The 69936-nt window shown below is 52.4% G+C and overlaps 1 protein-coding gene across 11 annotated transcripts; it reads left to right on the top strand.

Moving 5' to 3' along the window:
- Window positions 1-13691: 13691 nt before the first annotated feature.
- On the top strand, window positions 13692-60981 carry TLE3 (TLE family member 3, transcriptional corepressor). 11 transcript variants are annotated; one of them, XM_055435525.2, is made up of 20 exons: window positions 13693-14702; window positions 15263-15363; window positions 15907-15970; window positions 16949-16993; window positions 35466-35528; window positions 37058-37162; window positions 44239-44443; window positions 46006-46022; window positions 49853-49972; window positions 50882-50932; window positions 51534-51686; window positions 52083-52200; window positions 52784-52983; window positions 53569-53645; window positions 54423-54672; window positions 55045-55292; window positions 55849-55996; window positions 56858-57008; window positions 57873-57949; window positions 58944-60981. In XM_055435525.2, exons 1-20 carry the CDS (start codon window positions 14679-14681, stop codon window positions 59049-59051), a joined length of 2325 nt encoding a protein of 774 aa, XP_055291500.1. In that variant the 5' UTR covers window positions 13693-14678; the 3' UTR covers window positions 59052-60981. The 11 variants fall into 11 exon arrangements, with proteins under 11 accessions (XP_055291506.1, XP_055291500.1, XP_055291498.1 ...); XM_055435523.2 differs by having other exon boundaries at window positions 52083-52224; window positions 52784-52968; XM_088839952.1 differs by having other exon boundaries at window positions 52083-52224.
- Window positions 60982-69936: the final 8955 nt, after the last annotated feature.

The raw sequence follows: 69936 nt of genomic DNA, 5'->3' as shown, positions 1-69936 counted from the left end.
CTTTCATCTCCTGCATTGGCAGGCAGGTTCTTTACCGCTAGCACCACCTGGAAAGCCCTAGGAGTTATGAGGCGGCCGTTAATTGGGCTGGAGTGGTAATGCTCCTCATTGGCTAAAGAGGATCCCTGAATTGTAATTGTGGGGAACACCTGGCTCTAGTTCCTGGATTTGGTCTTTGTAGGGTAGGAGGCTGCAGGCAGGAGGGCAGGGACTGCATCCATGTCTGGCTCTTGCTAGCTCTGGGTGAGCAAGTCCCCAACCCCATCTCACCCACCCACTCGCACATGTCCATTACCCACCGAAAACCCAACACCATTGCATTTTCCCTTTGCAAGGACTCCAGGGGCCCTCTGATTAAGACTTCCCTCTAGCATCCGGGCTTCTGAGCCCCCCAGCTTCTCCTCTTTCCAGGTCTCCCACTAATGTGAGATATATTTAAGTTCTGGGAGCAGAAAATCTAGCTCTAGTAGAAAAGCATCTAAGTTTGGATTTAGATAAAGAGGTTAAGGGGTCTGAAAATATTGAGACAAAGCAGTTGACATGCCCTCATTCATTCAGAATCACTAACAGTCATCGAAAGCTTGCTGCCAGCCAGCGTTATCCCACTTAATTCTCACAGCCCTTGTCAGGAAGGCACCGTTACTATCCCCATTCTACAGATGAGGAAACTGAGGCTTAGCAAAACAAGTGTCTTGCCCAAGGTTCCACAGCAAGAAAGAAAAGAAGCAGCAGAAGAGTCAGAATTCCAACCCACACCTGTCTACCAATAACACTTGGGCTCTGAATAGGAGAATGTACCCTCCGATAGGTTGCACAGATTCATCTGTTTATATTCAGGCTTGGTGGCCCTGAGTCATTGCTATTTTCAATATCATTATTCTTGTGAACAGGTAAACAGCAAGAAAAGATGAAACAGCCCCAAAGCCCAAGTCAGGCTGTGACCGGCACAGTCAGGAGGCTGGCTGAAAGAAGCAGTAGGGTACCCGCCAGAAGTCAGGGGCAGGGAAGAGAAGCCACTCTAGCTATGTGACAGACAGCACCCAGTGGAAGGAACTAGTATCTGAGACACTGCTGAAGGGCTAGAGCAGAGGATGGGGACTGGACCTCGGGGAAGCACACCTACAGCTCCACAGAACTTGTCTGCCAGGTGGCTGTCTCTTTCAGCTATCGTAAAAACCGCATAAGGTTTACCATCTTAACCATTTTTAAGTGTGCAGTTTGACAGTGTTAACTAAATGCACATGGTTGTGCAACAGCTCTCCAGAATTTTTTTCGTCTTGCAAAACTGAAACTCAGTACCCACTTCCCCTCCCCCCACCTCCTGGCAACCACTATTCTACTTTCTGTTTCTACGAAATTGACTAGTTTACATACATCAGTTTAGTGGGATCATACACTATTTGTCTTTACGTGACTGGCTTACTCTGCTTAGCATCAATGTCAAGCTTTATCCGTACTGTAGCACGTGACAGGATTTCCTTCTTTCTTATAAGTGAGTAATATTCCATTGTGTGTATATGTCACATTCTGTTTCTCCATTCATCCGTAGACAGGTGGGTTGCTTCCACCTCTTGGCTATTGTGAATAATGCTGCCATAAACATAGGTGTGCAAATATCTTTTCAAGATTCTGCTTTCAATTGTTTTTAGATATATACCCAGAAGTGGAATTGCTGGATCCTATGGCAATTCTATTTTTAATTTTTTGAAGAGCCTCCACACTGTTTCCAATAGTGGCTATACCACTTAACACTCCCAATAGGGTACAAGTGTTCAATTTTTACCACATCATCACTCATACTTCTTGTTGTTGTTTTTAATACAATGGTCATCCTAATGAGGTTGAGGTGATATATCGCTGTGGTTTTGGTTTGCATTTCTCTAATGACTAATGATGTTGAATATCTTTTCCTGTGCTTGTTGGCCTTTTGTGTTTCTTCTTTGGAGAAATGCCTATTAAGTTCTTTGCCCATTTTAAAATCCAGTTATTTATTTTGTTGTTGTTTAGTTTCGCAAGTTCCTGGATTATCTTGATATTATCCCCTCATCAGATAAGAGATTTGCGGATATTTTCTGCCACTCCATAGGCTGCCTTTTCACTATGTTGGTTGTTTCCTTTGACACGCAGAAGTTTTAAGTTTTATATAGTCCCATTTGTCTATTTCTGTGTTTATTGCCTGTTCTTTTGGTGTCATATCCAATAAATCATTGCTAAATCCAATGTCATGAAGGTTTTGCCCCCATGCTTTCCTCTAGGAGTCTTGTGGGCAGAGCTGCTTGGCACAGTCAGGAGGATGGGGAAATAAACAGCCACCTCTAGTATCTTTGACTTGGTGAATACCTGCTGTTACCAAGAGTCAGAGCTCAGAAATCTGTACCCCCACCCCCACCCCACCAACTTACTCTTGACATTTCTGAAGCAGGTGATTAGACACTGGAACATGAGTGCAGAAAAAACCACCATCTCCAAAAACACATCCCCAGTCAGAGATGAGTGGAGTAGCCAGCGATGGACTCTACCTTACTGCTGCTTTCCAGTCTTGCTCAAGAGCATCTGATTGTGGAACTGTATTTTCGCTCACGGTCCTTGCAGTGAAGGAGTCTAGAAGTGTGATGTTTAGCTGTCAGTCTCTGCAGTATAGAAAGGTGGCCAGTAAGGAAGCTGGAATGAATGATGACACTGGGCGCGGTGGGGGAGGGGGTGGGGACCAAGGTAATACAGTAGATGATATATTAGTTCCAGGTCCCAGCTTAGCCAACAGTGTAGCATTAGTTCACTGTGACTTTCCAAGTACAAAGGAATGGTGGGTTGATGAAGCAGGGTGGTCCTGGGTGGAGGAGTTCAGTGTTCATGGACACTAACTCTGCAGCTGGACAGGGCTGGTGTGCAACCTCAGGTACTTCCATGACTGAGCTGAGTGACTTGAGCAGATCACTGGGTCTCCCTGGGTTTCCCTTCTATCCTTTGTAAAAGGGCAGATGTGGGTGGTGGGGAAGGAGGTGGCCCAGAATTTCAGCCTCAGAATTTGAGCCATTTAATCTGCTCTGAGGGTTTGAGTGTGGCCCTTAGCCTCCCAGAGTCTCCGTGTCCTCTTAGGCCATTTTACAAGGGCAAATAGGAGGCCAAATTAGCCCTAAGGGCTCCCTAGGTGCCTTCTGCTATGAGGTATTGGCAAGGCCCCTCCCAGGCTTCCAGAGCCCTTCCCACTAAGCTGGAAAAAATTCTGTAGTCACAGCTGAGAATGTCTGGAAAGATATCATGTAGTTTAGTGATTCTAAAACTTTTTTAGCCCCAGAACCTCTTCTTTATTTCCTCAAAGTATTTTGTAGAACCTAATGTAGTAAACAGATAAAAATTGGAGCTCTTTCAATGGAAGTGGGGAAGGGGATCCCTGTTCACCTTCTTCCCACTTCCCCACCTTCTTCCCACCCCACTGACCTGCACATATCCCAGGACCACCCTAGAGCACAGTTAAAAACCCTGACTAGTTTATTCCAATGCCAGAAGGCCCAATTCTGAGCAAACTCACATTTATCAACTTGTATGGTAGCGGACAAGCCACTTTCTCTCTTTGATCCCCAGTTTTCTTATCTGTCAAATGGGGCGATTTCCCTGCTCTACAAGTTGTGTCTTGCCTACAAGTCCATATATATGACAGCAGTGTAAGCTGAAAGCACAGCTTTGGTATTGTTTGTACCTTGCCTCTTCCTCCAGATGTTTTGTAGGGGATCAGGAGTCAAACAATGTTGATCCTCCAGACTTTCAAACTGAGTTTTTTTACAATTCTACTCCAACCTCAAAATCTGAAATGGTCTATCTGCCTTATTTCCTTCCTTCTTACTTCAGGAACCTCCCCCCCCCCCACCGCCTCCCTTTTCTCCTGCCCCCATCTCCATGTTTCCAGAATTCTGGGTCTACCAGCAGTGTGGACCTTCAGAGTCTCCAGCTCTCCTTCCTCTATACCCTTAGTTCTGCCCCAGCCCACCCTTCTTAAGTTGCTCCAGGCTCCCTCCTGCAGGACCTTCATTCCGGGAAGGGAACTTCCAAAGAAGCCAAAGAATACATCCATCCATCATTACTGGCCCACCCCTCCCTCGTTGAACTCCACATAATCTCATCCTATTCAGCTTTTCACTTAGATTTCTTTCAGAGCTGAGCCAACGTCTACTTTCCTGACTACTTCCCAGTGTAACACAGTTGGCCAGAGGGACCAGACTTAATGTCCCCGCTTGGAGGAGATACCAGGAAATCCCAGGACCTTGTTGAGAGCCAGCCCTTCATCAGTTCAGTTCAGTCGCTCAGTCATGTCCGACTCTTTGCGACCCCGTGAATCACAGCACGCCAGGCCTCCCTGTCCATCACCAACTCCTGGAGTTCACTCAAACTCATGTCCACAGAGTCGGTGATGCCATCCAGCCATCTCATTCTCTGTCGTCCCCTTCTCCTCCCGCCCCCAATCCCTCCCAGCATCAGGGTCTTTTCCAGTGAGTCAACTCGTCGCATGAGGTGGCCAAAGTATTGGAGTTTCAGCTTTAGCATCAGTCCTTCCAATGAACACCCAGGATTGATCTCCTTTAGAATGGACTGGTTGGATCTCCTTGCAGTCCAAGGGACTCTCAAGGGTCTTCTCCAGCACCACAGTTCAAAAGCATCAATTCTTCGGCAATCAGCTTTCTTCATAGAGAGACTTTATTAGAACTACTACATGATTACTGATTTGTGGGGCAACCTTTAAAATGGCTTAAACTCTATACAAGGGAGGATGCCAGAGCCACTTGGTTCTAATTACTTTCTGGTAGAGAGAGCACTAAGAATAGAGAAAAGAGTAGAAACGGGGTCTAAAGACCTTGATCCAGTGTTTGAAGATAGAGGGTCTGAGTTCAACAACTGCTTCTTCATGTCCTACACACGTGGTACCTTTGTGTAGCTCAGTTTGCTCATCTGCCAAAGAGGAGCAGAGAGCGCTCCCTTGCTTGTTAACGTTAGACAAGACAGGCCTGCGGGGCTCCTCGGCCTCAGTGTGACGGGCATGCGGGACTCGGTCATTCTCTGCTATGGGGTCTGCTCTGTGCACTGCGGGATGTTTAGAGTCATCCTTGGCCTGCACCCAGTAGATGTCAGTAGCATGACTACCTCAATTTTGATGACCAAAAGTGTCCCCAGATATTGCCAACATCCTCTTAGGAGCAAAATCCCTCCTGGCTGAGGACCACTGGTATACATGAATACACTGTATAAACAGACTCTTCACTGTTATGGCCTCTATGTGACAAGCACACTTTTATCAATTCATTTATTAAAGGATAGAAAGTTGAGACCAGATTTAGAAGTGAACATCAAAGCTCTGAGGCAAATACAGACTCTCTCCTCTCTCCTCCTCACATCTGCACCCACCATCAAAGACCAGGTGGCGACAGTCCCCCTCCCACAATCATTCAGCCTGACCCAGACCATTCCCCACTGCTGGCTCTGCTGGCCTGTATAATTCTTGCGGCATGAGCCTCACCCTTGTGAAGTTGGATGCATTAATACCAGCAAAATATTTCTTAATCTCCTAAGCCTCCACTTTGAATCCTTAAAAAGGAAAGAAAGAAATGGCGCAAATCTCTTAATTAGGACGCCCAATCACTTCGATAAATATTTACCCAGTTCCGGCATGAGGCACGGAAACCCTGCCCCCTTAGTCAATGGAGGTCAGCAAAGTGCGCCTTGGGAACAGCAGGATACGGGGGAACTCAGCTTTGGATGGAATGCTGGGAGAATGTTTGCAGTCTTACACTTCTCCTAAAGACAGGTAAACAAACACGTTCCATGCCTCCTCTGTACAGAGTCCCAGGTGGACACCAGGGGCTCATTAAATTATTGCCTGGCTTCCTTAGATTTCTGGAGAGATGTGGTGGCCTCCTCTGCCAGCGGCACCATCAAGCAAAGCAAACCATCCCCAGCGTTCTCTAGAATGTCTTGGCTGAGCACCTTTGCCCCTGTCTGGAACTCTTCCCCTTCCTCTGCACTTAGCCACACTAAGCATCACCCTCTACAGGCAGCTTCCCTGATTTTACCTCTATCCATCCCTTCTACCCAATACTGCTCCCCTGCATAGACCCTATTTAGTTCTTAGTGCCTACCTACAGCCTGGAATTAGAGGCTGTCTGTGCTTGTGTATGTTCCAAAGGTTTCCCTTAGATTTTGGTACCTCCAAAAAGGTCTTAGAGTAAACTTTCTATAAACTCCTTCCAGGTAAGCAATTAAGGGTCACTATTCCCATTCTACAGATCTGGAAACTGAGACCCTAAGAGTTTCCGGGTCTTCCCCAGGATCTGGCAGCTCCTCAGGCCTCTTGATTCAGGCTGGGGCTGCCATGCAGTACTGAGTGGATTCCTCTTTTCTGACTTTAGGAGACTTTAGAGACATTTCACTGGAGCCAGAAATACAAGTGGGGATGATGGCAGGGGTCTTAGGGAAGGGAGTCAAAGAACTTTGTCAGGTGGCAAAACACAGAAAGGATTCAAGGAAGGAGAAAGCACCCAGGTGCAGGCTAAGGGGGACGGGTCCCTGTTATCAGCATTTGCTCATCCTGGTCCCCTTTACCCACTGGAACTTCTGTCGATCCTTCTGGGCTAAGCTCAAGCTCCGCCCTCCCAGGCAGCCCTCCCAGGAGCCCCTTTCACAACTCCTGTTCTCCCTCAGAGCCAGACTACTTTATCCTCATATACTTCATTGCTGTGACTTGTCTTCTCAGAACGCTATGGACTCCACTACCGTTTACTGAATTTCTCTGCCTGCAAAATTCCCCACCCACCAACCCTCCAAAGCTTAGCTTTGAATTGCCCCTTCCCTTTGGCCCTCCCCCTCCCACACATGTCTCAAGGGTCCTTGGGCAGTAGGGATATCCAAGGACATCATAGGACCATGATAAAGAATGGGAATTCCAGAGAGAGAGGGGATGGCCTGATGACCTTGGTGGGGGATGAGGCGTGGGGCCAGGGCTGGGTGGGGGGCGGGTGAGCTTCAGTAAGCTCAGTGTTCCCACCTGGGCTTGGCTCAGTTCAGTTCAGTTCAGTCGCTCAGTCGTGTCCGACTCTTTGCGACCCCATGAATCACAGCACGCCAGGCCTCCCTGTCCATCACCAACTCCCAGAGTTCATGCAAACTCATGTCCATCAAGTTGGTGATGCCATCCAGCCATCTCATTCTCTGTCGTCCCTGTATCCTCCCGCCCCCAATCACTCCCAGCATCAGAGTCTTTTCCAGTGAGTCAACTTGTTGCATGAGGTGGCCAAAGTATTGGTGTTTCAGCTTTAGCATCAGTCCTTCCAATGAACACCCAGGACTGATCTCCTTTAGAATGGACTGGTTGGATCTCCTTGCAGTCCAAGGGACTCTCAAGAGTCTTCTCCAACACCACAGTTCAAAAGCATCAATTCTTTGGCACTCAGCTTTCTTCACAGTCCAACTCTCACATCCATACATGACCACTGGAAAAACCATAGCCTTGACTAGACGGACCTTTGTTGGCAAAGTAATGTCTCTGCTTTTTAATATATTATCTAGGTTGGTCATAACTTTCCTTCCAAGGAGTAAAGCGTCTTTTAATTTCCTGGCTGCAATCAGCATCTGCAGTGATTTTGGAGCCCCCAAAAATAAAGTCTGACACTGTTTCCACTGTTTCCCCATCACCCTCTTCCAACAACACAAGAGAAGACTCTACACATGGACATCACCAGATGGTCAACACCAAAATCAGATTGATTATATTCTTTGCAGCCAAAGATGGAGAAGCTCTATACAGTTAGCAAAAACAAGACCAGGAGCTGACTGTGGCTCAGATCATGAACTCCTTATTGCCAAATTCAGACTTAAATCGAAGAAAGTAGGGAAAACCACTAGACCACTCAGATATGACCTAAATCAAATCCCTTATGATTATACAGTGGAAGTAAGAAATAGATTTAAGGGACTAGATCTGATAGAGTGCCTGATGAACTCTGGACAGAGGTTTGTGACATTGTGCAGGAGACAGGGACCAAGACCATCCCCATGGAAAAGAAATGCAAAAAAGCAAAATGGCTGTCTGAGGAGACCTTACAAATAGCTGTGAAAAGAAGGGAAGCGAAAAGCAAAGGAGAAAAGGAAAGAAATAAGCATCTGAATGCAGAGTTCCAAAGAATAGCAAGGAGAGATAAGAAAGCCTTCCTCAGTGATCAATGCAAAGAAATAGAGGAAAACAACAGAATAGGAAAGACAAGAGATCTCTTCAAGAAAATTAGAGATATCAAGGGAACATTTCAAGCAGATGGGCTCGATAAAGGATAGAAATGGGCGTGGCTACTGCCTGAATTATTCCCCTCAAGCGTGGGACATTAGACCTTCCTCATCTCTGCAGGCACTCAGGAAATGTGTGAGGAGTTGAATAGCTCGATGGTTCTGCATCATCATCATGGCCAACATGGCTATTATTGATCACTTAATGAGCCAGGCTCTGCACTAAGAACATTGCATGCATTATCTCCATCCATCCTTGGAACAACTCTCTGAGGTGGACAGGAATGTTATCTCCACTTTACAGATGAGGAAATGGAGGCTTAGCAAGATTAAATACATTCCTCCAGGTCACATAGCTGGGACCAACCAGAGAACTGGAAGAGGGGATAAGGAGACCCTGGGAAGTTCCCTGACCTCCTAGAGCTCAGTTCCCTTCCCTGAAATAAGGTGGTTGCAAAATGACCTCTACAGGGGCTCTGTCTGGGACTTCCTAGGGGCCTTCCTGTTTCCTGTGGTCTGTCCTGTGGCCCTGATCTGCATTCCCAGGAAAGTCAAGCTTGTGGAGACAGTGGAGTGTGGGGGTGAAGACTCTGGAGCCAGACTCCCTGGGTTCAAGTCCATCAGCCACTGAAGTGACTTTGGCCAAGTCATTGTACATGGCATGTCAACTGCCCCCACCCCAAACCCCTGTATAACAGGGGTGATACTGATAGTACCCACTTCATTCACTGTGAGAGGATTAAGTGTGTTAATATTTGTCAAGTGCTTAGAACAGTGTCTGGGACAGAGTTAAGCACTACGTAAGAGTTTGTTAGATAAATAAAAGTTCCCTTTCCTTTTACTCTGTGATGAGGTGCTAGCTTGTGGAGGAAGGCTGGGGATGACTGGTGGATAGGGGTGCTGAAGATGAGGGGACAGAGCTGCCCTAGTAATGGAGTCAAGGGCCAACCATAAGAGGAGGCCTATAGAATCAAACAAATGTGAGAGGACAGAGAAGGATTTCTCTTCCCTCTGTGCAGTCCCAATGACAGACCTTGAGAAAATCAAAGTCAGTGGAGGCTGTGGGGGAAGGGATGACACAAAGTGATCTGAAACCCACCCAAGGTTCTGAAAGTAAAAGTGTAGTCACTCAGTGGTGTCTGACTCTTTGTGACCCCACGGACTGTAGCCCACCAGGCTCCTCTGTCTATGCGATTTCCCAGCAAGAATACTGGAGTAGGTTACCATTTCCTTCTCCAGGGGATCTTCCTGACTCAAGGATGGATCTCTAGTCTCCTGAATTGCAGGCAGATTCTTTACCATCTAAGCTGCAAGGTACTGAGCTCTTCCTCAAACTGGAGGCCACAGCCCTGTGGCTGACTGAGTCAAGCCCTTTGATTCCTGGGAAAAGGAGAAACCATTTATTAACATTCTATCTAAAGTGTTTGACAGTTAATTTTTAAAAGCCAGAAAAGCAGTTCTTGGAGCTGGTGAACAACTGCCCACCAACCACCTCTCACCCCCCAATGACGGGCTGGGGAACCTCTGCTCTGCAAATCCAGGCCAGGCTTTCTGTCTCACCGGGTGACTTTTGTATGTGTGTGTGTGTGTGTGTGTGCGCCAGGAATTCCTCTCCCACGTGGGGTGGACTCCGAGGTACTCAATTAAGCAGCCAATGAAAAGTCAGCTCTCCGGTAGCAAATGACCCTGACACTTCTTGTAACATAAACAGTTGAAACGTTTCCAATTAGAACTGGAGACAGAGACGTTTGAACTCTCTCCACTCCCCTCCTTCTTGAAAAATAATTGTCAAGCGCTTTGGGCGGGGTGTCATATGCATGTTTTTTCTTTTCTACCTCGAGCATAAAAAATTATTTTTCTCCGTGTTTTTCCTAATTTGCGGGGTGGCAAGGTGGGGGGTAAAGCAGTGGCCAGCTGAAAGGAGAGCTGGGCTAGTTGCTTTTACCTCTCTGCTCCTCTACATGCTGGAGGCCAGAAACCCAGCAGATCTGGGAATGATGCCCTGTGAGAAGCTAGTGGAAGCCCAGCGCTGGGGAGCTGGGCCTGTGACCTCATCGCCAGACCCTCAGTGTGAATGAATGAATGAAGATGAATGAGTGAATGCCTTTCCTTTAGCACATATTCGCAGGGGTCCAGCTCCTGCTATCAAAGAGGACGCTGAAGTTGGCTGTTGAACCGTTTGCCCTGGACTCGAATCCTGACACCTATGCCCAGCTTGGGGCAAATTACTGGACTTTGTAGGTCTTCTCTTTTACTCTATAAAACAGGGCTACCAGTCAGGCCTCTTCCTTCGGGAGTGCCTGGATAGCAGTGTCCTGCCTTGTACACAGAAAGGGCTTTGGCGCCGCTATCATTTCAGACTAGGTGGTGGGGTCCTCCAGTGGAATCCTGCCGAGAAGGCGACTCTCTGCAAAAACCAGGTCGATCACAGGAGGACTCCAAGATTCCAGAGCTGGCGCTGAGGCTCACAGGTGAACTCGACGTGAGTCTACCAGGCAGAAGGGCACTGGCTCAACGACAATGAGAGTGGTCGTCCGGGCAGGAGCAGCACCCAACCCCAGACCACTCTTCTGGCCCCGATCCGCGTGGACCCGATCTGGGGGCCAGGTTTGTCGGCCAGCTGCGGGCGGACGCCAACAGAGCCAGTCTTAAGTGAGAACCGAGAGGGAAGGCCGGACCAGGCGCCGCATCCCGGGCATCTTGAAGGCATTGTGTTTAATAAATCCGGGCGAGACGCACACCCACTCTCTCCCCCAACCCCTCACTCCCTCTCAGCTCCCAAATCGAGACCTGCTGCGGGATCCCAAGTTTATGGGGTTTTAAAACCCCCCTCCACTTTTATTAGCAGCTTCAAAGAGCTCCCTTTAAAGTTTGCCCCCTTCTTCGCCCCCACCTCCCCTTTTACGGGTCACCCCTCCCCCATCACTCCTCCGAGACTTCTGGACAACAGAACACTTAATGCAAGTTTGAAAGAGGTGGGGATGGGGGTACTCTTTAGGCTTCCTCCTGAACGTGGGCCGTAGAAATTACCTGTTTAAGGCTTGCACAGGAGTCGGAGAACCGTGGAGTTTGGTTTTTTCCCTTTTTTCTCCCCCCCCCCTTCTTTTTTTCATTTTTTGGTTTGTGTGTGTGTTTTTACCTTTTATTATTTAAATTGATACGTTTCATTACTAGGGAGAAAAATAAAATATTCCTTTGATACACAAAATCAAATTGATATTTAGCCTCTGCTTACTTTTTTATGCATGGCTCCTTTATACCACATGGTAGTGACAGATTGTTTGAGCTGGAAGGAAAAGCCATTCAAAGCTAATTAAGCAGCCATTCCAAGCACTATTTGCAAGCGGGAGGCTCAGAAGCCTCGGCATTTGTCAGCGCTCCCCCACCCCGCGTGGTTTTGACTGACAGCCTTGGTCGCCGACTGACAGGGCTCGGCAATTTAACCAATCAGTAACTAAGAAGCTCAACAACCGTCTCTGACTGGCTTTCTGAGCCTCGCTAGGGGGCGGGGTCTGCGGCCCCCACGTGGGGGCAGGGGCGAGAAAGGGGCGGGGCGGATGGGAAGCGGGTGCGCCCACCCGTGACGTAAGGGGGAGGGCAGAGAAGGGGGAGGGGGAAGGAAGCTCCGAAGAGGAGCCATTTTGTGTCTAATGAATGCTGCGGCCAGATGCTCGCATCTGTCGAGCCGGGCTTGTCCCCACCCCCCTCTTCAGTGCGTGGCGCACACGATTTATGTTTTTATTTAGGAAAATAAATAAATGAAGAGAGGAGCGCGGTTCGGGACTGGCGGCCGGAGGGGACGCGGGGAGGCTCAACTCCGAGGCGGGCGCTCACGTGTAACTCCCAGCGCACCGGCCTCCGAGCGCCCGCTCGCTCTCAGCTCCTCATTAAAATGCAAAAGCGAACTCCAGCTCCTAATGAGGGGAAAATATAGATCCCGGGCCCGCCGCCGGCCCCCGGGTGCGTGCGGGTTCGCGGCGATGGTGGGGAGGGCGGCCCACCTGGCCCCCGCCCGGCGGTGCCCCAGCGGCCCGGGGCGCGGCCCCCAGCCTCCGACGCTCGAGGGCCGTGTCCCCCCGGCCCGCCTGCCCTGACGTAACCCCGAGCGCAGTAGATGCCGGCCATGGGTTTGCGGGCAAACTGGCCCCCGGAGTCGAGTGGCCTGCGCGACCGCGCGGGGAGTCCCGGAGGCGCGGAGCTGGGGGTGGGAGAGGCGCGAGCGGGGGCGGGTGGGCCTCTGCGCCTCCTGGGGCGTCGAGCCTGGAGGCCGAGACGCCCACAGGCTCGCACACGCGCCCCTCCGCAGGCTTCCGCCGACGGACGGCGTGACACAGCCGGGGGCAGGCTGCGAAAACCGGGTCGGAACTCGAAGCTCCCGGGCTGGTGGGGTAAGGCCGCCGCCGCATTCCCGACTCCGCTTCCCTGGCCCCGGCGCTCACTGGGCAGCTGCGGCGAAGGCGGAGCGGTCTCCACCGGGAGAGAGCCGCCGAGTGGGGACAGCGCGGACCGTGCAGGGTGTCCGCGGGCAGACGGGCCCTTCTATCTGCGCAGCCCGCCAAGCAAGAGTTCCTCCGACTTGTCCTCGCGGGCAGCCGCCGCACATCAAAGACGCTGTCTATTTGGCTTTCCGTAAAGGACAAATGAACAAAGAAAAGCTGGGGGCCGTGGGGGCGGGAGGTGGGCAGGAGAAGGGGCAAAGAAAGGGACAGTCTAGTTCCGAGCAAAATTAAGGTGGGAGGCAACTTTGGGAGCCACCATTTTATCGGTCCTAAATCTTGTGAAGTGAAAACATTAAAGTGACAAAGTGATTCTGTTTGTTTTATAGTATCTAATTGGGCTGCTTTGCAGACCTAATGAGATTAGAGGGAGGAATCGTTCGCCGCCACTGCAGAATAAACTGATACATTGCTACCAGCCACAGGTTTTGAGGACTGTACAGCTTGTCTCTTTTTCTTTTGTTGTTATTCCTCTCTCTTCCCTCTTTCCCCCTCCCGCCAAATGATTATTTGCTAGTATATCGTGGGAAAAAAAAAAGAGAGGAGGGGGGGAAAAGCCCAGCAGCTCTGGACTATAATATATATCTATTTATTATATGTCTTTCGGTTAATTCCTGATCTGAGGAGCGCTGTTTTTCACTCCCATGCGAAAGTCACCAGCGGGTAGGGCCTGATTGCTACTTTTCATGCATAGTTTTAGACACAAGAGGGCATTGTGACGTCGCGCCCGGCAGCGCCCAGTCGCAGGCCGAGTCCGGCTGCCCCACGTGGGGGCCCCGCGCTCCCATTGGCCAGCGCCCGGTGAAGCTGCCACATTATTTTGTTACTTTTCAGTCCCTATTTGGAACTGCTCTCGCGGCAGTTCAGACCTCGTGCTCGTCCCACTCGCCTGTCTGTGTGTGGTATCCGCAGGTCCGGGGCACTTTTTTGGTGTGTGTGTGTGTGTGTGTGTGTGTGTGTGTGTGTGTGTGCGCGCGCGCGCGTTGGGTGTGTGTTGAGGGTGGGGGGAGTGTCGGGGCGCAGAGAGGAGAGCCGGGCCGAGGCGAAGGAAGGAAGCCGCAGAGCTCCCGGGTCTCAAGCTGCGTCTCCCCTCCAGCGCTCTTCTGCCTGCGCGCTCCGAGGCGGCGGTGGCGGCACCGAGCGCTCCTCGCTGGGGACTCGGCGCTCGAACTGGGAGCAGCGAGGACACCCTTGCGGCGGCTTCTAGTGCCTACTGGAGTTAGGATGCCAGGGCGGTTGATTCCCACGTACTGAACCCGGAGTTTCCTCCTCGGCCCAGGGAAGGGCTTGCAGCGGCGGCGGCAGTAGCAGACGGAACAGCAGGCTTTCCTCTCCGAGGGGGGGCGTCGAAGCGCCCGCGCCGGGCTCCCGCCCTCACCCTCCGGCGCTCCTGCGGCCCCAAGCCGCCACCTCGGTGCCTGCCTCCTTCCTCTTCTCGCCGAGAGCAGCCCCTGGGATCGGACCCGTGCGCCCCGGATGCTGGGGCTACCCTGGCGCGCCCCCCTCCTGGCGCGACGCGCTGAGTGAACCGGAGGACGCCCGCGCTTGCCCAAAGAGGGGCCCCCAGACCTCGGGACCCCGCGCCGGACCCGCCGGGGAGACGACGATGTCCGCGCAGCCCCCGGCTCTGACGCGCTCCACGCAGCGGGGGGAAGGCGGCCGGCCGCAGCTCGCGGAGCCCTAGGTGCACAAAGCCCGCGCCCGCCGACGACTTTGCCGCCTGCTCCTCGGCTCTTTGTCTCCGCTTGGTGCGGGCGCCGGACTCTGGGATTTCGGTGCGAGATCGGGCTGGGGGGGCCGGGGGCGAGCTCTCGGTTTCCCGGCCGCCCCCCGCTCGGGCTTGGCTCCCCCCTCCCCAGCACCTCCCCGGCCCGGGCTCTCTGCGCTTCCACGCTTTCGGAATCACGACCCCTCCCTGCCATGTATCCGCAAGGCAGACATCCGGTGAGTAATTGCAACTCGGTTTATTTAAGCATCTATCATGGCAGGGTAAACGAGGCAGTTTATCTGGCACCTCCATTTTGCTTGTTGCTACCTTTATGGTATGTGTGCGTGTGTGTGTGTGAGTGTGTGCGCGCGCGCGCGCGCTCACACAAAGGATGGGGATGGGGGGGCGCCGAAGAGAGAGGAGATTAATTCCGCCCTAATGGCGTGAGGGGCTCCCAGTGTTCCTGGGGAACTGTTTGTTTTCGTGCTGTCCCCCGCCCCCTCACCTAAGTCTCCCAACTCAGTCGTCGCGTCTCCCCTGTCCCCGTCTTACTCGGGAATAGGAGCCCTTTCGTAAAAGGGATAGGAGCCCCGCGGCCGAGAGGGGGTGATTAGGGCGCCCCCCTCCCCGTCGGGGCCGGGAGAAACTTGTTGGGAAGGTTCTGGGCTTTGTGGGAGGCCCCTGTGGCTGAGGTGGGGGTGGGGGGAGGCCGGGGAAAGCCGCGGAGGGGCCTGGGCAGCTTGCAGCCGGGTCTGACGCCCCCGCACCTCCCCTGTCTTGTCCTGGCCGGCTTCAGGCTCCCCATCAACCAGGGCAGCCAGGATTTAAATTCACGGTGGCTGAGTCTTGTGACAGGATCAAAGACGAATTCCAGTTCCTTCAAGCTCAATATCACAGGTAAGGCCTGTGGGGGCCGCCCCGGGGCTGGCAGGGCGGGGGCGTCCCCGCCGCGGCTCCTGCCACCACCCCTCGGGGACTGAGCGGGCTCTCGACCCCGGGGCGGCGGGGCAGCCCGGGCCTCCTCCTTTTGTTTCCCCTTTCCGAGCGAGGCGCCTTAACCCTTTGCTGCCGGCAGCCTCCCGGCTCCCCGTGCCGCTCCCGGGGTGAGGGAAGGTGAGGGATCGGGGAGCGAGCCGGCTCGATCCGGGTTCTGGGGGTCGCGAGGGGTCGCGAGCTAGAGTCAGGGCCCCGGCCCCCACCCCACCCCGCGCCCCGGATAAGTTCCCTCGCTCGGCCGCGGGAAGTTTCAAGTTGTTAGACTCCCCCTCCCTGTGTCGAGGACCCACGTCCCCCTCCGCCCGAGGCCGCGGGATGAGGGGAGTACCCCCGGGGGTGGGTGTCAGGAAAGTGGCCAAGTGGCTCTGAGACGCCCTAGGGATTGGGGTCCCAGAGGAGGCTGTGCAGGCCCCAGGCCTGAGCCGGCTCCTCCTGCCCTCGTAGCCTCAAAGTGGAGTACGACAAGCTGGCGAACGAGAAGACGGAGATGCAGCGCCATTATGTGATGGTGAGAGGCGGCTGGGACCCGGCCAGGGTGGCGTGGGCCTGGGGAGCCCTGCCCGGCCTCCGCGGGCCAGCGCCCGCAGCGGGTGTCGTCCGAGGGTGCCTTCTGACCCTTTTCCACCAGCCTCCGTCTGCCCCGGCCACTTGGAGGAGCGTGGGTGAGAGGAGGGGCAGAAAGAGAAACCCAACCCCCCTCCTTCTGTACACTACTTTTGTGCGCCTTTGATTTGTGTTCTGAAGGTTTCCCCGAGGGCTGGTTGTCCTGTCTTCACTACTAAGATAGGGTTGGATCAGTCCACATCGGGGTTGGATAAAAATCGTTCTTAGAGACCTCCTGGGAGTGTGTAGAAACTTCTCTGATCTGCAGCCCTGGGATTTACCCAGAGTGGGACATAAGACCTCTCCCCTCCCTCTGCTCTCCCTAGGGGTTCCTGAGAGTGGAGGAGCCTTTTGCCTCCATGCTCACTCAGGGATCACCCCACTGAGAATCTCATGGCCCCTGGGGCAGTGTGTAGACGTGTCTTCCCTTTTCCCAGTGTTTCTTCCAGCAAGTTTTAATCTTCTGATGGTGAGGAGGGCACTGGAGGTCCTTATGTGGGACTCCCTGCACTGCTGTCCACATAAGAGACCTTGGACACATTGCTAAATAACTCTGATAGGGCAAGCGGTCCCAGTGTACACATGATTCCCTGTTGAACCAAACGCTATATAAACAGGGTATATGGCACAGGCAGGGCTGGTGGGAGGGAGGGCCCAACTCTTCTTACACTATTTATTGCACATAGGGTATTCTGTTGAAATGAGCACAGCACTCCTGAGTCCTTCATCTTTTCAGCCCCTTTGTAGCTAGCTTTGGGGTTTGACTTAAACTTCTTTAGCAGATGTACCCTAAAAGTACCATTTGGCCAAAAGCTTCTCCAAAGCCGATTCTGGAACACAGATTTTGGTGTTGTGCGTTAATGGCAGTTCTTTTTACTTTTAGTACTACGAGATGTCCTACGGTTTGAACATTGAGATGCACAAGCAGGTAAGTGCTTTGGGATATATATCTAATTACAGATCCAGCTCTTGACAGGCAGGGTCTGAGGCTTGGTTGAGTTCTCAGACATGTTGAGCTTTTAGCATCCGAGCTTGTGAAGTTTGTCCTGGTCTTGAATCTTGGTGGAGGGGTAAGGAGCAAAAGGAAAGTTGTCGTTTCAGGATCTGCTTTACAAACTCCTGTAACCCAGAGGTGGCTGGCTGCTTTAATCTGTTTTAATGTAAAATTTACAAAAGGAAAGGGTGGTGTGTGTGTGTGTGTGTGCGCGCGCGTGTGCGCGCATGTGCAAAAATGTGATGTTCTGCCTTGATAAGATTAAACTTCAAGAGTCTTAAAAGCCAGGCTGAGCTGTCAAAATTTAAGGGAACAGGCTACCTACCGCTTAAAAATATAAATCCAGGATGAATTACAGCCCAGTACCTTCCGTATATGAGGCAACTTTCTCATCGCCATCTTAATGTAAAGGCTGCCTTGGTCCTTGCCATTTTCCAGGGTGAAGCTGAGAGGTGAAGTAGCAAGCCCAGGGGCAGCCCAGCCAGGACTTCTGAGAGGGCTGGGGGTTGAGCTCGGCTTTGAAATCCTGAAGTCAAACCAGTTTAGCTGGTGTGTGTTGGATATGTAAACTACCCTGTATTGTCACTCTTCTAATAACAGTATACCTCAAACAGGGCAGATACAAACACCTTTATCTCAGTGCATATCAGTAACTCGGCCTGGGCGCTGGGCTGGGCTGTGGGAGAGGCCTGTTTGTATATTTGTGTTCCGAGGAGAGGCCGCCTATAGTTTGGCTTGGCCAGCGATTAGCGTTGACTTGGCACGGAGAAATGGCGCGGGCTGGTTATTCTTTTTAACAATTGGTGTTCTTGAAATCTCAGAAGGCTGTTGACTCATTCTAGCCTTTGGTGACCGTGACTTGAATGGATTTTCTGCTCTAAATGAACAGTGGTTTACAAGGTTTAAATTTTGCTCTTTAAGGGGGCAGGACCCAGGGCAGGTGAGAAGGGCAGGTGACCTCTGGAATGCTTGTAGATTCCTGCCGGCCCGCTCCAGTGGCTTCACAGAGAGCCTTTGGAATCTAGGTTCCTTCCCCCTCCTGGAGGGAACCCCATCATTGGGTGAAGGGCAGCCAGAAAGGGGCCTGAGTTTGTTGAGGAATCTGGGGAGGCAGTCAGGGATTAGCTTTTTAGGGAGACACGGGAAAAGGCTATCAGGCTTTTACTTCTTGACCCATAAGAATCATAAACGGACACCAGTTTGTAAGTAAAGATGTTTGTCCTCGGGAGTATGGGCTAGTTAGTACTGCCTAACTTTAAGTGGAACTGACTGGATCCGACTGGTCCATTAAGAAAGTGTGAAGTGAAACGGGGGTCCCAGGTGTTCGAGGACTTTGGGCTGTTATGCAAGATGCCACCTCCTCCCGTTCTCCACCCCTCTTTTTTTGTCCTCAGTGCTTGGTATCTTGGGTGTGTTTAAAGAGGGTAATTGCACCCAGGTTTAAAATTTATAGCAGCCGTTCTTCTAAGAGCTTCGTAATTAAGGTGTAATATGTCGTTGCATGTTGAGGTCTGCATGGGTGGTGTTCCCTGTGTCTGTAAGTGGATGGTTCTTTGGCACAAAGAATCCACCTTGGCTGTTGGAGTGAAGCTGCTTCTGGAGTCCTGGGCCATTCTGAACCCAGGAAGAGTTATTCACCTTACCAGCGCATTCAGTGGTGGGGTTTACATAAGAAGCAGCTGTGTGCATCTGGGGCTTCTGGCCCGTCCCCAGACCCTGGGTTCTTAGGGGGAGAATACCTGAGGTTTGGCGACATGATCTCATTTGATCCTCTGAGCTGCCAGAGGGAGATAGATGTCATCTTTGCCCCCTTTTTATAGGTGAGGAAACCGAGGCTTTAGGGAATCCAGGAGGGCAGAGGTGGGACTTAAATGTGGGCCTCTGGCTTCCAGACCGAGCACTTTACCCTGTTTGCTACTCACCTTTGCCTTGGAGCCTCAGCTCCCACTTGCTTCCCAGCAGAACTGTCTGCTCTGAGCACAGTGCCTTTGCTGGGTTTACAGCAACCTCTGAGTTGGGTGAAATCGCCCTGTGGCTGTGTAGGAACAAAGAGGCAAGGAGGTGAAGAAACCCTGCACTAAGAAATGCAGTCCTGACCTCCTGGGGCTGGCCACTCCCTAGGCTTGCGAGGGTTCTGCAGAAGAAAACCGGCCACTAATTGTAGTGTGGGTCTTGGGTGCATTTGGCGGATGGTGGTTAGGCCTGAGCAAACAAGTTTATCAGCTGACCTGTTTAGCGGTTGACTGGTGTTTTATCTGCACACACAATCAAGTGACTGGAGTGCTTGAATTATTCATGCAGTGTCCTGCCCTCTAGACTTGACTGTTCGTGTGATTACATCTGCCTGGAACAAACAGGCTGGATTCTTCATCTTGAAGCTCAGGGGTGGGGGTGGGGACTGTCTGTACTTTTATATAATAGATGCTAGCACCTTGGGAAGTGTGGCAGCCCTCAGCCAGCTCACACACACATGCACACATACACATACACGTGCACACACACACCCCTCTTACCAACACCACCACATATTTTTTTCAAAAGCCCTTTGCTGGCTCAATGGGAAATGCCTGTTAGTTCGGAACCTCAGGTTCTGCCAGATGGGCCTGAGTATTGACAGAGGGCAGCTGATGAGGTACGTCCAGCCAGTCTTTATTTTACTGAGAGGTTAAACTCACTGTGGCTGGCTCCTTTCCTGGCCGTTTCCCTGTCTCCCTCTGTGTTCTTTTTCCAAGCTGTCGAATGAATCCCAGAGAACACAGTCTATGGTTTCTGCTCCCCTTCTTGGTTTCCCTCCCTAATTGTGGCAAAGCAGAGATTACAGAATCATGGGCCTGGCCTGAGATTTCAAGAGGTCACCCACCTCCTCCAAGCCTCTGCTTCTAGGCAGGATGTCAAGGGTGATTCAGCAAGGCCAGGGAGGCGATGATGGCTGGCCAGCTCATCAGTTCCCATCTTGTTCCCACAGAGGCTGACACTCTCCAGTGTCAGCCACAAATCACAAAGCCAGCGTAGAAACAGGCGCTCCAGAGCAATTGTAGAGCATAGGGTTTGAGGCAATGATGCTCTGAGAAGCTGGGTCAGGCTACCCTTTCACCCCTTGCTCGTGATCACTGAGGTTTTGGAAGAGCACTGGAGACCTATTGATTTGGGGAATGTGTCATGCCCCCACTTTCCCATCACCAAGCAGCCCTTCCTCTCGCCTTCTGTTCTAACTGGGAGAGCCCTTTGGCTTCTCCTGCAAACCTTTCAAGGTCCAGATGAAGGAACTAAGGCCCAGGCAGGGGAGCTGAGGTTTCCAGATCCATTTAGTCCAGTGTTACCAGAGGAGCTGCCACTTTTCCTCCCGACCCAGCTCTTAGCAAAACTCAAGAAATGAAGAGTGCTCGTTTACTAACTAATGGCACTCTGTGTCTTTAATTACCATCGCTTCTTTCTGCGTTATTATCTCAGGAGATTAAGACTACAAACCTGGCGACACCAAAGTCCAAAGTCCCCCATTTTGGGTTGTATAACCATATCAGCTGAATCGTCTCTGCCTGCCCAGGGTCCTCTTCTGAACCACCAGCTATTTGCACAACTAATGATTCATTGCGCCTGGTAATAAACACAATGCATAACTAGCAATCCCGGAGATAAGGTTCACAGGTAAGGTAAGGTGATAAAACCTGTGAATCTTTCACCTGAGGATGGGGGTGGCCATGGACATGGCTGAAAAGGAAGATGGAACATTTTCATTTATTACTTCCCCTCTCTGGGCCCTCACACCCACGTAAAAAGGGGCTTGGGCTGGAAGACCTTCAGACTTAACATCTTGAAGTTCTGTGGCTGCTGTAAGGGTGTGAGGAGCGAGAGGGGACCAGCACGTGATGAAGTTACCAAAACCCTGCCCTGGAGTCGAGTCAGTCTTGGTGGGGAGAAGGTGGGACACTCAAATTGAAGGGGACATATTTCTTCATACTAGAGCAGTCCCTATTTGTGTGGCATCTGAGTTGAGCTAAGAAAAAATACCTTTGACTATCATTAATTTTGGTCAGAATTCCCAGCATCCGGGAGCCCCTCTAACACCTCAGTTTCCTTCTGACGTTTTTGCCTTGTGGCTCTTCTCCAGAGCTGTCTCTCCTCTCATCCTCTTCAGCAATGGAGTAGGGTATCTGCCTCGCTCCACTTTGGGGTCCACCAAGTTGAAAGCTCCCTTCCCCCTGTCCTGTCCACCTAGGAAGAACCTGCCCCCTCGACCCTCAAGGATGCCGTCCATTCCAGCCTTCTCTGGACCCTATTGCTTCTTGTTTATGGAGCTGTCAGAGTGAGGGTCTGTGTGCTTTCCGGCTCTTTTCTTCTCATCCACGCTATTATTGAGATGATCTGGGAGATGGCCACGTGGTTCCCCACTGATCGTGGGAACTGGTCCTGGGTGGGGACCTGGCTCCTTATTGAAGACTCTTCATGAAGCCCGCCAGACCAGGAGCTCCTGGAGGGGCACGGAGCTCCTCTTTCCGTCTGTGGCTTCCTCCTTCCCCTCATACAGGAAGGGGCTAGTCTGTGTCAGAGATCCTTTTTTTTCCTTTTTGTTGAAGTCAGTCAGTCAAAGGATGGATTCCCTTTTTCTTCCTGTGTGGGGAAGATGTTTCTCCTCTCGTTCGTACAAAACCCTGGGATACCAGGGAAAGGTGGTCCAGGCTAGCCCTCAGTGGGGTGCCCCACTGATCCGCATGCAGAAAGTCTCAGTATCTGCGGGGAGCCCCTCGTTGGGGCCTCCTGGGGGTGCTTTGCACCTAACAGGTACTCAGTAAACACATTGCTTTCTCTTTGCTCAGGATTACTGTGGTGTCAGAGGGTGGAATTCCCATTCCCCCCAGCCGTGTGAGGAGGCGAGCGGGGGTTCCTCTTGCGGGCTTCCTCCTACTTCCTCCTCTGGCTCAGAGTCCAGTTTCTTCATCAGTCAAATGAGGGGGTTGGACTGATTCCCAAAACGGGTATTAGGGGCCTGGGATGTGCTGGGTGTGGACTGGGGCTGGTTTCACAGACACCCTTCCCTCCGCGGGGGAGTCGGGCATCTAAATAAGTCATTGCAATGCAGTGAGGTAAGTGCTAACAGGGCCAGTGTCACGGGAGGAGCACCCGGGGACTGAGCGGCTCATTCTTCCTGGGAAAGGGGAGTCGGGTCAGAGAAGACTACACCGGAGAAGACGCCGAAGGGCTGTTACCTGAGCCGTGTTCATGAGGCAGGCGCCCCCGGAGGCTCCTCTGGGGGTGGCAGCAGCCCTTGGAAACACAGCTCTGTGTGTCCCAGAAGCCACAAGTCCACAAGTCTTGGGAACCGGCCGCGGGGAGGGGAGGAGGGATTCCACTTGGGGCAGGAGGCGAGGTGGTGACATGTTGCAGTGAAGTGATCTCCAAGGCCTCTCTGCGCTCACACTCGCTGCTCTGTGGCTCCTCCGTCCCCAGATGGCTCTCCAAGGCTGGCCCGCGTCCATCTGCCGCCAGGCTGGGGGGTGGGGTGGGGGCCGCTCCCTGCAGTCTGTCTCCCTCCCCTGCCAGCTACCCCACCATCATCTGCTGGTTTGAACTTTATCCACCAAAGTGGCATTGTCTTCTCGCTCATATTGGTAATTCTGTAATGACTGGTTATGACCCGCCCCCTCCCCCATATTTAATTCTCATCAGCCCAGCTCTCCACTTTGCTATTAATGATAGCAAGCCAGCAAAATAGCTTTCAACATGCCATTGACAGTCTGGTTTAAGAGAGCACTTGAAGTAGTGCTAGACAGCTGAAAGCACCCATAATTGTGTACCAGAGTGAGAACTGCGCGCTCAAGGGCCTTGTTTTTATATGCTTAAAGGGACAATATCTTGTTTTCAACAAATGCTCTCTGAGACTCACAGCCAAGATGCGTTCTCTCCCCTTCTCTCTTTGCTTTCCTCCCTTGGCTTTTGTTTTATTTTTCCTCTTGCCTTTCAAAAGAAATGTTCCCTCTCAAGTTGAGGCTAAGGAGAAACTTAGGGAAGGGGGAATTTCCTGCCACCACAGAAGTAAGGTCTGGGGTGTCATCCACTGCAGGCAGCCTGTGGGGTATGCGGTGGCGGGGGTGGTGCCTTCCCTGAGGGTCTTCTGGAGGAGGTAACGGGGGGAGTTGCAGTTCTCCTCAGAAGTGATGTAGAGTTCTTCGGTGGCTAGATGTTGCCCGGTGAGCGCGAGGGTGGAGGGGGACAGGCTTCCAAGATATCAACTTGTCAGCGTGGATGAGCAGGCAGAGGCCGCCTCGGGGAGAAAGGGGTCGGCCTTTGGGGAGTCAGATTAGAACCCTCTAAGCCCTTGAGACCAGATTCTAGGAGGCCCTTCTGTACAGAGGTCCCTCTGGAAATCATGAGGACGAGTAGGGCAGGGACCTGCCTTCTGCAGGGGACGTTCATCCCAGCTTTGGGGATTAACAGGAGGATCCATTGACTCAGCCCTGAAGATTCTGCCTAAGAACAAATACTTCCCTCCACTTCACCCCATCAATGTCATGACTTTGACGGTGCAATAGCCTTTTGAGAAGGGGTTCCCTTCACTGCCATAACCAAAACCTTCCCTGACCCATTACAGGGTGAAGGAAGAACAAAGTTCTCAGCAGTGGGGCTGCGATAACTGGGGAGCCCCGATGGGGTTGAGTCTGGCTGTGGCCGTGGCCTTGTCTTCTTAGAGGGGCCACATTTTGTTCACCCGCCACGTGAGGGACACGGATGGGATCCTGAGGCAGCTGCCGCCACCTCTAGACATTGCCAAGAGAAAGCCTTTATCGAAGACAGAGTGAAAATTCTGATCTATAGTTAGAGACTATAATAACACAGGCTTTCACATTTGTGGAGCACTTGTTTGCAAAGCAGATAAGACATTTTTGTTTTAGAAACCTAAACTGACAGGCATGTGGGTCCAGGACAGACACACCAGAGGAAAGCGTCGAGCGTGGCAGGAAAGGCCTGGGTGTGAAGATGACCTGCATACTTCTGGGTGCCACCGGGCTGTGTTCTTAAACGGGCTGGGGTGGGAGGGGCGTGTGGAGCAACAGTGAGGCTGTGAGCAGCTCGAGGGACAAGACCATTTTGTGTTCACAGAGGCTTCTGAGCCCGTCGTGGGTGCACGGTGTGTATTTTGTGGGGGACTCGGACTGTTGGGCTTCCACGGTGGCTCAGGCCAGGTAGAGAAGCCGCCTGCCAGTGCAGGAGACACAGGTTCGATCTCTGGGTTAAAAAGGTCTCCTGGAGAAGGAAATGGCAACCCACTCCAGTATTCTTGCCTGGGAAAACCTGGGGCTAGAGAAGGGGCCTGGAGGGCTATAGGGCTTCCCTGGTAGCTCAGTTGGTAAAGAATCCGCCTGCATTGCAGGAGACCCTGGTTTGATTCACAGGTATGGAGTATCCCCTGGAGAAGGGAATAGCTACCCACTCTAGTATTCTGGTCTGGGGAATTCCATCGGCTGTGTAGTCCGTGGAGTCGCAAATAGTCGGACACGACAGCAACTTTGACTTGACGGGCTGCAGTCCATGGGGTCGCAGAGTCAGATATGACTTAGCGACTGAGCACGCACAAGCATGCACAGACCAGGACTGTTACATTCCAGTTTGTGGGGGGTGGGTGGGCTCCCTGACTCTGTGTAACATCATAGACCTTCTGGGAACGTTGCCAGACTTTCTCAGGTTACTAAGAGAGGCCTGTGGCTGTGAAAGTCGAAAATCGTGATTGTAGAAAGAAATATGTGTCATAAACCTGTATTTTAACGTGTCTTTAATAGGCTTAAGCGCTTCCCCCATCCCTTTCACATGACAGGACAGTGTGAGGGGGAAGAAAGGAGAAGGGTGAAGAACCAGATAGTTGGGGAAAGATGATAAAGCAGAGGTATGAGGGGATAAGGAATGGGGAAGAGCCGGGAGAGCGTGCTGGATTTAGGTTATAGGAGGACCTGAGCAGCAGGAAGCAGGGTTAATGGCTTGGAGGCACCTTAGTCAGTGATGCTTGCCGTGCCTTAGCTATCTATATGGGCCTGGAGTTCCAAGTGCTGGGGCCTTATCTCATTGCCCTTTTAAATCCTTGATAACCATTGTTCACAGCTCTTCGACTTTTTTTTTTCTTTTAATTCCGAATGAGAACTTCTTAGTTTGCACTGGAAGGCTACGTCTTCCCTTATACGCAAAAAGAGTTCTTTCCAGCTCTTTGCAACAAGGGGCAGGGGAGGGGATTCTTCCTGCCTGGTCAGCTGGAGGCTTTCCTTGCTTTTAGACTCCTTCACCACCCAGCCAGTAGGTGAGGACTGTGTGACGAAGGGTTGGAGGAGGGGCCACTACCCAGTCTCCCAGGGCTTCTTAAGGGAGAGCCCTTAACAGATCCGTTCTTCTCCTGGTTTGAAACTAGACATTCGGGCAGATGCTTTGGGAATCAGTGGTGATATCTGCTGGGGGAGGAGCAAGGCAGTTTAGAGGACTGGGGAACCAGGACAGGAGTCCGTCCTCCAGCGGAGGTGGGGCCGGGTACAGGCACTGTCAGACTTCCTGCCAGGAAGGACCACCTTTCCCTGGCTCTCCCTCTCTGTCCCTCCGACAACATCCCTTTCTCAGTCGTCTGGTTCTACAGGAATATTGGGCATTTTCCAGGCCTCCAGGTGATGGGTCATTGATAAACCCTTTTCCACAAAGATGCCAGTGGAATCAGAGTTTCTTCATCAGAAATCATTTGATTCTCAAAGCGGGGATCCTGGGAAGTTAGGGGCAGAGTACCAGGATCTGGGAGCTGGCCTGTCCTGGTGGCTGAGAGACAGGCTTTGGAGCCAGACAGACTTAGGTTTGAGTCCTCAATCAGGGTCTACTGGCTGTGTCACTTGGCGGCCCGTTTGTCCTCTGTGAACTTGAATTTGTAACAGAGGTGATGCGGATGCCTGCCTACCTTTAGAGCAGTGTTGCCTGATAGAACTTTCTGCAGTCATGGAAATGTCTGTCTCATTGTTCAGTATGGTGGCCACCAGCCCCATGGGGCTCTTGAGCCTTGGAATGTGTCTGCTGTGACCGAGGAACTGAGTTTCAAGTTGAACTTCAGTGAGCATTCACCAGCCACGTGTGGCCGGCGGCATCATATATGGGCCTGTGCCTTTATAGAGTGTTTTGAGGATGATGTGAGATGATGTGTATTGACCTCTTAGCATAGCACCTCCTTTGTGTGTGGGGAGACCGCAACAAGGGCTTCTCACAAGAGGACAGTCCCCAAAGCTGCCAAGGCCTCAGAGAGCGAGGACCAGCTCCTTGGTGTTGCTGATGTTGTAAGACTTCCCAGAACCCTTTCTCATTTGTGACTGGTTGGCTCCACCATGCCAGCCCTACCGTGTAGACACCTTAAGCCCCACCTCACAGTAGGAACACGGGTGTTTCAAGAGTTTAAGTGACTGGATTGCGGTCTCACGGTCGAGCAGGGGCAGGTTCAGAACTGGGAACTAGGCTTGTTTCATTTGGGCCAATGATCTTTATCCAGAGGCCACATCAAGGTGTGGTCTTTTGTGGTCTGCCCACTGGCGCACCTCCAGACCCACCTGTAAGTCAGGGCTTCAGTTCCAGTGTTGGGAAGTCTTCAGACAGAGATTTTAAGAATTCAGTGAAACGCAAGTGTCAGTGATGCGTAGACCAGGGTTCTCATCCTGGGCACTGTTGGCATGTGGGCGCTGGATAATTCTTTGTGGTGGGGTTGTCCTGGGATGTTTAGCATCTTTGCTTTATCTCCTAATTCCAGTAGCACCACTTCAGTTATGACACCCCAAAATGTCTCTAGACACTGCCAGATGTCCCCCGGGGAGCCAAAGCTGCCCTGCTTGAGAACCTGTGATGGAGGAGGAGGAAGTCTGGCTCTAGAGCTAATGCCTTGCTGCGTGACCTTGGGCAGCCAGGCCCTCTCTGGGCCTTGTTTTCTTTATCTGTAAAATGAGATGTTGAATGTGCTGGCAGTTTGGGAGGAGGCCAACCTGAGAAGGAGCTGATCATATAAACAAGTTCCTAAATACCTGATCTTGATTTTTACGGCCTATGAAATGCCACCACTCCTGCCATCTTTGTTTGGGAAGCGAGGCCCCTCTGACACTTTTAAACTAGGAAAAGGACTTGCTCTTGGGTTGTGAACTTGGTGGTGAAGGTAAAATGGGGCTGTTTCTGCCCACAGTCAGTCTGCTAAGGAATACTCTGACGTCCTGCTTTCCCCTTCCTGCCCCCCAGCTTTCCCAGAGAGCCCCATCCTTAAAATTCATAGCCAATGCTTCATTTGTAGCACTGACCTTACAGGGAGACCCCCAAAATTTAAGAGCTGCCTCTGCAAGGGTAATGTGACTTTTACAGCCTGTTGAGGGGCAAAGGGAGATTTGCATAATGTTCCAAGGGGGATTAGGTGGCTGGGGGTTGCTATGGCAACCCCACAGGGATGAATTGAGAATTTTTCCTCCTGGCAGGAGTTGGCCAATGGAGTCTGGGAAGGTGGGGGAGGGGGGCCGGGGGTTATCTGAGGGGAGGGAGGGAGAGATGGGGAGGGGGTTGGTGGGTTGGTCGTGCCTGGGATGAATGGACAGTGTTGGGAGAAGCTGTAATTTGAAAAGACTTTCCCTGTTCCATCTACACAAGCAGGCTCTTTGAGGAGTGGGGGTGGGAGGCGGGCAGAGTTTAATGTGTTTTAGAAACCAAGAAATTAAAGTGAACAAATATTTAAAGATTATTGGATCTTGTTAACAGGAAGCCCGGTGGATGGAAACTGAGAGTCTGAGAGATGAAAGTCTTAGAGGCAGAGAGGGACTTGGCTGTCAAATTTCCAGGTCCCTCCCATGGAGTGGTGTCCACCCCCGTGTGTCTGTGGGGTTGGAGTTGAATGCTTTCCAGGACAGGGTACTCACTTGCACACAGCACTGAGTTTGGCTTTGAGAGCACTGATTATTATCCTGAACCCAAATCTGCCTCATTTATGCAACAGAAGCTGAGGCCCTAGTGCAGGGCACGCCTGGGGCAGGCGTGCAGGCCTCTGGACATCGCATTGCCAGCTCTTTCCAGGGTTAGTGGCCTAGACACTAACTCTGTCCCCTCCCACCGCACCCCCCCCCAACACCACTCCCTCACTTCCTCACTTAGCATCACCATTCCCAATTCCCTTCCTCCCTGGACTCTTGGCAGAAAATGTCTAAGGTTTCTGGTGAGCACAGAAAAAGAAGGTGAGATTGCTTTCAGCGGAGCACATGGCAGGGTCACGTCACACCTCAGCCCCAAGACCCCCTCGCCTTTCACCTGCCCTTGCTGGATAAGGGCTGCCATCCTGACTCTGTGTGAAGGGCATGGGGCCAGTGTCAGATGCCAGTCCCCTGGCAGCGTCCCTTCTCTTCCCCAGGAGACAGATCCTCAGGGTCATGCCAGGGCTGGGCCTTTTCTTGTTCCAAGCCCTCCCGGCATAAAGAATTCAGCAGGCTTCCTCGGAAGCATAAATATTTAATGGCGTCGTAGTTATATATAATTTGATCAATATGTCAGTGCTAAAAGGGCCTTTAAGGAGGCTCACCTATCATTGAGTGATCTGTGATGTAAACCTCCCCGGCCCCTCCAGGAGCAGGGGTCATTATCTCCCTGGCTGCTAAGTGGGTCATTTATTCACCCCCTTCTTAAAGATACCCTGGAACTGTTCTTGTGTTGAGCCTGTACATGGTGAGGATGGAGCGGGGCCTGGGAGCCCCGCCCCGGCTTTTGCTGGAGGCCTCATCCCTCCCTGGACTTCCTTCTCTCTGGTGATAAAGCACCCACTTATTTTATTTCAGTGCTGTCTGAGTTTGGTCCGAGGAGAAACCGCCTGGCAAGGAATTTCATCTTGTAGTCCAATAATCGAGGGCCTATCAATTTAGAATTGCCTAGGAAATGCAATGGAATATTTTAAGGTAAAATTGCTCGAATGCATTGTTCTGAAATCTTCTAATATTTGATTGCTGGATGACTGTGGCACCTGGCCGCTGGTGCTTCCACTTTCTATGCGGCCTCCAAACTCTCCCTGTGCCCCTGTGATGTTACTTCAAGGTGAGATAGACTCACTTTGAACACCCCAGGACTTATGTCGGAGAGCTAGGTAAAACCCGATTCAAATTCAAGAACCTCAGAGCAGACTGAAGTGGCCACCTCAGACATACATGCTTCAAGAGGCCCAGCCACCAGGGTGTGACTTTTCAGAGGTCACATGGCTTGTCAGACACGGAGCTGGCGAGAAAGCCAGCATTCCATGTGGCTTGGAATATAACTCAGTGTCTCACGTAGGTATCTTTTCCTCAGCTTATCTTTCCCACACACATCTACAAACGCGTCTCCAGAATCACACAGCTCTTTCTAAGAGCCTGCATGGTTGTCCAGTGAAGAAGTCCTTGTTTTAGCAGTGAAAACAGGAGCCTAGGAGCACCCCCTTGGCTGCCTCACAGGGAGGCAGTGGTTTCTTCCTGCTGAATGAAACACCGAGGAGCCCTTTCCTGGCTGGCTGCGGCCCCTTGTGGACCATGGAAAGAGCCCAGATGGGAGCAGCTGGGCACTCACAGATAGGAGTGTGCTTTTGCCTGCTCTGTGACTGTTGTGGGCAGTTGGGCTGATGGACACACTCGACTGGTTCCGGGGACCGAGCCCCAGCCAGCCCCAGTCTCACCCACACCACTCAGCATCCATCCACATTTCAAGGTCCGTCCACATTTCAAGGTGGCTTGCCTCTTCGCTTGTCCTTTAAATTCATGCTCGGCTCTGCTTTTCTGAGCTTTCTGGAGGAATCCCTGTGTCACAGAGCAACTTGGGAGCATTTAGTATTCTCAAACTGTAAACGATGGCTCTTGGATCTTATTATCGTCCCCCTGTTTTGCAGACAATAAAATTGAAGCCCAGATGAGGGAAGGGATCTGCCCAAAGCCACGCAGGTCATTTCTGTGTGGCTCAGGGTTCAGAACTCTAAAGCAGTCAGGTTCCTCCCTCTCCTTGTTTGTATCTGGCTGAGCTTAGAATGAAGTCTGCATTTTCTAGACCTGATCGGTACCCGGCAGTTTAAATACCAGAGAGATAGTGTTGGGGAAGTGGCTGTCAGCTGTTTCTTGAGCAGGCATTTAAATTAAAAAAAAAAAGGAAAGCCAAAAACTGGCTGAAGGCTGCAGGCCAGGAGCAAGAGGCTGCTGAGGGCGTGGGCCAAGGGCAGGCTCCATCTCCCTTAAGTGTCCTGGGTCAAAAGTCAGAAGGATGGGAACTGCAGCTAACGTGAGTGGCCGGGTGTGACTGGAGCAGTGTACTTTGAGAAAGCCCTGTTTGTAGCAGGGTGCTCAGAGATCTGCTCCAATGAGGAGATGATTGCGTGAATGGGAGTTCCTAAGGCACACTGAGCAGACAGCTCTTGGGGAAATTACGCTCGCCCCCTACTATCCTGTGTTCCGACATTTATTTGCTTAACAGTCTCGATGGAGGCGCGGGGCAGATGTTCCTCCCGCAGCCGGAGCCAGTTGGGAGCGCAGACTCCGGATTTCGCAGGATCTCTGTGCACGCTTCTCTGTGTTGAGTAGATTAGCTCCTTCTGAGGAATGATGTTTTTCCACCAGCAAAGCTGCCTTCTTTGAAACACACTTGAAAAGAAACTTTCAAAGGCAGCACCAGTCTCCCCAAACACCTTTTTCCAAAGGAAGCCATCCTCCGGCAGCCTGGCACCCGCCCCTCCCAGGTTCTCCTCCAAGGCTCTGACTCAAAGGCAGAGGCTCTGCTGAGGCCAAGGTGGAGGGAAGGGTGGAGGCCTACCTCGCGAGTCCCAGCTGCCGTGCTGATAACGGATGCCCAGCATTGCCAGAAGGAGTTTTCCAGCGTAGGCTCTAGTTCCAATTTGTGATTTGTGACCTGTCCTGATTGCTGAAGTCACACGTCTTGATTCTTTTTTTCTTTCCTTTCTTGGAAGTGATGTTTAGAGCTTGTTTGAATTGGATCAAATGCTGTTTTAACAGCTGTTCTAATCGGAAATGCTGTCAATTATTAACCCTGACAGTAGTTTTCTTTCAAAAATGCTTCTGAGCTCTCTCAAAATGTCGAAATTTGGCTTCTTGGTAGGAAGTCATTTAGTGAAGTTGCTTAATTGCCAGGCGTCAGTTTCTCCATCTGAAAACTGGAGATTTATAGGAAGTGCCTTCCCTATAGGGTTCTTGTGAGCTCACGCATGTAAAATGCTCAGAACAGCTGGATCTGTGGATGTTAGCTATTATTATTGTTGTTGTTAAGAGTTGTTCTGTCAGGCCAACTTTCTATTTGCAGAGCTTCCCATTCTCAGTCACCACCCTCAAAAAAATAGACATTAAAAAATTAAAGTTGTTTAGGGAACAGTTTTCCTGTTCATTCTTTGACCCTCTGGTGTATGCTGAACTCAGGTTTGGATTGGTCTGTGTGCTTAGTTGCCCAGTCGTGTCTGACTCTTTGCAACCCCATGGATTGTAGCTGCCAGGCTCCTCTGTCCATGGGATTTCCCAGGCAAGGAGACTGGAGTGTGTTTCCATTTCCTTCTCCTGGGGATCTTGCCAACCCAGGGATGGAACCCACTTCTCCCTTGTCTCCTGCATTGCAGGAGGATTCTTTACCACCGAGCCACCGGTTTAGAGATAACCAAGGCTCAATTCCTGCTTCCATGTGGTGGGGAGACCAGGAGGGCGGTGCTGCCCATGGCAGGGGACAGTACAGCTGGGAGGGATGGGATTAGCATACTGTCTCCACCCCCACTTCCCCCCAGAAAGAAATCCCCAGACCCAAGAACAGGGACCAAGGGTGACACCACCTCTCTCCCGTACCCCCCAGCCCTATATAGTCCTGACCCGTGATGGGCCAGAGTCCTTCCTGTCTCTCAGAGAAGCTGCTCTTCATTGAGTCTGGGCCCCAGGAGAGAGCCTGAAGGCTGATATCCCAAGCCTCTGCAATATTCCGTATCTTGTTCTGCTGACTCTTGGTTGACTTGTGGGGTTGGGAGGCAAGAACTGTTCCCCGTGGTGGAAAGAAGAGATGAGCAGGGACTTGCTCTGAGCGACCCAGCCATGGTCATCTTGTAGCCTGGGTGCCAAGCCTGGAACCAGGTGGAGCTACATGAATCCAGCAGGTTGTTCCTCATAACCAGAGGATGCTGGGCTCTGGACCAGGCCCTGCAGGGGAAGATTCCACCTGGAGGCAGCCTATGGCCACACATTTGCTAAAAGATGCGGGGAAGGGGAAGGCTGGCTGGCTACTTCTTATTTTGTCCCTTCATCTACCAAAATCTTGACACTTAACCTGTTTGCTAGAGAAAGTAAGCAACAGCTAGGACTCCTTTATGGGCTTCTGAGGTGGCGATAGTATAAAGCACCTGCCTGCTGATGCAGGAGATGGAGGAGACCTAGGTTCAATCCCTGGGTCGGGGAAGATCCCCTGGGGGAAGGCATGGCAACCCACTCCAGTATTCTTGCCTGGAGAATCCAATGGACAGAGAGAGGAGCCTGGTGGGCTGCAATCCAAAGTGTCACAAAAAGGCAGGCACGACTAAAGTGACTTAGCATGCACACACAGGACTCCTTGATAACCACCCACCCCAAAGATGGTAATTATTATAGTTATTGAGTGGGCCAAAATGACAGGGAAGGTTCAGAGCTTGCTGCCTGCCTTCCTGGCTGAGGAGCGAGTAACAGCTAGGGACCCACTGGGTGCCTTGTGACTGGTCTGGCTTGACCACTGCTTGAGCTGCTGCCCATTCCATCTCCCAGTTATAGGTCAGCACTTTGTCCACCACTGCCCCTCCCCCCAGGATTGCTCACACTGAAGCAGGCCCATATCCCCAGCCAGGGGACACTGTAATATGAAGTCTTGAAACACACATGCAGGGAAACTAGTGAGATTCTTTTGTCTCTAGATTTTACTGGGCATCTATCATGTACCAGTCTCTGCTATGCCAGTCATTTGAGTTAAGAGACATTGGACCAATGAGCTCCCTAAGCTCATTGGTAAGGGTGATTTATTTTGTTTATTTCTCTTTGCTTTGTGTTTTAAGTAAAACTTTCTGGTCTTATTTGGCACATAAACATGTGACAGGTGAGTGATTATGTTGTTCTATATAGGTTTGGACTGGGCTGATTTGTTTCTAGAATTCCTGACATATACAATTCTGACTCTTACATTTCATCTCCCTTTCCCACCATCAATCAATATGGGAAAAGAAAAAGTGAAAAGAAATGGGAAGGGACCCTGTTTTGAACTAGAACTCTTTCCACTTACCTAGATTAATAATTTATACAATAGTAATTGTCCCAGGAGCCTTATAAGTATGAATGATGGGCATCTAGTGGGCGGAGGCCAGGGATGCTGCTAAAAATTCTACAATGCCCGGAACAGTCCCACCCAACAGAGTTTTCTCTGGCCCCAAATGTGTGTAGCAGGGCTTCTCAGGTGGCTCAGTGGTGAAGAATCTACCTGCAATGCAGGAGACTCGGGTTTGATCCCTGGGTTGGGAAGATCCCCTGGAGGAGGAAATGGCAACCCACTCCAGTATTCTTGCCTGGGAAATCCTGTGAACAAGAGGAGCCTGGAAGGCTACAGTCCTTGGGGTCGCAATAGTCGGACACAACTGAGCACATGTGTGGAAAGCACTGATGCCGTGACAAACCCTACTGTGCAGTGTCCTTGCTGAAGGAAACCCCACAAGTACAGATATGGCTGTGAGTCCCTTGGAACTCAGCCAAGGATGAGTTTGGAAATGGGACCGTTATTGGCACTGGTTGGTCCAGGATATGAAGGACGGTCTTTTGCGCCAAAGACTTGCTTTACCCCCAGTGCCCAATCTAGAGTGTTCTAGGAGAGAGCTGTGATCTGTGATCCCCACGCAGGAGCCCCTGATGCTCTGGACAAGGGGTCTGTGTTGGAACCTGCACTGCAGCCAGCAGCCCTGGGACGTGGGCCCACAAAAGCCCACAGATTCCTAGTCTGAGACCCGTCTCTTCACCAACGAGAGGCATCTTCATCAGTGGCTGGGGATGGGTTGTGGTGGGGGTTTGGGGGAGTAGGGGTGCTGGCCCCACGAATTTTCCTTAGGGCCAGGGTCTGCTTGTAAGCCTTCAGACAGCATTGCTTTTACTTTAAATGCACAAGGATTTCTCATCCGGAGTCATTTGACATGCAGATGATCACAGATTTTTAAAGGCTGTTGTCATGGTTTTGTCTCTGAAAGATTGCTGTGTGCTGATGAGAGCTCTGAAGCCAGCTCTGGGACCTCAGTCCCGGCAGCCTTGGGATCCAGAATGAGATAAGAGAAGCCTTTCTGAGATTTGTCTGTCAGTGGTCCTCAGCCTTCCTGTCGGGATTGTTAACCATTTAGTCCCACTCTTTTTCTTTTTTTAAACCATTCTTCATTTGAGATGGCTCACATAGATGGATGGCAAAAACAGTTGATTTTTTTCTTTTTTCTTTTTAACTTTTTTAATATTTATGTATTTGGCCGTGATGGATGTTAGTTGCAACATGCAGGATCTTCAATCTTCATTGTGGCATGTGGGATCTAGTTCCCTGACCAGAGACTGAACTTCTGCCCCTTGTGTTTTGAGCTTAGAGTCTTAGCCACTGGACCACCAGGAAAGTCCCCAGTTGATGTTTTTTTGAAGTGATCTTTTCTGGAGTCTTAGGGGTGGGGCAGAGAATTGATCTGCCTTTCTGTGATCAGCTTAGATGAAAGGCTAGGGTTCCGATAGTTACATCCTGAGCAGCATCTTAGAGAAGGCAAGGCTTGATCCCCCCAGAAGGAAGCATCGATGGTGGGATTTCCGACTGGACAGCACTAGAAGGGCGAGGATTGGTCTGCCGGGGGAGAGGCAGCAGGGGAAAGTGGGAGTGAGGGAAACCCTCTCAGCTGCACATCACTGGGCATGAGGCTGGCCCCAGGGAGTGCTTGGCACATGCATCTGGGGGTCTTCCCCCACCTCCTGATGTGTCTGGGCGTCTGAGAGTCTGAATTGCAGTTGCCCGTGGGGCCACTGGGCAAAGCAGTTCCTTCTCACCGTGCTGCGTCCGCCCGCTCTTATGAAAGGTTTCGCCGCAGTGGGTGGTGTGGGGGTTGTTCTTGTTTAGCTTTGCATTGTTTTGGTTAGGGCTTCCATTCCAGAGGAGGCGAACTGTATACTCTGAACCAAACACGGAGACCACCTCTGATAGGAAATTGGAGCTCCTGGAAATTGGGTTGGTTGAGGGAGTTGGAAGGAATTGCTTCACGCTGTGGATTCCGCAAGGCCTCCTGGCAGGAGGTCCACAGCGGGTGGAAGGACGGAGCCTGTCGAGGGCCTGTGGTTTGGCGGGGGGTTGCCCTTCCACAGTCTGACATTTCGGCAACTTGATTTATTTGCCTGAGCCTCACGCAGTCTCTTTGCCTTTGCAGACAGAGATTGCGAAGAGACTGAACACGATTTTAGCACAGATCATGCCTTTCCTGTCACAAGAGGTAAGACCTTCTTTCGCTTTGTCTTCTGTGCCTTGCCAGAGCGGCCCCTGTCCATCCATTCATGTGGACAGAAGTTGACAACCTGAGACTTTACACAACCTTCTCTGGCATCTCAGAGGGGCCATCTGCTCCTTCTTCCGGTGGAAGCTGTTCCTGCTTCTGCCTGAGTCCCGAGAGGAGGGTCCCGGCCTGTGATGGAGCCAACAGTGGGCAGTGGGTACCTCTGCCTCTTCCCATTCCCACCCTTCGGCCGGTCCAAGCCAGCATTCCCAGCCTCAGCTTCCCCATGCTCCAGCATCCACGCCTGGAGACATCTAAGAGCAAGGAAGCCTGCCCAGTCAGTGCCAGGAGCCAGACCCTCTGGGGGGAACCACTTACCCAAAGGTTCTGACTCATCAAAGGGACAACCGAGTCAGTCATGTCATCTTCTAAGCGCACTTTCCAGGAGACCCCTCCCCCACCTGAGACAGGGCTGGACTGGTGGACAGTAGGAGAAAACCCTCTCCGAGGAGGTCCCTTGGTGCAGGGCAGACAGGTGGGCTGCCCGAGAGGGGCCCATAGAGCTCACTGCAGCTCGGACAGGCCTGCCCTCCAGGCCCCCTCCGTGGCCAAGACCACCTGTACTCCCTGCTGGGTGCTAGATCTCTTGAGTAGGAGTACTGACCCTTACCTGATGGAATTCCTGTAAAAGCAGGATGTAAGTGATACCCTCGGGTCTCGCAGCCCACTAGGGGAGACAACTGCTTTATGAAACCAGTACTACCCCAAGGCTGAAGGGAATGAATGCTCTAAAAGAGATTTTTTTAAAAAATAGACTTAATTTTTTAGAGTGATTTGAGGTTCCTGGCAAAACTGAGTGGAAGGTACAGAGCTATCCCCTAGCCTCCTCCCCCACCATCAGCATCCCACCCTGGAGTAATTGATGAACCTGCCTCAACACGTCATCACCCAAGTCCATAGCTTAGATCAGGGTTCATAGTGCCATGTTTTCCCGCTATTTAGACACATACTTTATTGGTTTGTTTTCTGTTTAGATAGGTACGGGTTGAGTATAGACACATGTACTTTTCTTCTGAACCCTTTGAAGTTGCAAACGCCCTGACAACTCACAGCATTCTCCCTACTTAGGCTGCCTCTCCTAAAAACCTTCCTATTGTATGGACTACAATATTGCCACCACATTTAGAAAGGGAATAGTCATGCAGCAGCCATCGTCTGATGTCCAGCTCTTTCTCAGAGGCCTCAAATAAAGATTTTTTTTCCTGTGGTAGAGGGCGACAGTTGACAAATAGCCATCTTTTGGCTTGTTTATATTAACTTAAAATTATGGGACGTTTTCATTACAAAAGGAACACATGCTCATTGAAAAGGGTTTAAAGGGTTCCCCATTCCCCATGTCCTGTTTTGGTGAGTGGCCCTGGCCTGCCTCCTGTCAGGACTGTAGCCCTGCCTGTCCCGTGTGGCCCCGCGCCCCGTGCCCCCTTGGGCAGGGCAGGCCGCCGCCTCTGACCCAGACCGTGTTCCTCCAGCACCAGCAGCAGGTGGCGCAGGCGGTGGAGCGAGCCAAGCAGGTCACCATGACAGAGCTGAACGCCATCATCGGGGTACGTGGGCTCCCCAGTCTGCCTCTCACCGTGTGTATAGCCCTTTTATTCCTCTCATTTACCATAACCAGAGACAGACGCTGACCTCAGCTGGCCTCAAAGAACGGCGGCCCCAGGGCTCCAGTGCCCCCAGCATCTCATGGGCTTGGACCCAGCTAGATGTCTTCCCCAGTGGCTCCCCAGTTGCCTCCCAGTCCCCAAATTAAAGGGGTGTCTGATACACCCCAATTCACCTCTAAATTCATCAGCCCCATCCTACCCTGGCTTTTGGTGTCTCCAACAAAGAAGGCGTGGGCTCTGGGATCACCTTGGAGGCCAGCCTGATTTCTCCCACCACCCTGGGGGCCTATCCCTTCCCTGGCAAAGATCTGCCCTTCTTTGGCCTCCTGAAGTCAGAACTGTCTCTGCTGTTCTGTGCTGTGAAGCGTGCTGTGGCGTTTGGGTCTGGGCCTTGCTGTCCCGTGCGCTGAGCTGCCTGGCTGAGCATCCATCATGGAACTGTGTGAAGTCTGGCCAGGACCCCTGGCCAGGTCTCCCTGACTGAGTGTGGGTCTCCAAAGGGACTTCTGAACAATATACATTCCAGGGCACCCCCCTCAGAATTCTTTTCCATCAGTCTGGAGTGGGACTGGGAATTTGCGTTTTTGTGTTTTTCCAGATCATTCTGAACCGTAGTCTGGCTTGGGAAGCAGTAGACTGGTTGGCTAGGGTCTCTCTAGCTCTTTGATTGGTCTTCACTCCTCTTCTTGTCCTTAAGTACAGTCATTATTTCAAGGTGGAATTAAAGGTGCAGAATGTTCTGGCTTGGTGGGATGATTGATGTCTCTGGGCTCTTGATTCTGGGGAGACCTCAGGCAGATCCTGTCTTTTCCTCGCACCCTAGTTTCTATGTCTGTTGCAGGAGAGGGGTGGACTAGATCATCTCTTTGGGCCAGGACTACTGGGAGGGCAGGGTTGGAGTGACAGATGGTAGTGGATCCTCACCCTTCATCATGTCAGTGGGCCCCGTGGTGGTTATGGGGTTCCATTCTGGTCTGAATTGCCTGCGGGGGACTGGGTAGGGGAGCGTTAGCCTGGCCTGAATCCTGGCAGTGCTGGGGGAGGGGCAGACCCTCACCTGCTGTGCAGGAGTTGTGGAGAGGAGGCCAGGAAGAACATGAGTGGGTGGTAACTGTTTCTAGCCAGTGATCTGGGAGCCAGAGCACCCAGCAGGGAAACCATAATATTGCACAGTTTGAGGTCTCCTCGGAGACCACCCAGCCCAGGGTTCTGCAGCCTCTAGGCTCATGAACTTTGAGGCCGGCTGCTTTGTGAGGACGCACGGGAGGGTGTTCAGCAGCAGCCCTGGTCTCCACCCACTGGATGCCGGTGACCTCCACACACAGTTGTGACACCCCACAATGTTTCCAGACATTGCAAAATGTCCCGGTGGGGGACCGGGGGCAGTGCATGAAAGGGCCCGAGGTGGAGAACGACTGATTCAACTGATGCCCTTGCTTTATAGAGGTTGGGAGTGCCTCATTGACAGCAAGTCACACAGGGTTCAGGAGCAAAGTCAGGCCAGACATCCCAGGCTGGCTTTCAGCTCAGGGCTCCTCCCCTGCCACCTCCTGTCCAGTCCAGCCCTGGTGTGGGGTCAGTGGCCAGTTCACAGCTGGATGGCTGTGCTGAGAGTGGCAGGCAAGGGCTCAGGGTGGGAAGTGGCCTTTTCTGAAGTTTGTCCTCCCCCAGCCCCTCGCCCCTGTCCATATTGTCGGCCCAGCCCTCCCACCCCTGCCGTGGCCACAGTGGGGTCCCCTCTCCCCCGCCACCGCCTCCCCCTTTGGAATTAAAATCCTCTTATGAAAATAGTTTTTTTTTTTAAAAAAGTTCTAAGAAAAGAGTGGAAATGGGGAGAAGAAGCACTGCTTGGATTAGCTCTGCTTCCTTCAAGGAGTATTTAGGAAGCTACGCGTTAGGTCAAGGCAGCTTGAAGCAGATATTGGAATTCAATTAATGCCAACGAGTGGGGCCTGTGACCCCCATTTTCGAGGTAATTGCTTCTCCAGCTCTGAGTGAACGCAGCCGTCGCCCTGTCATTAAGCAGGCAGCCGTCTAATCGCTGCGCCTGACAGAGCTTCACAAGGCAGGAATTACAGACAGGCTCTCGAGCTGGGGCATCCCGCGAAGGAGGGAGAGGAAGAGCGGGCGTGTGGCCGGCTGACTCAGGAAAGTGATGGGGAGGAAGGTGGCGAGGGGCCTGGAGTCCTGCCCCAGCAGTAAAGTGCAGGGAAGGGAGGGCCCAGGAGGCCCGGCAGCAGCTGGCGCCTGCCCCATGGCACAGCTGGATATGCCCCTCTGCGGGGAAGAGTGGTCCGGCCTCCTGGTCTGGGAGCTGGGGTGCCTCGGGCAAGTCACCTAGTTCCTCCAGGCCTGTTTCTCCATCTGTGGAAAGGTGAAGGGCTGGGCAAGTGTCGAATGATGTGCCCGCTTCAGTCAGTCGTCTGGGGCTCTCTTGGGCAGGGGGTGGAAGGATTCTGCCTTCGTGCCTTGGCTTATGTTAGAGAGAGGTGAGAGATCAGGTATCTGGCGTGCTTGCAGTGAGGCGCATGTTTATCACACGGGTTAGAGGATTTCTAGGGTCTCTCTCTCCAGGTGAGAGAGGCCAGGGTCTGGCATCAACTTGGTGTGAGGTGAGAGGGGATGGAGGGACTGACGGAGGCCCAGGCTTGCTGGTCTGCGGGGCCACTGGGAACTCATGTCCGTCTGGGGAAGGCAGGCCCAAAGAGGTGTGCGTGCATGCTCGTGGAGGGCCTACAAAACCCGGTTACTGCAGACCTCATCCACACCCTGTCTTCTTGGATCCAGGTCATTAGGGGATCCTTAGACATGATTCCTGAGCATGGTGGTGGGGGGCAGAGTTTTGTCCCTTGGTCAGCAACTTGCAAAAGGTCTCCCTAGGCAGATTAGACACAGTGAGCTGATGGTACGCACCGCTTCCAGAGCTCACGTTTCAGTTTGTTCCACGCTGGCGCAAGGTCGCTGCACCCGGCAGGTGGGGGGCACTCACCCCACTTGCTGCTGTTGTTCAGTTGCTCAGTCATGTCTGACTCTTTGCGAACCCGTGGACTGCAGCACACCAGCTTCCCTGTGCTTCACTGTCTCCCAGAGTTTGCTCAAACTCTTGTCCATTGAGTCAGTGATGTTGTCTAAACATCAGTTATCTTGCCCTCAATCTTTCTCAGCATCAGGTCTTTTCCAATGAGTTTGCCCTTCGCACCCCATTTGCCCACTGACAATTTGGGCTGTGTTCCCTTGAAAATGATTAGTGGAAGAGATATTATAAAGTGTTGATAGCTTTTGTTTCTGTACTGGAGTATAGTTGATTTACAGTGTTGTGTTAGTTTCAAGTGTATAGCAGTGATTCAGTTATATGTACACATGTATCTATTCGTCTTCAAATTCTTTTCCCATTTAGGTTATTATAGAATATTGAGCAGCGATCCCTGTGCTATACAGTGGGTCCTGTTGGTGGTTACTTTTTTTTTTTTCAGGTTAGGTAGGGGTGGGGTGAGGAAGAGGGAGGTTGAAGCTTGTCACAAATTGCAGAGAATGTGCTGAAGCCAGTCCTGGGGTTCTCACGTTCCTTCCACAATGCTGATGACCTGGGTTCGGTTGACAGGGGGACGGATGGTTCAGAAAGGGAGCCTTAGAATGAATGCATCCTTTTCTCTTAGCTGGGGGCCATGGTAGAGAAAAGTCAGGCTGGGTTTGAGTCCTGGGTCTGCTCTCTTTGGCTTAGCAGAGTCATTTCACCCCTCTGAGCCTGTCCCTGTCTCTGAAATGGAGTAACAGCATTGTTGTGAGCCCTCCAAGCTGTCGCAGAGCACAGAGGCACAATTCAGCCTCGAGCTGGGGGTGGGGTGGGGCACTTCTGTGGGCAAGAAGTAGAAGGACCAGGCAGGAGTTGGGGCTGCTCTCCTCCCCTCCAGGAGGCGAGGAGTCTCCATCTTATACAGCTAGGATGTCCTCAGTGGGTCTCGGCCCTGGAAAGGCTTATACCACTTCACTAGATTTAACCCAAATCATGAACCTGAGAAGCGAAGCATTAAATCAGGTAGCAGAGGCATGAAGCATGGTGTGCATAATCCAATTACACAGACTTGGCCAGCAAGGCCCTCCCCGTCAGCTTCCCCTGTGAGTGAGTGGTCCTACGTTCTGAGCCCAGGACCTGTTGGCACCCATGAGGACAGGGACACGCGTCCCTGGATGCTGACAGGCTGCTGTTCTGGCGAGAGGAGGGTTTGAGGGGGATTGTTGACTTCCTTTCACTGAATTCATGGACAGAGAGATCCTGGTCTTAGAGGGGACAGCGGGAGCTGGAGGCAGGCTGCTGCAGAGTTGAGCCCAGCGCCTCCTCGGATGGGGACTCGATCCCATTGCTCCCCAGTTGAAAACACTGTCACCCTCCCACTCGGATGTCACTGTGTCTCCTCCCCTCGTCCTCTGAAGTCAGAGATGTGTCATGGGGAAGGAAAGCAGCCTGAGGATGGCTGTGCCCTGCCTGCGACACTGGGATGGAGAGACAGGTGGAACACTGCCAGCCGGCCTGCTGCGGAGAAGATTTTCTTCTCACTCTCTGTCACAACCAGGATGCTTGTCAGCCAACCCTTGACCCGACCAGCCCTGGCATCTGTCCTCGCCCTGAGAGAGAAGCCTTGGAGGTCGGCTGTCTGTCCTTGCCTCCTGGAGCCTGCTGACCTGCTCCTGACCGTGCCTTCCATCCACCCAGACCAGACCTCGGGGGAATTTCTGGCTGTGCAGGGGGTCCTGCTCTTGTGCTTGAAGATGAGAAGTACACGGAAGCTGCCTTTCCTCTGTTGCAAAGACCCACCTGCTTCATGGGCCACTGCAGAAAGCCACCCTCTCCCTCTTGGAGGCTAAACAGCTTTGAAAGCCAGTGTCTTCCATACAGCCACTGCAACTGTGATTATAGACTCTGTTGCAAATTTCTGGTGCTGGTTCACCTTTCAGGAAGCAGGATGCCCCACTGATGCTCCTCGTTCCAACTAACTGTTCTAGCTGCATCTCCATAGGCCTTGCCTCTGGGAGGTGGATGGCTTTAGGATAGACACCTCCACTTTGTTTTGCTCTGGCTGCTCAGGGCAGACGACCGAGACCAGTGCCCACCAGCAGTTTCCATAAACTTCCCACCAAGAGACGTCCCAGGTCTTGAGCGATGGCTGTGGTCCCAGCCTTTTCCCCCTAAACTGAAAAATGAGCCCTTTAGGGCTAGGAGTGTAGTACCTCAGTTTCCTCATTTGCAAAGTGGGGATCATGAATTTGGGGGTGCACGAGGTTGGCAGTTAAGTTGACAAAGAGCAGGTCTCTTAATGTGTGCTCTGTGCTTAGACACTCAGTCGTGTCCAGCTCTTTGCAACCCCACGAGCTCTAGCCCACCAGGCTTCTCTGTCCAGGGGGTTCTCCTGGTGAGAATACTGGAGTAGAGTGCCATTTCCTCCGCCAGGGGATCTTCCTAACCCAGGGACTGAACCCAAGTCTCCTGCGTCTCCTGCATTGCAGGCAGATTCTTTACTTGGTAAGCCATTTGGGAAGCCCTTAATCCCTGATCTCAAATACACTTATTGCCTCTTGGAGCCGCATGTCCATCCAGAGCTGTAGGCCTTCACTGTATTTTGTTGTCTGTCAGCAGTGGCCAGAGAGCCACGGTTCACATTGACAGGTGAGCTTGTCAGGGTTTGGCTCTCTGTCACCCCCATTAACTCTTCTTGCTCTGGGGCAGGGGGTCTCCTTAGGAACATTCTTTGGATGATGTTGGTAGTTGACCCTATTCCAGCCCCTCAGTACCAGTTCGCCGTCTTTAAAGTGGGCACAGCCCTTCTGCCAGGTAGTTGAAAGGGTCAGAGATAATATTTGGAAAGGGCCCAGGCATTCATTCAGGCATTTAGTAAATTTCCATTCCCTCCCCTCATGCTTGTTGAAAGGAAAGACGTATGTATAACCCGAGGCCCCAGTCATTCCCAAGAAATGTTTCAACCTCTATGAAATATTTGGTCATGGTGGAGTCAGCGGCACAGTGCCCATCATTCTTGACATGATCTTGAGATTGATAAAGGGTGTTTTGTCCTGGCCGCTGGGGGAGAGCGAGGGGACGAAGGGAAAAGAAGACTCGGAGACCAGTGCTGCGCTGAGGTGTTTGGGGCACCCGCGGAGCAGAGTCCTGACAGGGCGGTTTTCCTTGCTGCTGATTAGTCGTTGTCATGCGTGCTTGGTCATGTCAGACTGTGGGGCCCCAGGGACTGTAGCCCTCCAGGCTCCTCTGTCCGTGGGATTTTCCAGGCAAGAATACTGGCGTGGGTTGCCGTTTCCTTCTCCATCTATTGATGGTAATAACTGAATTAATACATGTCTAGCTTTGGGGAAGGTAGGGGAGCAGAGGGCCTGTGGAAAGCCCTCTGGTGAATGTTAGCCATTGTTGTGAGGTCACCCAGCTAGTGGGTGCCAGGGCTGGGATTTGAATCCAGGTCTGTCTTAATTCCAGAGCGCCCCCCTCGCCCTGTTCTCTGCTCTCCTGTTCAGTGACACTGGCTCTCATTCCTCTGGCCCCAAACTCTTCTTGATCCCAGGACTCTTCTGCTGTGTGCTGCGCTTGCTCTGTAAGACAGGCGTGGAGTTCCTCAGAATTAGGGAGTCTTCCCCAGGGTTGGGGTTAAGGGCGTGAGACGCTGGCTGCTGACGTTCGCAGGCATGTAAGCATGAGCAAAACTGTGACCGCTGGGAGCTTAAAAGTGGATTGCCCTCCACAGAGAGGGAGCCCTGATGACTGTGGTTTTTAAATGCATGCTTTATTTATCTTGGGCTGGGAATCATACATTGAGAAATTTTGTCCTGGTTGGGGAGGAGGTGGTGTTTGCCATCATACATCTTGTGTCTAAATTGCAGTCCATTAACAGACTTCCTCCAGCATGACAGCGCGTGGCCTGAGCTGGGGATGAAGCTTTGGGGGGGGTGTGCGTTCCCCTGCCGCCTCCTGGAGGAGTGAGAGGGCTGGCCCGGGCCCTGCCGCCCTCCCGGCTCGGCCGCGCTCACAGCCCACTTCATTGCAGCAACAGCAGCTCCAGGCGCAGCATCTCTCCCATGCCACACATGGCCCCCCGGTCCAGCTGCCGCCCCACCCGTCAGGCCTCCAGCCTCCAGGGATCCCCCCAGTGACGGGGAGCAGCTCGGGGCTGCTGGCACTTGGTGCACTGGGCAGCCAGGCCCACCTGTCAGTGAAGGACGAGAAGAACCACCATGAGCTGGACCACAGAGGTGCGACCCGGGGCCAGGGCCGGGGCAAGGGTGGGGGTGGGGTGTGGGCGGAATCTCTAGAGGCCCTGCTGTGAGTGGACACAGCGGATGCTGTCACTCGAGGACCAGGAGTTAGCAAGCCTTGGAGCCATCCATCAGTGAAGTTCCTGGTGCTTGGAGACCAGAGCCCCATCCCCCAGGCCCAGCCCCCCAATCCCTGAGGTATACCCACTCCTCTCTGCCCTGGAAGACATTTGGTTCTTTCATCCTGGAGTACCTTCCCATCTCCGTAGCCACATCCTGCCCACTCTCCAAGGGTCAGCCCAGTCCCATTCCTTCAGGCGGCCCTCCTGGCCAAGCTGAGGGTTTTGTCAAATTCCCAGAGGAGTTTAAGAGTCGGAGTCCCAAGACCTCTGTTGCCATCATCTTCTATCCTTCCCTGGAAAACGTTTTATCCTCAACGGGGATCATTAGCTCTCTGAGGACAGAGGCCAAGTTCCCAGGTGTTTAACCTGCAGAGGGTCCTTGGAAAAGGTACCCAGTGACTCTCAAGCAAAGACTTGGTAGGGGGCTATCCGCTACACAGAGACAGTGCTGGTGCTGCTGCAGGAGAGGATTAGGAGGACGAGGGATGAGAACGCCCCCCACCCTCACTCAGCCCTTCCCGCGAGGAAGCTGTGGGGCATCTGGAGGGCTTAGTTTTATCGGGATGGGAAAGGGCCTGGCTTCCTAGCAGACCCTTTGCAAATAGGACCGTTTTGTGTGGTCTGCTCTCAGATGTTTTTTTCTAGCGTTGTTGATACGTAATTGACACACAACATCACATTTAAGGTGTACCATGTGATGGTTTGATTTATGCTTAGATATTTACTGGGGCACATGCCAGTGCCATGTGGGCATGAGGACCTTGGAGTGTCACCATCCTGCCCAGGCCGGGGCTGGGGAGTGGTAGCAGGGCCTGGGAACTGAGACTAAGATTTTTGTCTCTGCCTTAGGATGATCCTCCCGGCAGAGGAAGAGGGCCTCTCCACAGCAGACAGGAGGATCAGGGACCTAAGTGCTTGACTGGGCAGATGATCAGAGGCCTCTGCTTCCAGGGGCTTTTTGGCAAAGAAACAGAGAAGGGTGGTAATTAAAAACAACACCATACCAAAAAACCACTCCCATAATTAATTAAAAAAAAATAACAATAATGCTCTCAACTCTCAGATCCTATGGATATTTTACATTGCACAATCCTTCCCAAGCTTGTGGCTTTAAAAACTGCTGACCAGTAATCTTGGCACCCTTCTCAGCATGGCAGGGAGAGCTAGGCCACAGAGCCCCCTGCAGCCCTACCCAGGCCTGGTGGCCCGGCAAAGCGATGGAATTGGGGCGGTTAATTTCCAAACTGAGAGACGTCACCTAATGGCTCTGCCTTGGCTGACCCGGGGTGACTCAGAGAGCCAGGCCACTGCCCATTTTAAAACCCGTGAACAAGCAAAGCGTAAAAGCCAGCTGGACGAGACTGACCTTGCTTTCTTTTTGTTTTTCTGTGTTGTGGGACCCGACCCTCCTCCTTTTCTGGCCTTCTGTCCCCGAAGAGAGAGAATCCAGTGCGGTAAGTGCAGGCACTCTGGGGCCTGTGGGATGCCTTTGGGGTGCAGGGTACTTGGGGTACCCTGTTTGGGCTCCTGGGGGTGGCTGGGTATTGTCATGAAATAAGAGCTGTTGTCACCTGTTGATTGACCTTCACTTGGGCAAGCTTTTATCTCTCCAGGCTTTAGGGCCATCATTTGTCAAATGAAGATTTGGGCTAAGTGAGCTGTAACTAACCCCCTTTTTATATAAGAGGTGATTACTGGGGAGGTCAGCTAGCCAGCCCTGGGTCCTACAAGGCGGGTTGTGGAGCCACGGGGCTGACCCCAGAGCTCAGGACCCTGGTGTTCCTTCCTCATTTGGGGCTGGCGTTCCTCCCTGTCCCCCAGGTTGGCTGTTTCCTATATGATCCTGTATCCTCTTTATTTCCTCCCAGCACCTGAGGTTTCTCCCTGTTGCAGGCTTTAACTTGGTTTAAGAAGTGCTCGCAAGCGAGCATTAAGGCCAGGCTGCCTGCGTGTCTGCCAGCTCTGAGATTTGCCATAAATCTTTCTGATCACACTGAGGCTCAGAGGTTCTGTTTCAAGTGAATAAGCCTTCTGAATAAGCGCAGTGGAGTCTGGATAAAAAAATCCTCCAGCGATTAGCAAAGCTATTTTATTCCTCATCGCCGTCCTTGTATCTGGGGCCATCTAATCTGTTAGGATGGCTTTGGTTATTACCTCGTGTTAAGTAGGACTTGGAAGGTCAGGCAGTTAACTAACCATCTAAACAGCAGCTTCCTCGGGTGGCTTCTCCATCTTGACCCACGTCCCCTCCCCAGCCCTCCACTGGTCTGACTCTAAACCTCCCATCAGCAGCAGTGCTCACATCCGTCCCCTCTCCGCTCGCCTCTGTGCTCAGAAATCCAGGTCATTTGGGCCCAGGAATGGCTAGGTGCATAAGAAATGAACAGCTGAAGCTGCAAATCCATTTTGAATGCGTTCATGTTGATCCCAGGAGGTGGCCTTTTTGGAGAGGTAGACAGGAAGAGGGCTGGGCTAGACGCCTCAAGGCTCAGCCTGGTCCCGGCTTCATGGGGCATTGGGTAATCCTCTCCGCCTCTCCCAGCCTCAGTTTCTCCATCTGTAATATGGGAATATTCCTGCTCAGCCAGCCTCTCTGCTTAGTTAGGAAGACTGCACTTAGCACAGGACCCAGCTTACATGCTTACCAAGGATTTGCCACAGAGAGCAGAGGCTGCTCAATCGCTTCACTGCCTTCACACGTCCTCATCCTCATCTCTCTTGGCCTTGGCTTTGTGGCCTCTCTGTGAATGCTTTCTGCTAAAGAATCCCACGAGGAGCCCCCAAGATCAGGGGTCTTCACAGTGCTCGCCGACGTTGAGACTCTGGGCAGAGGGGCCCCTGGAGCAGTGGAAATGAATGGGGTCACCGTCCTTGGCCAGGAGGGCTGTGGGCCGGCCACCCTGGGGGTAGGCGGAAGGGACTCACACGTGTGCGCGCAGCCATGGTGTCGGGGGGAGTGGAAATGAATGTAATCAGCCCTTTGGAAACCAGGTTGTCAACAGATGAGGCCCCGGCAGGAAAGACAGGGCCGTGTCGGAGTGGGAGGGGGGCCGACTGGCCGGGCTGGAAGCTGTCCCGGAGGGGTTAGTCTGGAGTCCAATTAGAGGTAGCTTCATTCATATTTCCTTGCCTAGCCGAAGCAATAAAAAATACTTAGTTTTTTGGCCGCCTGCCAGCCAGAGGCGGGCTGGATCGATGCCGCTAAACGCCTGACATGACTCTCCTCCGGTAGCAGCGAGGGTTTGCAGCTGACTGCAGAAGAAAGAGCCCGCTGTTCTCCGAGCCGCGGCCTGGGTCGCGGGGAGAAACAGGAGCAGCCGCACGCCCCCCTCTCCTCGCTACCCGCGCAAGAGCAGAGGGGCTGGGAGCATTTCTGCTTAGCACGGGCTGGCTACCGTCGGAGGAAATGAAATGAAATGACGGTGATTTTTCTGCCGGCGCTCGCCGCGGCTAATTGAATTGCGGCTGTGCGCGCATCGCTGCCGCGCCTGCCCAGCTGCGGGGAAGGTTGAAGCTGCACTTCCATTATAACCTCCATATTTTCTTCAAGGCTTGATAACTCTGCCATTTTAATTTGCTTCAGGCAGAAGCTTGGCAGGGAAGGGCTGCCCAGAAACCGGCTTAGGGGAGGAAATGAAGTTCTGCGGCTCCTTCCCGCACCGCTCTCCCCAGAACGCCAGACCCTGCCTCTGGGGGAAGTGGGGAGACTTTCCGTCTGCCTCTGGAGGGCCGCCTCCTCTGAGAATACATCTCTGCAGGTCCCCGTGTAGGCTTGTCACACACCCCTGGGCACGGAGATGAGGATGGGCTGGACTTTGCCCCCCGCCCCGCCCCAGCTGGGCGGTCAGCGGGAGGGCAGGGACGGCGTCTTGTTCGTCCATCCACACCTGCATCCAGCCCCAGGCCTGATCCAGGGCAGGTGCATGGAGGGGAGCGCTGGGTGAGCGGGGGAGGCGCAGCGCATTCGTGATTGTTGCCTAGTCGCTCAGCCGTGTCCCACTCTTTTGCGACCCCGTGGACTGTAGCTGCCTGGCTCCTCCCCTTCATGCGATTCTCCAGGCACGAACACTGGAATGGGTTGCCACTCCCTTCTCCAGGGAATCTTTCTGACCCAGGGGTTGAACCTGTGTCTCCAGCATTGGCAGGTGGATTCGTTACCACTGAGCCACCAGTGTCGTCTCTTAGGAAGGAACAAACCTCAGCGGTCCCCTCGAGGGGGTTGTGGTATCTTTCCCTTGGCACAGAGGTTTGCTGGCAGGTACCCCTGCCCATCGCACCTCCCTGCCTGCTCCCAGCCCGGTGTTGGAGGCCACGTGATGCCTGTCGTTCCTACTCGCCCATTGCACCGCCAGCTGGAGTCCTTCTCTGGGAGCAGCTCTCAACTTCCAGGACTGCTCCATCCTCAGACCCACTGGCGGGTGTTTCTCCTGCCTTGCCTTGTTAGCCCACCTTCCCTCTTCCCAGGCCTTAAATTCCAAACTCTTCTCATCCTTCCTTACTTGCTTTGTCGTTGAAGGGAGAACTCATTAGTCCTTTCCAGGCATAAAAACCTTGGGGTTTTCTTCAAGTTGCCTCCTGCTGGGGGACCTTAGGCACGTTTCCTATTGTCTCGGGACCTGGACTTGGCCATAATCACGGAGGGGAGGGGAATTCTACCTGCCCTGTATACCTTTTCCCATCTTCAGAGGGAGAGGCTTCATGACGTCGTGTTCTCTGCTTCATTGCAACCCTGGTGTTTCTCTTTAAACTTGCGGGAGGCCAAGCCATCACAGAAGGGCATTCACACAAAATGCCCCGTTGCGTACCCACACTGGGGAGACCTCTTGGCATCTGGCAGTTCCCCTGCCTGTTGGTCTCCCCGTTCCTGTCAGGTTTAGCAGATGAAGTATTGTGCAAGCCCCCGTTTGTCGGCTCAGATCCGTCTTTAAGACTCTACAAATTCAGCTTATCCATTCTTTGAACACAGAGGGGTGGGAGAGGAGATAGGTGCGACCCCCACCTTCATGAAACATACAAGCCCATAGGCCAGAGGCCAATGGCTTGTGCCAGGTTAATTATCTAACAGCAGCGGCATTGCTACAGAAGAGAATTGTCATGCTCTCACGGCCTCTCCCAGAGGAACCAAATCTGGGGAATTGGGAAGGCGTCCCTCCCTGGTGAGGCTCTGATGGAGCCAAGACCTGCAGGACACACACGACACCTCAGCTGACCTTCCGGGCCACCCCACTGATCTATATCGATGTGTGAATGAGATGTTCACACTAAGTCTCCTCCTCGCTTCCAGAATAACTCAGTGTCGCCCTCGGAAAGCCTGCGAGCTAGTGAGAAGCACCGGGGGTCTGCAGACTACAGCATGGAAGCCAAGAAGCGGAAAGCAGAGGAGAAGGACAGTTTGAGCCGATACGTACGTCTGAGGGCTCCGCTGGGGTTTGTGTTGGGTTGGCCGGGCTGAAGGAGGAGCCCTCCCCCGCCCCAGGGGGAGGTCGTGGAAGAGTCATGTATAGGTGGGGAGGAGAGGTGGCCCACTGAGGAGGGCAGGCAGCCTGGGCATGGGAACCCTGCATAGATCAGTGAGCCATGAGCATATGGGCCACAGCCAGGAGGCAGTGAGCAGAGAGGTCCTCCTGGACCCTGTGGGGTATGGGAAGAGTGAGGGCCCCCGGCTAGGTGGACCCACAATCCCTGTGCTATCATCACGACCCCCTCAGAATCTGTGGTCTGCCCCAGGTGCCATCCCTGGTGCCCTCATATTTTGACCCTGCAGGTGATCATGGTTTCTGCTCTGTGCCATGCTGGGCAGGGCTGAGAGCTGGGGCAGAGGGCAGGGGGCAATGCGGTGTGGGAGCCAGTGCCTTAGGGCCCAGCCCTCGCTGTCCAGCCACTTGGCTGCTCTGAGGCTTTGGGCATATCGCGCAGCCAAAGCCTCAGCTGCGTTTCTGGGAGAAGAGGCTAATCACCCCTCCCACACCGTGATGGAAATGATGGAATGAGACCAGCACACTTAAAAATGATGGCGGACATCAGGCCAGCTGGAGAGAGGTGTCTGGCTCCAGAGGGACAAGTGAAAGGGAGCTTAGAAATATAATGGGCAGGTGTGGGTGAGGCTGCCAGTGGCTGTGGGAGCCGAATGACCCCGGGGCTGGGAGGCTGCACCAGCAAACAGAAAAGAGGAGGCCACCACTGGTGGGGCTGCGTGGGGACAGTGTGGACTTTGGGGTTTGGCTGAGGTTCAGCTCCTGGCTGGTGGAAGTGGGATGGTTTGGGCTCAGTCTGGGATGGGTGTGGCCTCTCATCGGCTTCTCTCTCCGTGCAGGACAGTGACGGGGACAAGAGTGATGATCTAGTGGTGGACGTTTCCAATGAGGTGAGGGCAGTTCCTGGTCGCAGGGCGGCTCTCTGTGTGGGGAGTTGCAGACGGTTCCTGTCCCAGCTGGGAGCTGTTGTGTCTCAGCTATTGCACCCTCACCGGCAGCCCCAGCTGGGTTTGAGGCCTTTGGGCTGGGGGCATCAGGCTGGTCAGGAGGAGGAAGACAGGTCTTGCCCCTTGGTGGCTGGGGAGTCATTCACCATGCTGGGTCCCTAGGATGGGCCTCCAGAGAGAGAGAGACCCCTGAAGACCCCAGCGGAGGGCCTGCTCCCCTGATCCTCTCGGTCAGCTCTGTTTTCCCCACCATCCCTGGGGTCTTGGGGTGGTGAGCCCCATGGGTCCGCCTCAGCTGGGAATGAGGAGCTGGAAGGTATCTACACGAAGTCAAGAGGGCCAGCTGCCCAGCATGGAGTCCTGAACTCGTGTTCGATCTTGAGCAGGTCCCGTCCACCCACCCCCTCTGTCCTCAGTCTCCCCGTCTCTGGGGTGAGGAGGGGTCAGACTAGGTTGTTAAGAGCTGGTCGCCTCCGCTTGGGACCAGAGAAGACTCAGGCTCATCGTAGCTCTTAGCACATCTCTGCCTCACTTGTGTACTTAGGACCCTGCGACACCCCGAGTCAGCCCGGCACACTCCCCTCCTGAAAATGGGCTGGACAAGGCCCGTGGCCTGAAGAAAGATGCCCCTACCAGCCCTGCCTCGGTGGCCTCCTCCAGCAGCACGCCCTCCTCCAAGACCAAAGACCTTGGTCATGTATGTGGGGTCTGCCCCTGGCACTGCAGAGACTAGGAGAGGACTGGGGAGGGTTGGGGCAGAGGGAAAAAGTTTCTGGAAAAAGAGCTGGACCTGGAGTGTTGCTGATTAGAAGGTGGAGGGGTGGGGCAGAAAGCACATGGATTGGGGCTTGGCCTGGGTTCACATCCTGGCTTTACCACTTCAGCCTGAACCCTGTGCTTAGTTACTGTTTCTGAGCCTCAGTTGCTGCATCTGTAAAATGGGAACAATGAACACAGTCCCTGCCAAACAAGATTGGGCAAGAATGGAGGGGCTGTGTGGCAGAAGATTGAGAACTAGGCCTCATGTGATACCCAGCTCTTGGAGAAAGGAGTCTTCATAGCCTCCCTTGGTCTCTGCATTTCCCCCTTGCAGAATGACAAATCCTCTACCCCTGGACTCAAGTCCAACACGCCAACCCCGCGGAATGATGCCCCAACTCCTGGCACCAGCACGACCCCGGGGCTCCGGTCGATGCCAGGCAAACCTCCAGGCATGGACCCGATAGGTATAATGGGTAGGCACCATGGGGGCTGAGCTGACTGTGCTTGAGGGGAGGGTCTGCCCCGGGCCAGTGCTGCAGCCTCACAGATGGGCCAGAGCACCAGGCGGGGAGTCAGAGTCAGGGCTGTCCCAGGGCCTGTCTCTGCAGGACTTGGTCAGGTTTGACACTGAGGTGAGTGCCTGCTGCTTCAACACTCATGTCAGGGCTTACTGGGGCCACTGTTGAACTCAGCGTGTGGAAGGAGCTTCAGACAGCTCGGGACACCATCAGTGTCTGTCTGCCTTTGTTGCTCTGTGAGATTCTGAAAAATGCTCTTCTCTGGCCCTCTGAGTCCTACTCTATAAAAAAATGTGGGCGCATCTCTCATCTCAAACCTTCTTGGGCTGTGAACATGCGGATCTCCGGTAGGTGAGCTCAGCCCAGGAGGACTGCCTGGAGTGGATAGCTTGAGAAGACAGAAAAGATTGCTTCTGGGCCAGAGGCAGCCTGGTGGCCTGGGCTTTTCCTGGATGAAGAGGGTGGGACCCTCTCCCTTTGGCGGGACGTCCGGCTTACGTTCTCCTCCTTGCAGCCTCGGCCCTGCGCACACCCATCTCCATCACCAGCTCCTACGCCGCGCCCTTTGCCATGATGAGCCACCACGAGATGAACGGCTCCCTCACCAGCCCCAGCGCCTACGCGGGCCTCCACAACATCCCACCCCAGATGAGTGCGGCTGCAGCCGCTGCCGCCGCCGCCTATGGCCGATCGCCAATGGTGAGCTTTGGAGCTGTACGTAGACCTTTTGGCTCCTTTTTGGGGGGACTGGGGAAGGAGTGGGGAGGGGAGTTGGGGGGGTTAGAAAGACCCTTCCTACATGCAGAGGGTGCCTTCTGGGTCCAGTGACCAGGCAGCTGCCTCGGGGGAGAGTGTTCATAAGGAATCAGAAGGGAACACTCTTGGGGGTCACAGACCTGGTTCCCATCCCCTTCCCTTTTGTCACCATGTGACCTCAACCAACACAGCCTCCCTGGGCTGCCCCTTTCCATCTGGGAAGTGGGGCTGGCACCCGTCTTTCTGGGCGCTCTGGGGTGGGAATCCCATGGTGAGTCAGGTGATTTCACGAGGCAGGGCCTTGGCCTGTGAGGCTGCCCGTGTGTTATACCGAAGTGTGTCTGCTGTGACTGAGAGGGCCCGGCCTGTGTTGCTGCTGGAAAAAGGTCTATGCTCTGCTTGGCCATCTCGGGCTCTGAAGAGGCGGCATGGTGCTGGTGGTACAGGACGTGGTGGCGGAGGAAGCTGGGGTTGGGGCGTTGTATAGTGAGGGGACAGAAGGCGGCACCCCTCACTGAGGGCTGGCCTTATCTTGTCTTACAGGTTGGCTTCGACCCTCACCCCCCGATGCGGGCCACAGGCCTGCCCTCAAGCCTCGCCTCCATTCCTGGTGGAAAACCGTAAGCCTTGACTACTTATTTTCTGCTTGTTGGGGAGGGCAGAGAGCACACCACCAACCCACCCATCCCCTGCTCTGATGGACCTCTCCTGGGGAAAGGTGTCTGCCTCTCTAGGGTACCCCTAGGGCAGGTTGCAATCCCAATGATGGCTGCCTGGATGCACTCCTGATCACCCCCAGGCTCCCTCTGAAAGGGGAAGGAGAAGGTTTGGGGTTGAGGTTGTGATCCCTGGGCTCTGAGAGGGGAGGAGCATTTCATTTGTTGGGCTTCCCAACAAGATACCATGGATCTCCCCTGCCCTGGGGGTTCCTGTGGGTTCCAGCCGCAGCTGGCACTCCTGTGACCTGAAGCAGCAGGCAGATTATACTGGCTCAGCCCTGGCTCTGATGTGTGCTCTGGGATTCATTTCGGGACTGGGGGCAAACAGGTTTTCTTCCCTAATACTACTGGCTCCTAGAGGAGGGGTGGCTTTCAAGCTGGGCCTTTTCCAGGGTCAGAGTGCTAGGGATTGTACAGATGACAGGAAAGGTTGTTCTAAAGCAATGAGGGATCAGAGACGTGGTTTGAAGCGAGGGTCTATAAGCCAGGGCAGAAGTCAAGGCAGGACTATGAAGCTGTCTCTGCCCTGGTGGAACCAGGTCAAGGAGGTTGGGGTTACCAGATTTCCTAAGATCAGGGCAGGGGACACCTGGAGGTAGGCAAGCCAGGCAGGAGTTAGGGCCAGTCAGAAAACTTAGAGGACTGGAGATGGCAGAAGCGTGGTTCTCCCCCTTTCAGAGCCTACTCTTTCCATGTGAGCGCTGATGGGCAGATGCAGCCCGTGCCCTTCCCCCACGACGCCCTGGCAGGCCCTGGCATCCCCAGGCACGCCCGGCAGATCAACACTCTCAGCCACGGGGAGGTGGTGTGTGCGGTGACCATTAGCAACCCCACGCGCCACGTCTACACAGGAGGCAAGGGCTGCGTGAAGATCTGGGACATCAGCCAGCCAGGGAGCAAGAGCCCCATCTCCCAGCTGGACTGCCTGGTGAGGATCCTGGGGCTGCGGGCATCCATTCTAGCTGTTATAGGAGAGCATGGCAGCTGGGGCCTGGGGCGGCGCCCCGTTGACCTGGCCAGGCGCAGCCCTGTATTGACTGAGCAACTTTGGGCAAGCTGGCAAACCTCTCTAAACCCTGCTTTCATTGTCTGTAAGGGGAGATGATACTGGTCTCCAGGGGTTTGTGAAGAAATGAAAGTTTAAAAAGTCACGAGTGAGCAGTGGGGTCGGCCTGGCAGCCGCAAATAAGGGCAGGAAGTGAGCAGACGTGGCGAGGGTGCTCGGTGTCGCTGGATGTGACCCTCCCGGTCCCCAGGAGGAGAGGTGGGTGGTGCTGAGCACTGCCCCCTCCCCCTTCAGAACAGGGACAACTACATCCGCTCCTGCAAGCTGCTCCCCGACGGGCGCACGCTCATCGTGGGCGGCGAGGCCAGCACGCTCACCATCTGGGACCTGGCCTCACCCACGCCCCGCATCAAGGCTGAGTTGACGTCCTCGGCTCCGGCCTGCTATGCCCTGGCCATCAGCCCTGATGCCAAAGTCTGCTTCTCCTGCTGTAGTGACGGGAACATCGCCGTGTGGGACCTGCACAACCAGACCCTGGTCAGGTGAGTCACAGGAGGGAGCGGGGGTGTCCTCGTCCTAGGAAGGCCGTGCTGGCCTTGTCTGGCGTCGTGGCTATGGTCGGCCTGTCTGATGTGCTGCGGGGTGGCCAGGATGACACAGGCGAGGGCACCCAGGTGAAATGACGGCTTGTGCCAGGTGCCCAGCACAGGCAGAGGCAGGAGGGCTCTGTGGACTAGGAGCTTGCACAGGGCTCTGGGGAGAGGGGGCCTGGAGCAGACCTGGGAGGGCAGAATTCAGAGAAATTGAGACACACAGAGATGTGGGGGGAAGAGGAGGCGTCAAGACCGGTGTGGCGGAGCCTAAGTGTGGGGCCTCGGGAGCAAAGCTGCTGGGTCTGAGTCCTGCCTGCCTGGGACCTCATGCAAGTACTGACCCTGGCCGAGATGCGCGAGTGGAGTGGGAGAGGAGCCCTGAGGGACCGTGGACCTCAAGTTTCCTGTTCTGCTGGGGCAGAGTTGGCATCTCCCTGGGACAGCTGTCAACATAGCAGTCAGTTCTTCCCTGGGGCTTACCCTCGTCCCTGCCTGGCCTTCCTAGGCAGTTCCAGGGCCACACAGATGGGGCCAGCTGCATAGACATCTCCCATGACGGCACCAAGCTGTGGACGGGAGGCCTGGACAACACCGTGCGCTCCTGGGACCTGCGGGAGGGCCGGCAGCTGCAGCAGCACGACTTCACCTCCCAGGTGTGCCCTGAGCCCCTCCCCGTCCACTGGAGCAGCGTGGGGTCTCCCTCCCTGGGCCTCAGTGGCTGGTTCAGGGGATCAAGGGGCCCTCACACAGATTCATTACAAATGGACCTGAGACCAACCTGAGTCATCTAGGAAGGCTTCCTGGAGGAAGTGGCAATGAGATAGAATCCACAAGGCTTTAGAGTTGGACACACTTGCCCTTGCTGCTCAGACTTGATTCCCAGCTTCTCTGCCATCGAGCATTTGGCCTTAGTTTTCTCATCACGGGATGGGAATAGTCATAGCTAACTCATGGGTCTGGTGTGAGCACCGGAAATGGTCCCTCTGAAAGCCTTGGCTGTAAGCCTTGCTATAGAAAGCCTTCCATAAATGCTAGGTATTATTGTTTTTTGTTATTGTATCATTTGTGGTAATATTTTAATCTTGCATGTTTAACACATTAGTGTTTTATTTACTCATATTTTTCTTAAGGAAAGGTAAAAGTCACTGAGACAGAGAAAAACTTTGAAAGTGAAATGTCTGTGTCACCTTTGAGTTTGAATCCTGGCTCTGCCACTTTACTTTCTAGAGTCAGCAACCTCTCTGAGCGTCAGCTTCCTCACCTGGGAAGTTGACTGGGGATAAAACATGAGATCCTATTCCCTTGAGGGGGAGAGAGGGGGACTTTGCATTACACATCGCAGGTGGGGAGGTGCTGGGGGAGGGCGTCCGTCAGACTCTGAGCCCACAGGGTTCCTGAGCTGGGCCGTGCAGGAGCGCCCCTCTTCTCCCTCCTCCTGTCTCCCCCTCACTGCCCCCCTAGCCCGCTGCTGCGGTTTTAGAGGATACTGATCTCTGTCCTCCCCTGCCCTGCAGATCTTCTCGCTGGGTTACTGCCCCACCGGCGAGTGGCTGGCCGTGGGCATGGAGAGCAGCAACGTGGAGGTGCTGCACCACACCAAGCCCGACAAGTACCAGCTGCACCTTCACGAGAGCTGCGTGCTGTCCCTCAAGTTCGCCTACTGTGGTGAGCCTGGGGGAGCGGGAGCCTGGCCAGTCCTCTGTGCAGGGATGCAGCTTAGAACTTAGAGAAGGGCCAGAGCCCCTAGGTGAGCATGGTCTAAGAACCAGGCTCCTGACCCAGACCAATACCCCCATCCCACCCCACATCTGAGGATGCAGATACTGCCACAGGGTACCAAGCACCTGTAGGCCAGAGCCAGACCTTGCTGGCCTGGGGCAGAGGAACAGTACGCCCAACCCTGTGGGCAGTACCTACAGGTGGTTTGGACCATGGGCTTCGGTGGCCACAGCTCTGGACTGGAGTATGTGCTGGCCCACTGACTAACTGTGCATCTTAGGACAGTCCCAGCCTCTCTGAGCCCCAACAGGTCTCTATGGACCAGGAATAGCAGGCACCCCCCCAGGGCTTTGGGAACCCTGGAGCTTTAACGCAGACAAAGCCCTGGTGGCATGCCTGCAGAGACCCACCGCTTTTGGCTGGATCTCCAGCCGCTTGGAGCTTTGCCATCCCCAATACTTCCTGCCATCTTTCAGTAGTATAATCGAGATGGGTCAGTTGAGCTTAGTGGCTTTAAAAGAATCTTCTGGGGAAGTGTAATCCCTATGATTAAGTGCAGATCCTGCCTTTCTCTGTCCCAGCCTGCCCACCCCTCCCCTTGATTGCAAAGAAAGGCAGTATCTGAGTGTCCATGTGTGTCCGTGTGTTCGTGTGTGTGGTATGTCTTGATTACAAAGTGCTTCTCACAAGGGAAGAGTCAGCCCAGTGCTGGTTAGCGGATCACACCGCGTTTCCATGGTAGCTGGCCATGTGTGGGGCGGGTCTAGCTTTAGAGGGCAGCAGCCCACAACCTGTTTCCTTTGCCTGCAGGCAAGTGGTTTGTGAGCACTGGGAAAGATAACCTTCTCAACGCCTGGAGGACTCCGTATGGAGCCAGCATATTCCAGGTACTACCCGGCCTCCAAGTGCCCCTCTTGATTCTGCTGAGAGTCCGGGCCTGGACACGTGATGGGGCAGGGATGGGGGAGGCAGAGCAGGACCTGCCCTGACCCCTGCCTGCTGGGGGTCCAAGACGGCTTCTCCAGCGGCGAGGGTTTGGACTTGGGCGCATCAGCGGGACGCATACTCTGCTGCTAGTGGCATCTGACCGATTAGGGTAAGGGCTTTTGGGGCTCTTGTAGGATTTCTAGAGCAAGGAGGAATAAAAACATGCTCTTGGCTCTGGCCTGCACACTGAGCCCTCACAGGAGGTGCACTGGGCATTTGAGCAAACTGGGCAGCTTTTTTTTTTTTCTGAGCAGTGTTGTCTGGTATTCAAGTAAGTTGAGGTATGGGGCCAAAGAAGGATCCAGAAGGAGCTGAGAGAGAGGGAAGAGGCTTTTTTTGTGTGAGTTTTCAAAACCTGGGGCCTGACACTGCACTCTGCGTCCCTCGCTCATACACACTCCCACAGTGAGACAGAGTCTTGCACACGTACACGCAGTCACACACACTCGCTCTCAGAGCCAGTAAGACACTCTCTCGATGCAGTCGGGAAGTCTGGCATCTGGTGCATCACGCATGTAACTTTCAAGAGTCTCTAGTTACACTGGATGTTCAAAACTTAGGTGCAAGTCCTCTTTTTTAGCTCATCAGACTGAGGGTCTGGCCCACTGACACCTGCTCCCAGCTCAGAAACGCTTCTTCCTATTTGTAAACTCAGGATGCAAAGCTCACATTCAAGTGTTCTGTTTTGCTCCTCGGAGCTGACTGTAAAGATCATATCTGGCCCAGTTAATGAACTCTTTCTTATAGGGAAGCAGATAGAAGGGGCTGCTCTAATGGGAAGGGCTGTGTCCGAAGGCCTCACAGGGTGGACAGAGGGCAGGTGAATTCAGAGAGCACCGAGGGAGCGCGGAGCACCCCAAAAAGTGAATTTCTGTCCTTTCTTTCCTCCTCCAGTCTAAGGAATCCTCGTCGGTCTTGAGCTGTGACATTTCGGCGGATGACAAATATATTGTAACAGGCTCTGGTGACAAGAAGGCCACGGTTTATGAGGTCATCTACTAAGCAAGGACTGTGATGGGGCTGTCAAGCTCTGGGAGACACAGACTCGGCTGTGCAGGGAGACGCCGCAGACACGGAGGATGGGCAGCGAGCGGCCCAGCACCGCGCTCCGGCGGGCTCAGAGGGCCCGCCCGTCACGGTCGGGACTCCTGGGCATGGACTCCTGTGTCTCACGGACTCCGATGGATTTCTCCCCTCCTCCTCCCTTAACGATGCTGGCAGAGGCTGCACGTAGATTTATTTGGAGGCTCGTGGCTCCACATACACCCTCATGAATCTCTTTCCTTCCCCTTTCTTTTGATGTGTCCCCCTGCGCCGGCTCGGGGACGCTGGAGTGTGGACCACACGTTTGTACCAGGGAGCGGGGGAGGGTGTCACGCCCCCGACTGTGCGGCGCACAAGGTTTGTGAAAAGTGTAAATAACAGACTCCTGTCTCGGACTGGTCAGCGGGGAAGAGGCCCCTTCCCACCGGCAGTGCCAGCCGTGCATTTCGCCTGCTGTATTCCTAATCCACACGTGGTGGTGGCTTTTTTTTTTTTTTTAAAAAAACAGAAGTTCCCATCTGGAAGGGGAGGCAGGGAGGGGGGCAGAATGGAGAGGGGAGTGGTAGAGGGAGGAGACGGCTGGTGGAGGAGGGGCAGTGCGGCTGGCGGCCACGTCAGCCATCAGGCACCCCCTGGGTGAGTGTGTCTCCATGTGGACCTGGGAATCGTCTTAAGGCATGTCAGGACCCAGCTCCGGACGGACTGACGGACAGGCAGAGCTTGAGATGGGTGCCCACCCAGGCTGCCGGCAGCAGAAACACGGTGGGTTTTTCTGTGGCCGCCTGAGTTCCACCCGCCTCTCAGCCCCTTGGCGGCCCTCTCGGGTGTCTGGCCCTGTCTGTCTGTCTGTCTGTCTCCCCCACCCCACCCCCAACTCCGTCTCTCTTTGGTGCACACTTGGTTGTCGTGATGAGAAATGGAAGTTCAAAGACACTCTGTCTCCAGCCCTACTCAGTCTTCGGACACAACCTGAAAAGGACACAAAGTTAGAGGAACGCATAGCAACTCAGCTCAGGGAGCTACCAGAGAAGAAATAGCAACTGATGTGGGTGCTTTTTTTTTTTTTTTAATTTGAATAAAAAGAATTAGAAGTGATGTCCTTTCATAAAATGCCTTCTCCCCACTTTCCTGCCTCTGACCCCTTACTCTCTCCTTAGAGGGAAAATGTGTATTTAACCTGCAGGACGGAGTCTAAGGTTGATCTCCCTGCCCCCCCACCCCAGGCAGGGCAGCGGGATGAGGGGACTCGGGGTTGGGCTGGGGGCTCACCGTGCTGACTTCTCCTGCTTCCTGTCTCTTAGGAGCCCAAACAGCTTACAGGTAGAATATCAGCTCCTGCGGGTTCCACTTTTTGGTACCAAAATGTTCTGAGGTATTAGGAGTTTGTTTTTTTGTTTGTTTTTCCTTTGGTCTTTTTTTTTTTTCTTCTAAGGAAAAGCTAAAGGCCGTTATGAGTCCTGGTGGTGGGCTCTCCATGGATGTAGCATACGGAAGATAATTTTTATACTGCATTTGTATGGATTATTTTATAATGTGTGATTCTGTCTGGTGAGATGGAAGGGGGGTGCTCCCAGCGAATCCCTGTCCAGTGCTCTTGCTCCCAGATGAGCCCCTCCCCCTCCTTTCTCCCGAGGCCGAAGAGAAGGGCACGGTGGGAGCCCTTACCTTCCTGAGGTTGGGGACGGGTGTCCAGAGTCTGTCTGTGTCTCTCTTCCTATCTCAGTCTCTCTCTCTGGGTCTCAGATGCTTAGCCACCACCTGTTGTTAAGGCTCTTGCCACAAGGGAAGGCGAGGGTAGAAGACAAGTTGATTCCTGAAGAAAAAAAGAAAATGAAAAGTCATTGTAATGACCTGTTTTTATATTTTTAAAAGTTACTATTTAAAGGTTGGTTTGACTGTTGCGTTTTAATTCCTCCTCCTCCCCCTGCCCCACCGCAGTAGTTTATCTCCATTCTCCCTCCCCCCACAGCCCCAAGAAGAGGGGTGGGGTGCTGTCAACCCCATGTCCTGGGTGATTTCCTTTGTCATCCATAAATGTGAGTGCTGCTTTTTTTAAAGCATTCCCATGCTGCCCCCACCCCTAGAAAGTGCTCATGTGGGACAGTTAAAAAGGGAGTGTTTTCATGTCTCCTCAGTTTAAGGCGGGGAGGGGTGGGGGGTCTCCTCAGGGTAGTTCCCAGAGTGGGAGTCCACAGTTAACACTAATGTCCTGTATAGCTGCCACTGGCAAACTCGGGGGGAAAAATGAAATGGGATGAACTTGCGGAGAAATTGCAAAGTTGTCTATGACCATCAGGACCCTGAAACCTCTACCGTATTTTTCAAGCTTAACTTCAGATGCTGTGGGGCAACCCCACTTAGGAGGGGTTTATAGAGAGGGCAGGATAGGAAATGGGGGCAGTGCCCTCAGGCAGGCAGGACTGACCTGGGGGGGTGGTTCCCAGGTTCCTGGGCATCACGCAGCCATGAGCTACATGTCCAGAATGGGGCTAATGTTTTCAACTCCTGCCAAAGTCACTGCAAATGAGCACACAAAAACGATTGCCTGCCATTATTTCATTCAAGAAAGGGGATTGAACATTTGAAAAAAGGAGTGACCATCCAGATAAAGCAGCCTCTATTATTCTAAGCCTCGAAAGGACAGCTGGACTGCACATACCGGGGTTACTTAGCAGGAGCTGGGCTTCCTGTCAGGCTTACAGAAGAGAAGCTTCCAGCTTGTAGGAAGAAGACCCATCTGGGGCTGTTTGGCTGACATCTCTGTCTTGTACTGGTGGCACAAATGAGTAAAGGAACACCCCTTTGAACCACACTTACCTTGCTTGTCAAAATCTGATCATCACAGCAGAGGGCTAGCAGGGCCAAATGGGGGAGACTTCGGCCAGAACATTCTCTCTGTGCCTGAGCGTGGCAGGCCCCAGTGGGTAGGAGGGAAGATTGTCACGGAATGCTCCCCTCCACTCGTGGCTCCTGGGAGTGAGGGCCAATGTCAGGCCCGTTGCTGAGAAGGGGAGACCGTCTCAGAAAGGTTCTTCTACCAAGAAGTTCTGGACACGACTGAGCATGGGGAGATGGCCAAGCTTCAGTCTGGGCCTGGAAGCTCACAGTGGAGGCCAGGGAGAGACACCTGACCTGTGACGGTGCAGCTGGGAACACAGCCTTCTGTCCTGGCTGCTGGCGCCTCAGCCCTGCTTGTCCGCACTCCGACTGTCCCGACAGCTCACAAGCCTCTGCACCCTGAGCCTCTGCGTGTGCTTCGTCTTTGCCTCGCTACTGCCTCCCACCCCACCACCGCTCCCCTCCCGCACTGTTCACGGTATAGAACCTCAGCCCCGACTCAGTCCTACTAAAGCCATATCCACTGCCCTATCCACCTCTAGCGATTCTGCGGATGATTCCTCTGCATTTGAAGGTTTGGGAGGCCTCTTCGAATCTTTGGGGAGGGACCCAAATACTGTACACACTCTGATTTCCATCTCTAATCCCCCAAGATTGCCCCTACCTCCTCATCAACAAAGTAGAAAACCTTGATACCATTTTCCTGTGGTGGTTTAGTTGCTAAGTCGTGTCTGACAGTTGCAACCGCATGCACTGTAGCCTGCCAGGTTCCTCTGTCCATGGGATTTCACAGGCAAGAATACTGGAGTGGGGTTGCCATTTCCTTCTCCAGGGGATCTTCTCAACTCAAGAATCGAACCCAGGATTTCTGCATTGCAGGTGGACTCCTGCACTGCAGGCCGATTCTTCACCAACTGAGCTACGAGGGAGTTCCCATTTTCCAAGCCTTTTACAAAGGCACCCCTTAACCATTCCTGCAAAAATCCAGGCTCATACTGATCACAGCATTTGCAGCTCTTCGTGCTCCTGTCTGTCTGCACAGCTAGACTGGATTCACTGACTGCAGACGGCGCCCAGGACCTCACAGACCCAGGGCAGCACTGGTGAATAAGGGCTGAGCTTTCCCTGGCTTGAGGTTGTCCTGTTTCTCAGAGCAAGTGGGGTGTCCTGAGGCTTGTCCCTGACGCCCAGAGAAAGGCTTGGCTTTTTCTTGGTCACCGTCTTTGCTCAAAGCAAGATCTTTGAAACAAGTCATCAGAAGCCATGGTTTCTGGCCAGAAGCCAAGTCCGTGGTTTCGGGTCATGTCGGATGATGTGCAAGTGTCCAGGCCATTTGTAACAATGGCAGAGCAATTCACTCTCAGGCCTCTCTGAGTCACTGCCCATCCCTATTCCCCACCCCTAGGCAGCCGCGACCCCAGCAGAGGCAGTGACTGTCCTAAATCATAGGGTCTGCAGCACGGAACAGATCGATACAGAGAGCTGGAGCTGGAAGCATGACCGGCAAGACTTCAGTGTTACAAACTGGCCGTGGACTCTCCCATGGAGATGGGGTGCACATTTTTATTTTTCAAGAACACAGTGTTTGAGAATGAACTATTTTTAATATAAACTATAACAAACAAATGTGATGAGCCTTTTTTATTTGCACGGTTAGGCATCGTTTGATGTTTTTGTGACAACAGTAGGAAATGTACTCTATAAAATGTACTGTACTCGTGAAGTGTTTTTAAATATTACACCAAGATTGGAACTTTTGCATTTGAAGAGACATCTATCCTTGGCCCCAGGTTTGATAGATGGGACAGTGAAAGCCCATAAACGGTACATAACTCACCATGAGTCACACAGCTTGAGCCGACATTGCGACTCACACCTCCCCTTCCCCTAAACCCACCACATCCTCAGTGAAGGAGCCACTTAGTGGGCAGGACTGAACGGTACTGTTTCAAGGATTAGTATCTAGGGGATGAGGATTCCTGCCTCTTCTTTAAGAGGACTGGTGAGGAAATTCCTCACGGAAGGGCCATGGCCGACAAGAGTCATGGAAACCAGTATCGTGCCTTGAGAACATTCTAGAACACATCCACCCATCTTACCCATGTTTCCATCCATTCACCAGTCACCCATCCATCCATCCACCCACCCACTCATCCACTCATCTCTCCAGTCATCCTTCCATCTACCCATGCATCCCACCACCATTGCTATGGAGAGAACCTAACATATGCCGGGCATGGTTCTAGGTCCTAGGATGCAAAGATGAGTAAGACACAGTGCCTGCCCTCTCCAAGTGTGCTCAGCCAGCTGGGAGAAGCAGTCACACAAGCTGACAACCGCCACTTCATGAGGTGTGTGTGTGTGTTAGTCGCTCAGTCCTGTCCAACTCTGTAACCCCATGGACTGTAGTCCATCAGGCTCCTCTGTCCATGGGATTATTCAGGGAAAAATACTGGAATGGGTTGCCAGTTCCTTCTAGAGGGGCTCTTCCCGACCCAGGATCAAACCCAGCTCTCCCACATTGCAGGCAGATTCTTTTACCGTCTGAGCCACCAGGGAAGTCCAAAAGGAAGGCAGATACCAGCAAGTTAATGCTAATGCCCATAACTTGGATGAGACGTGTAAAGGCACAGACCGGAAGAGGCCACACCACACAGTAGAGATTTTACTCAGGGAGTGGAGTCAAAGCAAGGGCTTCTTGGAAGGAGTGAGCTGAACCAAGGCCCGAAGAGCAAAGAGTGCCGTGCCCAAGGGAGGCGGGGGGAAGAGTGTTCCAAGTAGAAGGAGCAGTGTGTGCCGAGGCCCGGAGTAAGACGCACATCCTCCTCCATCTCCCCCCGCCCGCCGCCTAGTTTTCCCTTTTGCCCTGATCTAGCTACACTCCAGGAGCTTGTTCAAGTCCCGGTTCCTGCAGCCTCTTGTTGGCCAGTCCCCTCCTGTGCAGAAACCAGGCTCAGATTCAGAGCAAGCAGGTTGGTGAAACTCAGGAGGAGGGCCCTGCAGAGGCCAGGGTTCCGACCTGAGTCAGGAGGGGCAGGGGGATGAGGAGGAAATATTAGCGGGTGAGCTGCACCTCAGAGGGTTGAGACTGCCTGTGTTGAGCCTCAGGCTCTCGGTCCCCACCGCAACTGACATGCAGAGACCGGGGTTCTGTGCATTGGAGCATTGGACATGATCTGGGTCCCTTATCTGGTGGATACAGTTGTGCATTACACTGCACAGCTGTCCCCAGCAGGCCTCTGCTTGGAGCCCCTCAATGGCCCTGTGCACCGCACTGTGTCTGAACTCCTTAACTGGTTCCCGGGTGCAGCCCTGTATCTCTAGAGTCCCCTTTTCACACCAGTCACACATGCTTCCAATGCCCTGAGAGGCCACACTCTGATTTTAGGTTACTTATGTGTTTCTCCTCCAGCCAGGAATGCCCTGCATCTTTCTTTGAGCCCCTGTTCATTCTTTAGCACTCAACTTTCGTTTCCCTTCAAGGGAGCCCTTCCCTGGCCCCCAGTGCCTTTAGTCTGAGCTGGCTGTGTCCCCTTTGTGCTGTTGGAGGGTACTCTGCCAGCGCTCTGTGGAGCGTGCTCTAACGAAATGGCATCATCCTCTCCTGACGTCCACCTGGGAGCGAGCGGGGATTGTGTCTCGTATCTCTGGTACTTAGTATGGAGCACATGCTCAGGAAATGTTAGTTGAATGAATCAGTGAGTGTGGAATGAAGATAATAGCTATTCTTAATAGAGGACTTAGTATGCGTCTGCCAGTTCTTTTCAAGCATTGTGTAATTCCAAACTCATAACTGTCCTAAGAGGTCAATGCCATTACTATATTAATTTTATAGATGATGTCACTGAAATTCCAAGATCACACAACCTGTAGTATTTGTACGATACTGCTTCTGCCTGGATGGCTGGCTGGACAAATTAATGAGTAGATGGATGAACGGGTGGGTGGGTGGCGGACCATTAGGATTGGTTCAGACACTTGGAAATAATTGACCCCACAGGTAGAGCAGGGGATGAGTGATCTCAAGATGAAGAACATAGGAAGGAGAGACAGAAGACAGAAATGTCCACTGCCTAGCTTAGGCCTTTCTCACATCCATTAGGGCATGTCTGTCAATGCCCAGAAAGCTCCACAGCGTGCTCACTCTGACCCTGCCTCTGAACTCCCCTCCCAAGCAGATCAGCCAGCACAGGGCTGATGGCTCAGAAGCGGACCCTTGAGGTCTCCTGCACTACTGAGGCCAGAAGCAAGAGTGAGATGGGGCCGTGGTCTTGTCTCTCCTGGATATCACAGAGGGAAGCTACCTGTGCAAGTGTTTGCTGGCGATAGTTGACAAGACTCGGAAAAAGCAGGTCTGGAATGTCCAATACTGGCAAATGAAACAGCAAGCTAATTAGGATTCCCTTTAACCATGTGGACAGACAGACATGTTGGATAAAATCAAAGTAAAACAGGAGGTCCGGTGGTTAGGAATCAGCACTTTCACAGCCAGGGCCCAGGTTTAATACTCTCTGGTCAGGGAACTAAGATCCTGCAAGCTTCATGGTGCAGCCAAAAATAAAAAGCAAATAAAACAATTTTGATAGCCTATCATGAAAAAAAGGGGACTTGTTTAATGTCACAAATAAAAGACTTTAAAGGTAGAGTGGGAGCTCCCAAGTTCAGAACACTACATAAATTTTTTAAAATGGACAGAATTTTATAAAGAGGAATGGGAAGTTTTAACAAACCAGTAAGAGAAATTGGTAGATCAAGCTGAGAGAGAAATTAATATGGATATGGAAGATTTGAACAACACAAGTGAATCACAGAACCCTACAACCAGCTACTGAAGAGCACAGCTAGAAGATCTGGTTTCATCAATCAAAACAAATAGATAAAGACATTTCACCAAATTCATGATTCTCCTTAATGTCTTTAATCCTACGGTGGACAGCTAAACCAGATGAGCAGCAACCCAATAATAGATAAAAATTAAGTTTTAGAAGCATGATTTCAAAGTCAGCAACATAACAAGAATGCTATTATTACTGTTTCTATTCAGCACTGGGCTGGAGGCTCTACCCAATGCAACTGGACAAAATAGAACAATTAAAAAAATGAATGCAAAGATTAAAATGAAAGAAACAATTCTGATTATTTATGGATAGTATGACTGTATATGTAGAAAACATACAATTAAAACAAGAGAGTTTAACCACATTGCTAGATCTGAAATCAATAATCATTAATCTATAGCATTCCTATTCATAAGCAATAACCAATTTCAAAGCTTAATTTAAAGAAATAAAAATGCTTTTACAAATAGCAACAAATATGACCTATCAGTAAAACTAGGTAAAACTACACAAGACCCTTTTGAAGAAAAACATTAAATGCTACAGAAGGAAACAATTTTTTAAAAGACCTGTGCAGATCATAAGCTATACCATATTCATTGATAAGAAAATTCAGTATCATTTTTAAAGCTCTTTTTCCCAGCAATCAATTTATAGTGCAATATCAAACAAAACCCAAAGAGAATGATTTCAATGTAATTTGAAAAGCTAATACTAATATTTATCTGAAGAATAAAGGACTCAAAATAGCAAATAATAATTTTGAAGAGGAAAAAGAAAGGAGAGCTTGTCCTCCAGAGAGCAAGACTTATTAGGGACTGAAGGCTACGTCGGCACGCAAATATGCTCTTGGTGCCCGTATAGATAAACGGACCAATGGAACAAGACAGAGCCTATAAATAAGCCTCCATAGAGATGAAATGTGACTATTTCCTAGGTGCCATTATGTATCACTGAAGAAAAGCACTTTTAGCAAACAGTTCTGGAACAATAGACCACAATAGACCAACTTTGTGGAGGGGAAATGGATCTCTGCCTTACTCAGCGAACAAAAAGAAATTCCAGCAGGATTAGAATCCTTAAACTTTTAGAAATCTGAGTAGGGAAAGGACCATTGAACAAGATACAGAAATTGAGAGCTCTAATGAAAAACTTAGAGGTCAATTTGACTGTATTAAAATTTAAAACACCTGTCCCACAAAAGAGGCCATAAGGTTACAAAGCGTGAAAAAATACAAATGCGACACCTCTAACTGACACAGAAGTAGTATCTGGAATATGTAAAGAATCTTTCCGAATTGGCACATAGAAGTAAACAACCCAGGAAAATCGGAGGAACACAGGTGATTCACGGGAGAAGCTCAAAGGGCCAGGAAACAGGTGAAAATGCCCCGTCCTCACTAGTCGTCAGGGAAATGCAAATCCAAAAACCGAAGCAAAAGAGAATAACTCATTCCCATTGGATTGGCAAGTTTTGCGTTTAATAACATGCAGTGTCCATGAGGATGTGGAATGACTAGTATTGTCAGACACTGTGGGAGCATAACTGGGTCACTAATTTGGCAACAGCAAAGTAGAAGCAACGTAGCCCTATGACCTGATAATTCTACCTCCAAGTACACATGCTGGAGAAGCTCTTACACAAAGAGATACATGCAGAGAATTTTCATTGCCCCATTGTTTGAAGCAGCAAAAATAACTGTAAATAACCAGTAATGCAATAATGCATTATTGGAAGAATGAATAAAGAAAAATCTATACATTTTTGTATAAAGAAATTGTATGGAGGCTTTAAAATGTATGAGCTAGATCTGCATGCATCAACTTGGATAAATTTCAAAAACACAATGTTGTGTGAAAAGAGCAAGTTGCAAAAGGAAATATATGATACGATACTATTTATGTCAAATATAAATCCACACAAAACAATTCTAAATTTGAGTATACACATCAAACTATAAAAACGCAAGTGGAAAGAACACAGCCTGCCACCAGGATGTTGGTATCTGCGAGGAGGGAAGGAAGGGAGAGGAAGGTGGCAGTTTGGCTCTATCCATCATCACATTCTGTTACCTTAAAAAAAAAAATCCTAAGAAAATCTCAAAATATTCACATTTTAAAAATCTATGTGGTTGGGCTTCTCTGGTGGCACAGTGGATAAGAATCCACCTGCCAATGCAGGAGACGTGCATTTGACCCCTGGTCCAGGAAGATTCCACAAGCAATTAAGCCCTTGCACCACAACGACTGAGCCCGTGCTGAGAGACGGGGATCTGTAGCTACTGAAGCCACGTATCCCAGATCCTGTGCTCCACAACAAGAGAGGCCACCACAACGAGAAGACCTTGCAGCACAGCAAAAAGTGCCCCCTGCTCACCACAACCGGGCCACAGCCACAAAGACCCAGTGCAACAAAAAATTAACAAATTAAAAAATCTATGTGGTAGTTTTAGTAGTATCGATTGGAAAAGACCCTGATGCTGGGAGGGACTGGGGGCGGGAGGAGACGGGGACGACGGAGGATGAGGTGGCTGGATGGCATCACCGACTCCATGCACATGAGTTTGAGTGAACTCCGGGAGTTGGTGATGGACAGGGAGGCCTGGCGTGCTGCGATTCATGGGGTCGCAAAGAGTCGGACACGACTGAGCGACTGAACTGAATTGAACTGAATATCTTGTATATGTTTGAAATATTTCATAATTGAAGACTAAAGAAAGCAAGCCGGAAGAAGCAGGACTTGACAAGGAAGCACCGTAGTTTCTGGTGACTAAGAGGGGAACTTTGGGAGTGGGGTGGGGGGATAGGTGCACATGCCCAGAGGCACAGGAGCGCAGCCCCAAGCTCACCATGTCACCTTGGCCATGTCACCAGACCTCTCCGGATCTTGGTTTTATCTATGGAGTCATGCTTGAAGGCTGGGTGAGCAATCCCTGGATCTTCTCCAGCCTAGATATTTTGTGATTCTAATGATTCTGTAGATTGCATGGGCAACTATCTCATACAGAGACATCATGGATTGAATCCATTTGACTTTTTATTAGGAAACATGACAAACATACAGAAGTAGAGAAAACAGTATCATGAATCTCCATATACTTATCATCCAGCATCAACAGTTATCAGCTCAGGGTTAACCTTGTTTTATCCCTACACCCCTTCTATTT

The sequence above is a fragment of the Moschus berezovskii genome, chromosome 9, assembly GCF_049115385.1.
Source record: "Moschus berezovskii isolate FMDL1 chromosome 9, NW_MosBer_1.0, whole genome shotgun sequence".
NCBI lineage: Eukaryota > Metazoa > Chordata > Mammalia > Artiodactyla > Moschidae > Moschus > Moschus berezovskii.
The sequence above is the reverse complement of the archived record's forward strand: the minus strand, read 5'-3'. Positions and strand labels throughout refer to the sequence as shown.

Excerpts from the sequence above, each read along its gene's own strand:
- TLE3 (XM_088839952.1), top strand. The coding sequence starts at position 14,679 with ATGTATCCGCAAGGCAGACATCCG. Across the intron at positions 53,646-54,422 it reads TCCATTCCTGGTGGAAAACC|AGCCTACTCTTTCCATGTGA; the intron begins GTAAGCCTTGAC and ends TCCCCCTTTCAG. Across the intron at positions 55,997-56,857 it reads AGCACGACTTCACCTCCCAG|ATCTTCTCGCTGGGTTACTG; the intron begins GTGTGCCCTGAG and ends CCTGCCCTGCAG.